The sequence below is a fragment of the Zingiber officinale genome, chromosome 9A (genome assembly GCF_018446385.1).
Source record: "Zingiber officinale cultivar Zhangliang chromosome 9A, Zo_v1.1, whole genome shotgun sequence".
In the NCBI taxonomy this organism is placed as follows: Eukaryota; Viridiplantae; Streptophyta; class Magnoliopsida; order Zingiberales; family Zingiberaceae; genus Zingiber; species Zingiber officinale.
Window position 1 is genome coordinate 19,650,451 of NC_056002.1, and position 72,089 is coordinate 19,722,539.

The following is a 72,089-nucleotide window of genomic DNA, read 5'->3' on the forward strand; positions in this document are numbered from 1 at the left end:
ATGATAGTTATGCTGAGAATCCAAGCGAGTTCAATAAGCTACTTGAAGATACCGAGAAATGTTTATATCTTGGATGCACAAAATTCACAAAGTTATCTGCAGTTGTGAAATTATTTAACTTGAAGGCAAAATATAGTTGGAGTGATAAAAGTTTTACCGATTTACTTATTTTGTTTGGAGAAATGCTTCCAAATGACAATGAATTATCTTTATCTTTGTATGATGCAAAGAAAAGCTTATGTGCATTAGGGATTGATTACGTGAAAATTCATGCTTGTCCTAATGATTGTATCTTATACCGGAAGGAGTACGAAGATTTTGCCAATTGCCCTACTTGCGGGACATCAAGGTGGAAGTTGAGCAACAAATCCAAGATAAAAGAAGGAGTTCCTGCAAAGGTCTTGTGGTATTTCCCACTCATGCCAAGATTTCAAAGAATGTTTCGGAATAAGGCGATATCCAAGGAGTTAACCTGGTATACTGATAAAAGAATTCATGATGGATACTTACGTCATTCAGCTGACTCACCTTCTTGGAAATTAGTTGATCGCATGCGACCTGATTTTGCTTATGAGCCCAGAAATCTGAGATTGACTATATCAGCAGACGGGATTAATCCCCACAGTTTGTTGAGTTCTACATATAGTTGTTGGCCAGTTTTAATGATCACATACAACCTTCCACCATGGTTGTGTATGAAGAGAAAATTTATTATGCTCACTTTGTTGATATCTGGTCCTAGACAACCAGGAAATGATATTGATATTTACTTAGCACCTCTGATTGATGATTTAAAATGTTTATGGGATAAAGGTGTCGAAACATATGATGCATATCGAGAAGAAAGTTTCTCTCTTAAAGTTGTTCTGCTATGGACAATCAATGATTTTCCTACATATGAGAACATGTCAGGATGTGTTGTGAAGGGATATCGTGCATGTCCTATTTGTGCAGAAAAAACTTATTCGACAAGGTTGAAGCATTGTAGAAAAATGTCATATACAGGCCATAGAAGGTTTCTACCTTTATGTCATCCTTATCGAAGGCAAAAGAAGGCATTTAATGGGAATCAAGAATTTAACCTTGCACCAAATCCATTGAGTGGCCATGAAGTTTTGGAAAGAGTTGAAAGAATTAATTATTAGTTGGAAAAAATTAGCGGAAAACTATCATCAAAGAGGAATGTTGGAGAAATATGTTGGAAAAAGAAATCAATATTCTTTGAACTTGAATATTGGAAAGAGCTACATGTTCAACATGTTCTTGATGTGATGCACATTGAAAAAAAATATCTGTGAAAGTCTCATCGGTACGTTATTTGACATTCCAGGAAAAACAAAGGATGGAGTCGCAACAAGATTAGACCTTATGGAAATGAATTTAAGAACTAAACTGGCACCAAGGATTGGGGAGAAAAGAACGTTTCTGCCAGCTGCCTATTACACTCTAAGTAAAGATGATAAAAGAAGTATTTGCAATTCTTTATCAGGAATAAAGGTCCCTGAAGGTTACTCATCTAATGTTAAAAACCTTGTGTTGATGAAGGATTTGAAACTTGTTGGCCTTAAGTCACATGACTATCACACTTTAATGTAACAATTGCTTCCAGTGGTTATTCGTGGTGTCTTGCCAAAACATGTCAGAGATACTATCACTCGGCTGTGTTTCTTCTTCAATGCGTTATATAGTAAAGTAATAGACATCTTAAAGATGGATGACTTGCAAAGAGAGATTGTAATGATATTGTGTTTGCTTGAAAAGTATTTCCCTCCTTCATTTTTTGATATAATGATTTATTTAACTGTTCATCTCGTGCGAGAGGTCAAATTGTGTGGACCCGTTTGGTATAGACACATGTACCCATTTGAAAATACATGAAGATTTTGAAAGGTTATGTGCGTAATCACAATCGGCTTGAAGGGTGTATAGCTGAATGTTATATTACTGAAGAGGCTGTCGAATTTTTCTCAGACTATCTATCTAATGTCCACACAATTGGGATACCATCAAGTCATCACAAAGTATAACGTACTAAGCCTTTATCGGGTGCAATAGTGCACTCCGCTAGGCATGATGAGTTGCAACAAGCACATCGTTACATATTGACGAATGATGATGAGATTGATCCTTATATCGAGTATGTTCTCTAACTTATCAATACTTTTATGCAATTTGAATTGATTCTATTGGTTTATTTATTTAAAATAATTCTATTAGGGCACACATGGTGGAGTTGAGAGCAAGATTTCCTCAGAAAGCTAAGTCCAAAAAGTGGCTATAAGATGAGCATAACCGAACATTTATTAACTGGTTGCATGATATTGTACGTTCCAAAACTACTATGTATTAGCATACATACAACTCTTGGTATCTTACGTAAAAATTTAAATTTTATTATATTGTTAACTATAGGTTGAACGTGCGGTTGACCATTCGACCCTTCAAATATCTGAAAGATTAAAGTGGATAGCGCGTGGACCTAGCAAGAAAGTGTTAAAGTATTCTAGTTATTTGATTGATGGGATTACTTATGCTATGAAAGAACGTGATGATGTATGAGTTGCTCAAAACTCTGGAGTAAGCTTAGTCGCAAAGACAATGCAAGTTGCCAGTGCAAAGGATAAAAATCCAATTGTGTCAGACATGATTTTTTATGGAGTTATTGAAGAAATATGGTTACTTGATTACCACAAATTTCAAATTCCAATGTTCAAATGTAATTGGGTGGAGAATAATAATGGTATAAAAGTAGATGATCTTGATTTCACATTAGTAAATTTGAAACAAATTGGATTCAAATCAGATTCTGTTATCTTGGGAAGTCAAGCGAAGCAAGTATTTTATATTGAAGATCCTAAAGATCCTGTATGGAGTATTGTACTTGCAACTCCTACTAGAGAGTCATTTGAATACGCAAATGGGGATGAATTGGAAGACACTATAGTCCACTATCAATCTTTTACCAGAGAGTTACCATCAATGGATGCTTACGGAGTAGATGACAATGAATCCCAATGCCTTCGTGAAGATTGTGATGGGACTTAGGTTGAAAATGTTTAACCAATTATATTTTTCTTTTGAAGATATGTTTGTAGACAATATTGATATGTGTCTTGTTTTTGAATATGATTTTGTGCACATTATGGCATTTCAAATTTTTATCTATGTATGTTGATTTTCTTTTGTAGGTGAATTTCTTATTGTGTATTTTTTTTTTAAATATTGATATGTTGTTTCACTTTTTTTTATCAATAGATTAAATTTGAGCTCTATGGCATCCTTTGGAAAGCTTAAAATCAAATCTGATGGTGATGACACAATTCATGCTTCAAGCAAGAGAATAGGACAACCTGCAACGATTGGGAAGGGCAAAGAAAAAATTGCATCTACATCCACTAACAATGGTTTAGAGGTTAAGACAATGCCGGAATCAACAGACACTGAAACAACAAGAACATCTAGAGGTCGTACCCATCTGGATAAGCTTACTAAACAAAGGGTTCAAGGAATTCGAAAGGAGGTAAGATTTAATAAACTTGGACAGCCAGTAGGAGAAGCTGCTATTGAAATGCAAAGTTACATTGACTTGCTTGCTCGAGAAAAGGTCAAGATATCTTACAAGACGTGGAAACAAGTTCCAAATGAAGTTAAAGAATTGATATGGGAATCAGTTAATGTAAGTAAGTTAAAGAAATTTTGGTCAATTATCATGTTGCAAAATTTAATTGTCATATCATGGCATGAATGAAAAGATGAGTTAAAGATAGTAAAACAGTATGAATTGCCTGTTGTTCTTGCTACTCCAGCATTCAACAGTATGAATTTTATATATACAAGTTAAAGATTGGTTTTTTATTTCAAGTTGCTCTGCTGCATTCATTTCAGGTTTAGATAATTCAGTTGAAGGTTCTTCAATTTCACAAGGTTCTGCTTCCTTTCTTTCAGCTTCGTATGCTTCAGTAGGTTGTTCTTCTATTGTTTGTGATTCTCCTTGTTCCATTTCAGCTTTAGATCCCTCAGTAGGTTCTTTTTCTATATCAGTGGGGTTTTCATTTGTACTTAGTTCTGCTAGCTTTGTTTCAGCATTAGCAACATGTGACTCTGCTTCCTTTTTAAGGAAGTCATTTTCTGTCTTTGATTTCTCTAGAGAATTACTGTCATACTACTAAATCACATTTAGTGCATGGATAATATGCTTCACTCAATGATGAGAATGTCTTAAACTTAATGAATGTGTGTGTTGTTTCAATGCTAGAACAATTTCCAGAAATTGTGTTTGCTTATGGTGTCAGTGATGAATATAGGTACTAATCAGTTTATTGTATTCCCAATTGTGTTTTATAGCTAACATATGATGTTCCCCCAAGTTGGAAGAAGGGATGTTTGAATTCAGCAAGTAATAAGTGGCGTCCGTTTAAATCCCATCTCACTCAGACATTCATTTCGAAGAAGCTTGACAAACTCGAAGAGTTGGATGAACCACCTAGTGGCTATGGTCTTGCAAGAGATGATTGGATTTCTTTTGCCATGACTCGCATGTCTGACGACTTTATTGTAAGTTTAGTCTTTTGTTCTTTCAAAATAAGTAGATATTAAGGTAAATGATGAATTAGTAAATTTGATATGTGGAATGTTTCACTTGACTAGAAACTAAGTGAATAACAGAAGGAGAAAAGAAAGAAGAACATATACCCCAATCGCCTTGCTCGTAAAGGATATGCACGATATGCTGAAGAAATAGTAAGTATATTTTTCTTATAAAATTCGTATAACGGTTTTTTTTAGCATTTAATAATCATTCTTATTTAACATATATCATTCAATTATTCTTGTTCTTAGGCAAATGAATTATGTGACGATGATGAAATCAATAGAGCTATTATTTGGAAGAAAGGAAGGGTTAATAAAGAAGGGAAATTTGATGGCCAAGAGTTGAAACAAACAATAGACAAGATTGTGAGAAGCTATGAGTAAAAATCAATTATTGTATTTTAATGAAACCTTTTAAAGTAATTTTTTTTATTTGGATGACAGGATGATTATAAACAACAGAAGCGTGAGGGTACACTCGAAATTAATGGGACAAAAGAAGATATTCTTACCAAAGCACTCAATTCAAGAGAACATATTGGACATGTGAGAGCTATTGGAGGTCATATCACTCCAACATTGTTCTTTAATGTTAGTAGATGGAAGACTGACGATGTTGATAGAGAGCTAATGATTGAGCAAAAGAGAGAGTTGGTGGAGCTAGAAAATTAATTCAAGAACAAGATACACGCATTCAAAAACTTGAAGCAATTGTCTACAAAAAGGGTGCATGGGGCAGTGACATTGATGATAAAGGAAGTTGCTCGATAAAGTTACCTCAACAAAATGACAATAAACTGAACACCGATAAGACTTTCCCCAGTTATGAAGAGTTCAATGATGTCGAAATGCAAGTTGTGGATAAAGAAGTTGCTTTACAGGTATATAAGTTGTGGTTATATTTATTATTAAAATAAAGAGTTAGTATAATTCAATGACACAACTATTTATCTTTTAGGGTAAATGAGTTATTTTGACATTGAATTCTAGCATAGACATTGTTACATATGGAACAGTTGTTGAGGTCAATGGAGTTAATCACTCTCTCCATGGTGTTCCGTTACCCAAGAATTGTATGCGTGTATCCATCGATAAAGCAATGCAAAAATCAACATGTTTGCCAGTTCCGATTCCCAATGAATGTGAAACTATTGGTGATGCTGTTGGAACCCATGTGGCTTGGCCAAAACACCAGCTAATGCTACGACAAAAGGTACATCTAAGATAATATTTCAAAGTAAATATCTGTGAAACTATTTAGTATTGCACCTATCTAAAAAGTTTACAATTACAATTATTAGAAGCGTCAAATGAAGAAAACAACTCATGTAGAAAATAACCAGACTTTGTCATCAAGTGTGCCAAGATCATTACGCATGGTGTATTGTTATTGTAAGCGTGCTCTTGAGAATGGAAGGAAATTGTCAATTTTTTTTAGATCATGAGGTATTTCAAGATGATTATGAACTGAACTTGCATCTTGAGGACATTAGTTCTTTGTATCACTTAGAGCCAATTTCAGGAAATTATGTGATTGTTTACATATGGTAAGTCTTCGAATTACCTTAAACTTTGTTTGTTCTTTTTTTAATTTAGTATATAAGAAGCACATACTTTATTAGTTCAGTATTTAATATCTAATGTAGTTCTGATTTTTTTTATTTCAAATGGCAGACATCTTTATAAAAAGTTGGTAAAAGAAAATAAGATTGATAAATTCAGATTTGTAAATCCGCACAGCATCCCAAACTTTCAAAAAACCACACAAGACAAAATAGGTAAAACTGAACGGTTGAACCAGAGGGCGAGTTTTTTAGCAGATAGGATGAGTGGTGCATCAATTAATCAATTAGTTTTGGTGCCAAGTTGCAATGGGTAATGAACATCTTTAATATCATTTTCAATTGACTATTTTAGTGAATTGTATGCACTAATTTTGTATTTGTGTGTAGTTTCCATTGGAATTTGACTGTCATTAAACCTTATAAGGAGATTGTTTACTTGTGGGATTCTTTAAGTCATCACATTCGTGATGAAGATTGGAAATATGTTGTGGAAATGTGAGTTTATATATGCTTTTTTATTATGTATTTAATTTAGTCATAAAACACCTATATATCAACTATGTTGAATGTATATATGAAGGGCGTTAAGATTGTTTAATTCGAACAATGGAAGGAAAGGAAGAAAACATGTACAATGGGAAGCAATCAAGGTATGGGTACTTCTATTTCAATCAATCAAGGTACGTGTATATTTATCATTAACAATATGAATTGCCTTTAACGTAGGCTCCTAGGTAGCCAGATGCGAAACAATGTGGTTATTACGTGATGAGATTTATGAGACAAATTACTGAAGAAATTGTAATGATCGAGGGGGATACACTACCATCGATAGTAATATTATCTTTATCATCTCAAATAATTAGAAGTTATTTAGTTATTATTTTTTTCCAATTAATTATATTTTGTTCTTTAAGATCATATAATTTATGTGTGTTCACAGTTCACAAAAGCGGAGTACTCTCAAGAAGAAATTGATGAAGTGCGCTCTGAGATAGCCGAATGCATACAAGATCATATTTATGAATAGATATATACATGAGTTCATCTTATTGCATTTGACAATGATAATATTCAGTTAAATTGAAACAAATTGGCAATGTTTCAACATAGGAAACCAACCTCTATTTTTTAGGATCTACTATATGAAAATACTGTATGAGAAGTTTAATTTAGAGTATATCACAATGAATAAAATAACAAACCTTGTTAGCCAGTTTTTGTTATATACTTTGCAAACTCTAAAGCTCTATATTACTGGAGACTAGCTAGACTTGTTGTTGTTGAATTGGTTTAAAATCATGTGATTTTTATTTTCACAGGAAGTAAAAGGGTGTTTAGAAGATGCACAAGTAGAGAAGATTTGATCCAACAAAACAATATACTTTGGCATATATATGTGTGATATATTGTTATGGGTACTATTTAGTTTTGTAAACTTTGGTGATGTTTGGATGTTGATGTTTGGTACTTTAATAATGTTTGGATGATGATGTTTGGATTGTAGGTTCTTGATCAATGATATTTTGTAGATAACTTGAACTGAAAGTGAGGTATGCAGTAATTTTAGTTTGTGTCTAGAAAGAAGTATTGTTATCATATTCAATTGTGTACAGCGTCTTTGTCATCATCATCTTTATGCCATTTACTCCTGGGAAATGACTTAACTTGCAATCATATGCTATTTACCTCAGGGAAAAGATAATGACCCCGTACCCAGAAAGGAGAAGAAAAGAGAAGCTAGGAGGGAGGAGAAACCAGAAAAGGCTGCAGTTCTCGATATGGTGTTTAGAAGATGCACAGGCTATTTAGAAGATACACAGGTAGAGAAGATTTGATCCAACAAAACAATATATTTTGGACTTTATATATATATGTGATATATTGTTATGGGTACTATTTAGTTTTGTAAACTTTTGTGATGTTTGAATGTTGATGTTTGGATGATGATGTTTGATACTTTAATGAAATTTACACTAGATGATTATGTTTGGATTGTAGGATTTTTATCAATGAAATTTGCACTAGATGATTTGCACTGGATGAAATTTGCACTGGATGATGATGTTTTTTATAAACCGTTGAGTAGGAAAAGATTAAGTTTTTTATTTATTGTCAAAATGTTGTATATTGTACCCAAAGACATCAATTTAAATATGTCAAACTGTTGTCAATGGTGTTAAAAGACAACGGTGAAAAATCATTGTCAAACTGATGTTAAATAACATTGTTCGCTAAAAGGACAACGGTTTTTAACCGTTGTCAAATCATTGTCATTGGCAAAAAAGACAACGGTTTTTAGCCGTTGTTGTAGACAGTTCAAAACTGTTGTTGAAGAGCCTATTATTAAAGGCATACGCTCAAAGACAACGGTGAACAACTATTGTCGTTGAATGAAAAGACAACGATTTTTTACCGTTGTAAAACTGTTGTCTTTGTCTTCAAAGACAACGGTTAAAAACTGTTGTTTTTGGGCATCCTCTTTAACAACACAACATTTAACAACAGTCCGAAAGGGACTATGACAACGGTGAAAAACCGTTGTTGTTAGGCTTTTTTCTTGTAGTGAAGGGACAACTTTAATATTTGAAGTAGTAAAAAATATGTTGGAAAAGAATGGACAACCTGGAAGAGAATTTCCTTTAGGGTACATTATACAGATAGATTTCCAATTGAAGTATGTGTGCCATCTGTTTGAGTTCCAATTGAAGTATGTCTGTCATTTCAAAAGAATGTAGGCATGTGATCAAAGTGTTGATGAGAATAAATGTTATTAAGGTTCCTATGAGTTATATTATGGACCGATAGCACAAAGATATTAAGCGTGGGTATCAAAGCATCAATAACATATATGATGATTATGATTGTGGTGGAAAAAAACTTCGGTATAATACTCTCACCCCATGGATGCAAGAGGTTCAACAACTTGGAGCCGAAAATGATGACATTTGTTCTGTTTTGGTGGAAATCATGAAAGACGCTAAGGAAAAACTTATTATTGTTATGGAGAATGGGCAATCAAGGGCTGAACAACTTGAAAAAGCATCTACATCTGGGGCAAAAGCGATACACTCTCCATTGAAAATAAGAACCACAGGTCATCCACCCACAAAGAGGAAACAATCTAAGGTTGAACAAATTGTGAAGAAATCAATTGCAAAGGCCTGAAAGAAGGTATGTGATGCATATAATAGATACTTAAAGTAATTTTGTGTTATTGTTTTGTACAAGTATATTCATGTGGTTTTAGACAGTTTAAAATTTGTTTATAATTAGTACAATTAATGCCATCAGCTTTGTGAGAAAAGCTATACTAATCTATTGGCCATTGTAAATTGCATTGTATCATATGGTTATCTTGCCTTATTTTTGGATCTAGTAAAAAAATCATTAGATCTGCTGGTGAGCTTCAAAAGATATGCCATTTGAAATTGGATTTCCATCCATATTCATATAAAATTTGATAATTGGTTCGTTGGATTTTCTAAATCTTTCTTATGTTTGTGTTCGTGAGCAGGAACCATTCAAAAGGAGAGAGCTGCAAAACTATGGAATGCACACCCTTGTGGTTTTAAGCCTCAGCACACCAACAAACTCAACAATGAGTTCCAACTCTTCATAATATATTAGAGTTGATCTTGTTTTGCAGTTTCATGCTTTCTATGCCTTTGAATATAGATTTTTGATGTATGTCAATTTGTGAATCAAGAACCAATTGTTGATGTACTATTGAATTTGTATCCAGGCTATCAAACTGGACTTGATTTCTCAAAGTACTATTGAATTTATTTCATGTTATTGGTGCAATTTGTTGTTTCTATGTTGTTGATTTAACATTGTTGATGTTCCTCTATAATATTTCCAACTCGGTTTTAGCCTATTGGTGTTATGTTAATGATTTTGTAGTCTTGTTTCATATTGTTGTTGTTCATATATCGTGTTCTTGTGTGATTTTATATTGTTGGTGTCATCTTATTGGCTATGTATACCTATGTAACTGTTCTCATGATATACATTATATAAAGCTAGCAAATTGCTTAGTAAAGAATTTTCGTAATTGTATTAGGTAATGCCATGAAATTATCAATGTCACTGACACAGATTGTTGTAATTATTCGGATTGCATCAGTAAATAAAGACTATGAATTTAGAAACTTCACCATGTCATAGTTCACTGAGACCTTCTTCAGTGGCCAATTTCAAGTTATAGCCTGATATCTGTATGTTTATTAGATTCAGAAATCATGATTGCGATTGTTCAGATTGAGAATCCATTTGTGTAACTTTCTTCTCTCATTTTTCTATTGCTTGAAGATAGTTGCTAAAATCGATCCAGTTCTTCCTTGAAAACGATAGATCACAAATGAAATTGATGAAAAAAAAAGAAGACATCAATGTTAGCAAGTCACATTTGATAATCAAATTGTCTTGTAGCTGTATTGATTATCAAAATGCTATTTCAATTTATATAATACCTTTCAGTTTACTCTATTTGAATTTGATTCATTTCCTTGCATGTGCGGTCCTTGCTCAGCTTGAAGCCTAGTAGCAAATTGAGTCGGTTTGAACCTGATTCATTTCTTCTGCACACGCAGGGCCTAATATTTCAGGCCCTGCGTATCAGGCCCTATGCAGGGCCTGATATTTCAGGCCCTGCACACTTCTTCTGCACACACAGTGTCTGATATTTCAAGCCCTACGTATCAGGCCTCGCATAGGGCCTGATAAATCAGGCCTTACGTAGGGCCTGATATATCAGGTCCTGCACACCTTTGTTCACTTAAGTCAAAATCCTAAAAGAAGATGTTTTAGAATTTTAGTGAACTCCTAGAAAACTTAAAAGTGGAATACTTGAGTCCCTGTTTTGCATAATGCTCCTGCACTTTTTTCAAGGTATAGATAAGAATTATCATGTTTAACATATTAAATTTAACCTTCAAATTTCACTTGTTATTTGAGGACTTTATCTTTCATGGTTTAGATTAGTACTACTTTGAATTCATAAATTTATCCTTGACTGGTAATCAAATTATAACAAAGATTATCAACTCAAATCCAAAATATTTCACAAGCGAGCATAAATTATAAGCTCATAGTTTCAAATTGCAAACACTAGCAGACACATTAATAGCGAACATGAATTCATGAAGGTTTCGCAAGATTCTCAGATAACAATTTTACCTAAATTCCAAACCTCTCAACAAATGAAAAGGTTTCGAAAGAACAGAACTAGTTCACTTTGCATAACAAAACAAGTTACATCACTTAGAGTTTCATCAAAATGTCAAGTTACATCACAAAATAAGTTACATCAACCACATTCTCATTATTACAATCCAGGTACATACAACTATAACGATAGTTATTTTAAATTTTCTATTCAATGAACATATTTGATCACTAAGCTGCATAGTTACATGATTGTTGTTCCCATCATCCAAAACAACATTGTATTCAACTGCACCGTCGTAACTAGTATATTTCTTTAATTTACTAATTTGTAATTTTAATTTTTTTTATTCCTCTTCAACTCATTAATACTTGTCTTACTTCTCTTTGATGGTTCTGGGTCATGCCATAAGAAGAAGTCACATCCCCTTTCCTGAATTTCAAATCAACTTAATCAAAACTCAATAATTAAGAAACTCACAGCACCGTGTTGGTATAATGAAAACTTACTTTAAAATTTGGACATGAAAAAAATCGTCTTCCTAGATTAGATTCCGTCCATGATATCTGAAGAATAGCTCGTAACCGACAATAACATAATATGTGGGGAGCTTCACATTGCTCGTCGTTCATGCGCAGTCGAGTGAAAGATGATGCTGATGAAGAGCTGACTGCCATGTTTTTCCTTTTTTTTAATCTGAACAACACCAATTTGTGCATTGACCAACAATCTTGTGAGAGAAGAGTATCTTAAATAAAGATGAAAGGAATAAAACAATAAATTAAGGTCTTTTTTTATATTTTTTTAAATAATACTGTGACAAACATAATACTGTGGTGAAAATAATAAAAATATTAAAATTATGGTAGACTCTATGCAAGAGGACCCTTCATCAATTTAATTTACAGGAGGGATCATCTTTAACATGGTAGACTCTATGCAAGAGGTACAACTTAGAAAACAATAGTATATAGATTGATTAATTAGACAGACACAAGATTAGATAAAAAAGATAGGTTCTTCAAGAACTTCAATCCCACCTACCAAACCTTAATATTAAAGAAGAAGAAGAAGAAGAAGAAGTTCATTACCTCAAAGAATACTCAAACTCAAAGTCATAGCTCCTTGCTACTATAACTTGATGTGCTTCTTCGATTCCTTGGAAGAGAGAGGGAAGAAGAAGAAGAAGCATGCTTGCATGAGTTAGGATTGGGCTATCACGAATTGAAGAAAAAAAAGATGTAGAAGAAGAAGTTGATTACCTCAAAGAGTACTCAAAGTCACTGCTCCTTGTTGCTATAACTTGATGCGCTTCTTCGAATCCTTTGAAAACGCTGAGGGAGACGAGCCTTGCTGAGGGAGAACAGTGAGGAAGAACGTTTCTCTCTTCGAGAACGCCGAGAGGAGGAGGACGAGGCTTGTAGGGAGGAGGAAGAGAACGGAATGAAAAGCAGTTGCGGCGCTTTCTAAGAAGTTAGGGCATGCTACTAATTTCGCTGGGAGGAGGATTAGGGCAGGGAAGGGAGAAGAGAAAATGGCAGGGGAGGGAGATCCGAGAACTATAGCGGAGATCCGAGGACTGCAGCAGAGGGAGAAGAGAGAATGACAGGGGCGAGAGAAGTTGCTGCTTTAGGAGGGAGGGGAAGAAAAAGTTGCTGCATCGCGAGGGGGAGAAGAAGTTGTTGCTTCGGGGGAGAAGAAGTTGCTGTTGACGCGAGTGGATTTCATTTGCGAAGTGGAGAGAGAAGGCTGAGGTGGAGTTGGCCACGCGGGCTGCCAACGGGATTGCAGAGAGTTGTCACGGAGAGTTGTTGCGCCAAGTATCATTTCACATTAATAATATAGTGTTAACTAATATTGATAAGAGAAAATTATTTATATTATAACACTTGTTATTCATGAGTCCTACAGCAACATCAGATAGGATATTTTTAAACCAAAAATAGAATAGAAAGCGTTGTTTTAATAATAAATAAAAAAATCCAATAAAAAGAACCCTTTTAATTTTATCAAAATGTACTACAGAACTTACTTTCATTGGTTACATCACATCCTAATTCAACTCGGTTGGGAGCTCAAGAATTGCATAGTTCTCGTCATCAATTCTCAAAATTTTGCAATATGAACATCCTATCTAACACCCACAAGCATAAGGCTTCCATGTCCATGACGAACTAAAAAGGACTTTGATAAAGTCAAAGTTTGCCAAATTAAACAAACCAAGCAGAAACTTTCAAACGCTAAAGCAGAAGGAAATTTTACACTAGATTTTCAAAACGTTTCTAAGAGCTTAAAAAGTTCTGACTTGCATTGCTAATACTTTTTCCAAACGCTAGAGCAGAATGAAAACTTCACTTAACATAATACATACTAGAGCAGAACCAGAAACTCACTTAACAAAATGCATGCTAGAGCAGAACCAGAAACTCACTTAACATACATATTGCTAGAGCAGAACCACAAAGTCACTTAACAAAATACATGCTGAAGCATAACCATAAACTCACTTAACAAACTACATGCTTCATAGTTATGTCTTTCTCAATGATCTAAAAGAGGCTTCCTCACCAAAAAGAAGTAAATTGGCGTGAAGATCCCCATTCTGCAATAGTCGAACAAAAGAGATTGTCAATGCATAAGATTTAATAATTTGTCACAAAAAGAAATGCATAACATAATAAGTAGTTTTGACTATACTGACGTCAAATAACGTTTAAGTTCCACCACTCATCGTGTGCAAAATATATATTTTCCAGCATGATAGATTTTATTTACCTTCCACCTTCCTTAAGCGCATCAGCTGCCTTTTCAAGAAATGATGTAACTCTGTTGCTTCCTGCTGGGGCAATTCTGGCAAATTCCAATATCTTAACCTGCAAAGTAAGATGACACCTGCTATAATAAAACACAGCTTGAAATGTAACAAATTAAACCTAGAAAATAGAAAATATTGTACCATAGTTCTCACAATAAACCGGCCAAAAGCTGTCGCACGAAAGCTAGTTATTGAAAATTGACTTGTATCCAGAGGCAAATACCAAGGTATAGGAGAATCGGATGCAAGATCCTTCTCCCATATGACCTAAAAGGGAACATGATGAGTGCACAAATGTTGGTCAATAGGGTTATACGGATATAAGAAGCCACATTTTTTATTTACCTCAAACCCTACAAGCTTCAAAGCATCAAGACATTGTCTATTAGTTTTAATATCAGGAAGTCCAGCTCCAAGCTCGATTTCAGCCTTGACTTTTTTGTGACTTTCATTATTCGGATTGTAATGGTCAGTCAAGCACCACTCATCTAGGGCAAAATACTGACCAGGCTTTAACACTCTGTAGATCTCCTTGTAGCAACCAACCTTGTCAAATCAAATTGAAAAACCATTCGTAAGTCATAAGAATGCCTGCAAAAATGAGAGAAGTAGATAGAACTACATATATACCACATCTGGAGCATGGCAAGTTGCTTCAATTGCATAGACTGCATCAAACGTGTCATCAGAAAATGACATTTTCATGAAGTCATCCTGCACTTCCCAAGAAGCAATAAATAGCACATTCAGCTAATAAATTTTTATTCTGAAAGAGATCTGAAATGCCAAAATGCATAACTAAAGGATAGCAGAAACCTTGACAAATTCACATGATTTAGTTAATCCTGCTAAGCGGTTGAGCTCCTGTAGAATGACATATTTGTTAGGAAAAACCAAGCGATAAATGAATATTATGTTAGAATTTTGGAACCATAATTGTAATTATAAATGTCTAATATCATCAATTAAAGAAGTCATAGTTTAATGTGATCTAATTTATGATTAAGGAATATGACTTAAGGATTTAATTGTTATGAATAAATTAATGTGGATACCATGTGCAATTTCTAATTTGTTGAGGGGCCAAATTAGAAATAAGCAACTTAGGCATCTATAAATAAGGGTTATGGTCCCAGTTTGCAGATGACGCTTTTGTTTTGTTTCCTCATCGACAAAACTTTCTAGATACTAAGGAAGATCTACAAATTGAAGATCTTGCCCAAAATCAATTGCATACTATGGATTCTGGTACGCTTCCGTAATTTTCTGTCTATCCAGTTTATAATTTCTTAAGAATTTGAATAGAATGCATAAATTTTGTGCCAATTTATTCTATCATATTAATCATGTGAATGCAAACTAAAAGACTTCTGCAAGCTTCATTAGGTGCACAAATTATGGGAAAACCATGTCCACCTACCATTCCTCTTGAGATCTGAAACTCGTTGTTGTTCAACCCTGTAATGGATGCTGAGCTGCAAAATTCACATGCATTAAACTACTTTGGCAAATGTTGTGTACTACAATATCAACTCGCGGTCACAAATTCATACAGAACACTATGCAAGTACATACCCATTATTTTGAGCTTTTAACTATAATTAGATTAAAGCAATAAAGATAGTTAAGACATAAATCTAATAATTTGGATTCTCTCATATGCATATCCTTGTCTGATTGTGTATGATAGGTGTAATAGTGGAAAGCCAACGGGCCTTTGTCTTCTATTATATATGATAGAAAGGCAAAGTTGACGTTGATTCCAGCTAGAACATAGGGAAGATGGTCACATCTTTTCCTATGCTTCACTCACTGCCCAGCTCATACCAAAATAACAAAATGAAATAGAGATTATGAATCTTCATCATTTATAGTAACGATACATTCAATGGCAAGTAAACACGTACCTGAATCTAGCAATCTCACGTAGAGGCCCACCAATTCCGCAGCCTACATCCAGGACCTAAATCACAAATGAATTCAATAATTGCGGCTATAAAGTTGTAAGCATCAGAAATAATCAATCACATTCAGTAATTGTACAAAAGACTAATACCTTCATCCCAGGTTTCAACGCCAATTGCAGCGCAAGGAAGTGCTCGTGCCTCTTAATGCTTTCGCGCAGAGACTCTCCTTTCCATCTACATATATAAAACTTAAAAAAAATCAGAATTTGAGGTAAGACTAGAAAGCATGAATAAAAAGGGTTTCTAGGCAAGTTTTATAATCCTTCTCCACCATCATAAGATGTTTTAGGGATTATTGACAATAATAAATAGTTGATACCTAGAAGCAAAGTGAAATGATTCCCCCCAACCAAACTCATAGAAGCTAGTGACAAGATCATAGTACTTGTGTACCTGAGATTTATAAAAGAAAATACACAACATCATTTGTCCGATAATATGTAATAAGAGGATTTATTACAACTGTAGAAGTTTGATTTTGGAACACCAACAAATATACGACACTTGATTACCAGACAAATGATTAATGATAACAGCAATAGTCACAAAGTTAACACCTGAATTCTCAACCAACAACCAAATTAATATCCAAAAGACACTCAACTTTCAATATTGTAACAAATTCTAAATGTAAATAAAAAGGCAAATTAAATTTACTGATATATAAAACCTACCATCTCAGAGCAGTTTGCTTTTCTTAGTTCTTCTTCCCCTCCATAATAGGCATGGTAATTTTCATACCTAACCATCAAGCATTTATATTAATATATCAAGTGGATTTCAAGTTTTTGACATTTTGATATTAACGAAATTGAATTCTACTGAGAAAAAATAGTCTAGTATAGCTGAAACAATATCCTGTGGTGAACATGGAAATAAAATAAAATAAAAATAAATTAACTCAAGATCCATATAGCACACTTATTAGCTCATCTAATTCCTCCAAGTGTGCTTTAAATTTAAGGAATAATTTTAGCTGCAAGAAAAACACACAAGGATGGCAAAGGCTAAGTATAATGATTCTAGACCGCTGCTTATTCAATCAACCAACACTTACAAAGTGATCCAGAGAGTTGATTAATGTTGCTTGGCACTTACCTTTGATGGAAATAGATCCAAAATTTTCAAAAAATTGAAGTTCCTAAAAAAAGGGTCTATTTGAATAGGAATAATTGAAAGATGGAAAGCTAATTCCATTATTATATCCTCCCGTGGTCAAAGGGGGCATTGCTTAGATTCATAGAATCATGGCTAACAAGAATCATATGGATAACATGAAAGTAGCCGTTTTATTCATCAAGTTTAGTCAAACTTGGGAGCAAGACTCCAACTCTTCCTCTGGCTAAAAATGGTCAACTATATGTTCATCTTCTAAATTAATCATCCACATGGTGTTTCTAATGCTAGTTTGGTGTATTGCAAGACATTAGGAGTATAGATCAGGATAAAGGGAAATTCAAATATAGAGAAGAGAAAATATACGATATTGATTTTAAAAAAAGTCATAATAGATTGATTAGCAATAAAATGGTGACAATAGAAAATCCCACGTGCAGCAATGCAGCAGATAATGGCTCTGGGGCACCTAGTGATGAGAAGGCATCATCGTGGAAGTATTTATTCATTTAATTAATCATGCTGACGGAGAAACCAACACATGAATTGAGAAACAATATACATTTATGTTTGAAGGTTGAGATTAAAATATATATCTCTGTTATTAAATCAAACATGTGTTGGATTTTATCCCACTATTCGGTGGGCTTATATGTTATTTATAAGCATGCGGAATTATGCCATTAACTAATTCCATTATTATCTATAAGATAATAATAAAATTGGATATGTTGTTATTTATAGGGCATAGTCCCTGTAGGGTTAAGGATTTTGACATATTTCTTTGCTATCCATTGGTGAAGAGATTACGACAGCATCACCCTAATTCCTATGGAAGGCTTGCCCCTTGTTCTTCTTCTCCCATAAGATTTGGATTTCGATTAAAGATAATAGCAATTCCGTTGTATTCAAGGAGTCATCTTTATTTTGGCCATCTTTTATTCCCGTTTAAGTTTGAGTTTAGTTAAATTACCAATATATGATTTTCAATGTAACAAGATCTTGTGAATATTTTCATATTTTCTCTTGAGTTCATAATTGTTCTAGAATTCATGTGGTTAGAAAAATAATTATTCTATCAGTTGGTATCAGAGCCATAGGTCATTTCATCAATTTCATAGCGATAAAGGTAAGGTTTTCATTGATTTTGATTTTTGTTTGCTACATTTTGATCTATTGGTGTAAAATGATCCTTGTTCATCAGAAAAATAGAGAAGAAAACTAAGGATTTCATTGATTTCAAGTTCTTCATATTTTTCCATGAACACTAGCGAAGAACAACGATGATTTTTGGTAATCGTCGCCACTTTAGTGTAAATCGATGCTAAAACCCTAATAAATTTGGATTACTCGACTGATGAATTCGATCAGTTGCCATCGATGATCCATAAATTGTGAATAAAATATTTCTTAGTCGACTAGGCATCAAGGACCAGTCTACTGTTCGCACATAGGTCACAAACAGAACATTTAAGAGTCGACTGTCGTTAAGCGTCAGACGACTGTTTGCACATTGGTCGCAAATAGAAATCTTCTTAGTTGTCTGGGGTACTCGACTGGCTTCGGTAGTCGATTGCCATTAGGGTGCTCTACTGCCATTAAGAACCAGGAGATTGTTCGCCCACGGGTAACAAACAGAAGGGTTTCAAATCGATTGTTGCTCTCAATTGGTTGTTGCCAATCAATTGTCATTCATTAGCAATTTAATGTTATGCATAAATATGAACAATTAAGGTTGATCAATTGATTATTCTGGTTCGGTTAAGTTTTTAGGATTTTCTTGAGTCTATTTTGTTGGGGTTGTAAGGTTACAAACATAGTCCCACATTGAAAACACATGGGAAAGATCATGGGTTTATAAGAGAAAAAATATCTCCATTGGTATGACGCCTTTTGGGTAGAACCCAAAAACAAAACCATGAGGGCTTAGGCCCAAAGTGAACAATATCATGTCATTGTGGAGATATCTAAATTCTTTTCGATCCTACAATTGGTATCAGAGCCCGGACTGCCAGAAGGTTTAACTGCCGACTGTGCACAAGAGCTATGGTCTGATTGAGCCATGTGGGTACAATATTAACCTCGAATAAAGAAAGTGGAGGCTCCTATATTTGGATCAAGAGGACCAGACATCAGGCAGGAAGTCCTAGTTGCAGCTAGGTAAGGAAGTCCTAGTAGGTCGGGTGGGCCAAGGGGCAGGAAGACCTGCTAGGTTGAGGATCGGACGTGGGAAGCCTGTGGTCCTGTGGTCCTTTGTTTGAGAGGGGGGGGGGATTGTTGGGGTTGCGGGGTTGCAAGGTTGCAAATATAGTCTCACATTGAAAACACATGAGAAAGATCATGAGTTTATAAGAGAAAAAATATCTCCATTGGTATGAAGCCTTTTGGGTAGAGCTCAAGAGCAAAACCATGAGGGCTTAGGCCCAAAGTGGACAATATCATGCCATTATGGAGATATCTAAATTCTTTTCGATCCTACATATCTATGCACATGTTATTGAATTGAACTAATATCTCGACCCAAAGGAAAATACCATAGGTAAGTTTAGAACATTTAGTGTCGATAGACATATATATATGCTAAAAGTAATTGACCTAAAGGAATATTACTTTTAAGCCAGATATATGTTTAAGGGTAGCTCACAACTAAGGAATAATTTTTTGTTTAATCATGCACATAATATGTCAATCCAAAGAAGACATATTATGTGGTTGATTAAGGTCATTGTGAGTTATGTACTCAAATAACTTATATAAAGTGTAAATTATGCACATAATGTGTTAGCCCAAAGGAAGACACATTATGTGGTAAACTAAGGTTTTGAGTTATATAAGAGAGTACCACTAACAAATTATATTTTTGTCCAAAGACGGAATATAATCTTGTATTTGGTATCTCATTAAAGAGCTCATTCATGCACATCTTTTATATTCCATAATTCAATAAATTATTTATCTATGTTCTTGTCTATTAACGTGAGCTTAGGGTGCATTTTCGCTTTTAGTTTAGTGTAATCAGTAACTGCTAATAATAATAATACTCCTATACTTACTGGATCAAACTTTATCGAATAAAATTGTAGTATTTGACTGTATAGACTTAAACTATGTATTGAGATATGATCGTCCCGCACCTCTTACTAGTGTTAGCATTACAGAGTAGAGGATTGAATTTGAAAAGTGGGAGCGATCTAACTGTATAAGTCTAAGTATCATGAAAATTTCAATTCCGAAACGTATAAGGGGCTTAAAAACTGAAGGAGAGAATACTAGGAATTTCTTGGAGTAACTTGTAGACCATTTCACTTCAAATGAAAAAGTTGAGACAACTACGGTGTTATCAAAGCTTTCTCAATGTGGTATAATGGAAATGAAAGCATAAGTACATAATGGAGATGTCTCATCTTATTGCAAGACTAAAGATACTAAAACTTGAAATGTATGAGAGTATATTAGTGCACTTTATCTTAATGTCTTTATCTGCACGGTTCATTCCTTTTAAGATTTCTTATAATACTCAAAAGAAACAATGAACATTAAATGAGTTTATTGCTCAATTTTTGCAAGAGGAGGAGAAACTAAGGTGTGAGACATTTGAGAGTGATCACTTCTCATCTACTTCTCAAGGTTTGAGAAAGAAATGAAAAAAGACCAATTTTAAGGGAAAAGGTAAAAAAATAGTAGATTCTAGGGTTTTTGGTCATTAAAAGTAAAGAAAATAAGATAAGGAATCTCATTGTTTCTTCTATAAGAAAAAGGCCATTGAAGAAAGACTGCCCCAAATATATCAACTAGCGTGCTAAGAAAGGTAAACTTCTAAACTTTATTAGTTTGAAAGTCAACCTAGCAATTGTGCCTATTGACACTTGATGAATACATACTAGTGCTACTACTCACATAAATGTCATTATACAAGATTGTCTCAGGAGTTGACTATCGCTTCATGGTAAAATATATATCTATACAGGGAATGACAAGAAAGCTAAAGTAAAGTCAATAGGTGTATTTAGACTTTATTTAGAAACTAATATCCTTTTAGGTTTGGAAAATATATTTGTTATACTGTCTTTTATATGGAACTTAATTTTTATTTCTTGTTTGAACAAATTAGGCTATTCTTGTTAATTTGAAATGAAATTTTTTGTATTTTCCTAAATTTAGGGGGCGTTTGGTTCTTCCCTAGGAATAGGAATCGGAATGGGAATCATTGTATTGTGGAATGAGAATGGGTATGAGCATGGATATCACTCTTAAAAATAATGTTTGGTTAGTTGTATATCTTCTATCGGAATAAATCAAAGTTTCCTTTTTTACCCTTAAAGGAAAATAAGAAAAAAAAATTAGATGTGAGAGAAAGATGAATGTGAGAGAAAAATATGATGAAAGAGAATGATGAGAGAGAAAATATTATGAGAGAGAAAGTGTGATAAGAAAGAATGAAGAGAGAGAAAGTGTGATGAGAGAAAATAAAAAAAGAGAGTGTGATTGGAGAGAGCATGATGAGAGAAAATATGATGTGAGAGAAAGTATGATGAGAGAGGATGAAGAGAGAGAAAATATAGTGAGAAAAAAATGAGGAGAGAGTGTGTGATGAGAGAGATTGAGGAGAGAGAAAGTATGGTGAGAGAAAAAGATAACAGTGAATATGATGGGAGAGATTGAGGAGAGAGAAAGTATGATGAAAGAGAAAGTGTGTTGAGGGAAAAAGGAGGGAGTGTGATAAGAGAGATTGAGGAGAGAGAAAGTGTGATGAGAGAGAAAGTGTGATGAGGAAAAAAAGAAGGAAGAGAGTGCGATGGAAGAGATTGAGGAGAGAGAAAGTATGATGAGAGAGAAAGTGTAATGAGAAAAAAAGAGGAAAGAGAGTGTGATAGGAGAGATTAAGGAGAGAGAAAGTGTGTGATAAAATGATGAGAGAGAAACTATGATGAGAGAGAAATTGTGATGAGAGAGAACAAGGAGAGATAAGTGATATGAAAGAATAAATAAATAAATAAATATATTTTGATATTTGATATTAATGGAGAAATTTTTAATTTTAAGTCAAGGGTATTTTTGGAATAAGGGAATATTTTGATTGATGAAAATAGGGTAATGGCTCATTGAAGGGGAGGTACATGGAAATGAGTTATTACCCAATTTCAAGGATTCATTCCCTTATTTGTATTCCTATTCCTATAATCCAAACATTAACAATGGGAATCAATGATTCTCATTCCCATTCCCTACTCCTATTACCCTAAACTAAACGTCCCCTTAGTATTGATTAGTAATAGTTCCTTGATTGATAAGCTATACCGACTAAACGCCTTAACTCACAACAAAATAATATAATGCATAGCATATGTACAAAATGTAATTTGACTAATGAGAATTTTTTCATTTTGTGACATAGGTGTTTAGAACATATATCCAAATGATTCCTAGAAAGATTAATGTCATATAGAATTCTCAATTCCCTTGACATGTCAAACTTTGATGTCTACATAGAGTGTGTTAAGAGGAAGACAACAAATAAAAGAAATATAGTTATCAACCAATGTAGTAAAGTAGCTAACACATACGAACATTTATGGACTATTCCCTAAGGCATTTTGGAACAGACACATATATTTTATTAGTTTCACAAACAAACTATTTATGATATGGCTATTTATACCTTATTCATGAGAAGTCGCAATCTTTTTAATATGTTCAAAATTATTAAAACCGAAGTTGAAAATCAACTAGGAAAGAAAATTTAGGGCGTTAGATCCGATCATAGTAGTGAATACTATGGTCAGCATGACAGTTCAGGTGAACAACATCTTGGATTGTTTGTGAATTACGTGTGGGATCTTACATTAGTATATCATGTCCTGTACTTCCAATTAGAATGGTGTAGATAAATAATGAAATCATATCCTAAAAGATATGATAAAAAGTATGATATTTTTTATTCTTTATTGAAGTCTTTATAGAGTGAAATACTCAAGACTACAGTATATATACATACTTAATAGAGTATCTAGTAAGATAGTGACTAAACCCCATACGAGATGTAGACAAGTAGAATGCATAGCATTAGACATTTACATGTATGACCTATCTAGCTAATGCTAGTCTTATAGGCCTAATGAAAAGAAACTAGACTCAAAGACGGCCAGTTATAATTTTATAGGATACTTTGAAAAGTTAGGGACTATAAATTTTTTGACCCCTCAAATAGGTCCTTTTCGAGATGGATAATGTCAAATTTATCGAACATAATGGAAGCATTAAGATTAGGGATGCATTTTCTGTAACACCCCAAATTTCCTTGTTCTGAGTTCTAAAAGTGCTTATAAATATTTAGGAATGCTTTAGAAATATTCTAGAGATTTTTAGAAATTTTTAGAGTATTTTTATAGAATTTTCGGAGGTCGTTTGATATTTTTACCAAAAGAAATAAAGTTGCGGCAAAAAGTTATTAAGCCGAGGTTTGACCCCAAAACCTCTTAGTAAACAAAGTCTTAAGCATGTTAGGATAACTAGGTGCCCCAGCATGGGTGTACTAAAAGAAAAGAGAGCAGAATAATTTTATGCAGAGAAAAGTTAATAAATACCCTTAGGTATAAATAGAAGAACTTAAGTGAAATAAGGGGATTCTTGACCTAATTCCTCCTCTTTCTTTTGTGCACCGATTTCCTCCTGGGTTTGGGCGAAAAACAAAAGAAGCCTAGGGCTTCTTGTGGTGGTCGGCTAGGACAAGTTTCGAGGGAGCTTTTGGATATTTTCCGACTAGTCTCGACGAGAGGAACGCGTGAACGTAAGCAAAGCGCGAGGATCTCAAGTTTCACCGGAATCCTATAGAGGTTTCGTGTTAGTAAGTTCAAGATAATACTGTAAGTACTGCTCACCTGCAGTAAGAGATGTTTTCCGTTGATTTCTCATCGTAGAAATATTTTATGTGCAGATTTCTTTTGTGTTCTATGCATGATTGTGTGTTACCTAGTTAGTTTCACTTATAGATGCATATGAAAAAATACCCTATCAGTATTTTGAGTTTAAGAAAAGTATAAGAAAGATAAAGAAAAGAAAGAAAAAGGCCAAGGCTTAAGTAGATCCCAAAGTCAAGACTTTAGGGATTTTGGCACACAAGGTGCTTGTTAAAATGCCAAGGCATTTAAAGAATAAGTAATTAAGATATTTTACTTTGAAAGGCTAGTACCCGACTTCCAAGGTTGTCGTAAATAAATCCAGGTGACCAATTCCGAGGTCTTGGCCCTGGTAGACCGAGGTCTGCTCTTTTAGGATTGGTGGCTCGCTACCCCAACCTATTAGGGAACGCGCATAAGATGGTACTTACGCCTTAGGGATTCCAAGTGAAGCTGTTTATTTTCAAGTATATGCTTTAGCAAAGTTTTCAAGTTTAAAGAATTTCCAAGTTTCAAGATAAGTTAAGAAAAAACAAGTTTAAGAAAGTTAAATGCTTGTTTATGTTTAAGAAAATTAAATGCTTGCATATGCTTGTTGCCTTGAGTTAAACATGTTTTAGTTCCTCTATTAGTACAAAAATATTTACGCATGTTTATCTGTACTATCAGTGTAAGTAATAGTAAACATTCTGGCATGAAAAATATTTTAAAAGTATGTTTGCATATTTCGAGATTTTTGTGAGCTAGATAGTACTTATTAAGCCTTGTTGCTTACTAGTTGCATTTCCTCTTACTGCAGATAAAGGAAAAGGAAAACAATAGTGAAGGAAGGCGACAAGGGGATGTGTGATGGTATGTGTGTGATGCCTGGATTATGAAAAACCTTGGGAATTTGTTGGGAGCATATTAAGATTTCTTTTTAAATTGCTACTAAAATTTTAGAGATTTTACTTTCTAATTATTGTTAAGAGGATGTCATAAATTGTTAGTTTTACATTGGTCGAGTGTCATATAGTATTTTTGTTATTAATGATTGAATAGACTAGTTTTGGTGGATGCTTGTTAGATAATATGATTCCATATTTTTCTGAGATGGATGTTTTTGGGCACATGAAGTATACTATTTGTTACATTGTATGTAGATTAGTTTTAAAGAGTGCAAAAAATTCATTATGATCTTTCGCATGCAATTATAGTTAGAAATGCTTTAACTACTTTAGAATTATGAGTTGAGTGTTGAAATGAATCATTTATGTTCCTTTATGTGTTGCATGTTTCGTAAGAATGCATTAAGAAGCTAGTAGTACTTATGCTACTTAACTGCATGTTATGATGTCGCTCACCGTAAGAACCAAATTAGTGGAAAAGTTCTGCATTTAAGTTTAGAAAATTTTATGTACTATTATCATTAGCGTAAGCAACACTAGTTAAGTAAAGTTCATAGATAAGTACCGTTCACCCTAGAGAGCACTAGGAGGGTAGGCGTTACATCTTCTGAGGAGGAAAGCATTGAGTATATATCATATTGAGGTTACTACTAGTACAATGAGTAGAGGTATGGTATCTATACCCCACATTGTCGATATTGCATGTCCAGTAGAAGTAATGAACCAAGATATTTTTGTATTATCTCTATTATAATTGGAGGAATCTTTCACTCAGGGTGAGATATTGCCTCATATGAATGAATAAGTATCTCAACCACTTCAACCACAAGTGTCTTTAAGGCGATCCACTAGGGCAAGGAGATCCATGGTTTTTTATGATTATGTTATCTCTAAAAGCATGATTTTAATATAGAATTAGAAAGTGATTCTACATTATTCCAAGAAGCCTAATAATTCTTTAATCCCAAGAGGTGGATCAAAGCCATGAAAGAGGAGTTGAAATCAATGGCAGATAATGACGTTTGAAACTTGTCAAATTGCCTATAAGAGCATGACCTATTGGTTTAAATGAATATTAAAATCAAACAAGATTCATTGGACAATATCGAGAAGTATAAGACTTACCTTTTTGCCAAATGATTCACTAAAAAACGAGGATATTTATTACAAGAAGACTTTCTCATCTGTCTCAACGAAAACCTCCTTTAGGGTAACCATAACACTTGTAGCTCATTTTAATTTGGAGGTACACAAGATGGATGTAAGATTGCATTACTTAATAGTGACATTGAGGAGACTTTATATATGGTGCAATTGAAGAACTTTAAGTTTAAAGACTTGAAACACCTAGTATGTAGATTAAAGAAGTTTATTTATAGTTAAAACGGGCATCCCGCCAATGATACCAAAAATTTAATCAGGTGGCTACTTCATTTGGTTTTAAGGAGAACCTATTGATCAATATATATATATGTCAAGTTTAATGAGAACAAGTTTTTTATACTTGTCCTATATATAGATGATATATTGCTAGTAAGCAATAATAAAAGTCTGTTATAAGAAATCGATTCATTTCCATCAAGTAATTTTGAAATAAAAGATCTGGGTGAAATATTCTTTATTTTAGGCATACAGAAATATCATAATTGATCAAGAGTGATTCTTAGACTTTTACAAAAGACCTATATTGAAAATATCCTTATATGATAAAACATGCAAAATTGGCACTTGATGACACACTTGTGTTTAGAGGTGAGAGATTCAGTTTGTAGCAGTATTTGTTGGAACTCCAAGGTTGGTTTTGGTGTGACCAACAAGTTAAGTTAGGTCCTGTCTGTTTCTAACCTGATGTCTAAGTGCGCACGGTAGTTCCGAGGTACGAAAGCCGGAGCGGAAGATTGCTCGTGGAGCAAGAGACGCAGCTAGCGAGAAGGACGGCACGCGGTGCGTCTGAGGGACGAAGACTGCGGATGAGTACGCTGGCGGACGAGAAGGAAACTTACAGCGATTCCGAGGGACGAGAAGCCGGAGGGAAGCCTGCTCGAGAAGACCGGAACTTGGGTTCGGGTGAGCCCTATTCCGGATAGCAGAGATCACCCAAGCAAGCGGATCCGGAGTAGAAGACCCGGACCGAGCCGAACCAAACCGGAGCAGTGGTCCCCGGATGAAAAAGTCAATGTTGGTTGACTTTGGGCTCCGGGGCGCCCGGAACAGTCCGGGGCACCCGGAACCCTTCCGGGCGCCCGAACCCAGTATTTTGACCAGATCAAGTTTTGACTCGATCTGAACGTTGGGGGATAAGTTTTTCCCCCCCCCCCCCCCCCCCCCCCAGGACGCCCGGAACCCTTCCAGGCGCCCCGACCAAGGCTATAAATAAAGCCTTGATCCAGAAGCTTCAAATCAACTCAGTAATTACCATTCCAAACACTTGTGCACTCACTATTCTAATTTAGCTTCTGTTTTTGTGCTTTCACCGCTGTAAGAGGCTTCTCCGCCTGAAGGAGTTTTTGAGCTTAATCTTCCTTGGATTAACAACCACATCGGTTGTAACCAAGTAAACATCTGGTGCCTCGTCTTTTCTTTTATGCTTTTATTTATCTTGTTAATTCATTTTACAAGTGTTAGCTTAATCGTTCGAGAAAGGGTTGTCTGTTTTTAATTAACAGGTTATTTACCAACCCTTCTAGCCGGCCCAACGGTCCTACAAGTGGTATCAAAGCCGAGATGCCTCAGAAGGACTAACCGTCGTCTGAAGCAACAATGGCCGGAGCTAGCGACTACCCACCAGCATTCGAGGGGGAGCTTTCTTCATGGAAGCAACAAATGAAGGTATTTCTTAACTCTGATATTGGTATTTCTCTAATAATGAAAATAGGTTATGAAGCACCGAAAGACACGAACGGAGAGAAAATCGGCATACGCCTCTGGAATGAGAAGCAACGTGAAGAGTCCATGGCGAATGCTCAGGCAGAGTTTCACATTCTAAGCGCAATAGCAACTAAAGATTTCGACAGAGTCGGAGAGTACAAAAGCGCGAAAGAACTTTGGGAAAAGTTCTTAATGCTCTACGAAGAACCGGTTGAAGTCGTCTCCTCAATAGACATCGAGCCGTCATCAGAAGAATCCGAGACGGAAGAAATTACCAAGACAACCCCAACAACCGAAGTACATCCCGAGATCGATGAAGGGGGAGAATCTTCGGAAGAAATTAATTCAACAGGGGGAGAACCAACGGCCGACAAGGTAAGTAAGCTATGACCTCTACCCTCTGAACAACTGATTCAATTAATCAAATTACCTGAAGATTTTTGCGAACCAAAATTTGAATTATCGAAAGAACTGTTCGAATTAGAAAATCTTCGGTCGAATAATTGTTGCAAATTACAAAATATTTTTACGAAAGAATTATGCAACTTAAAAATATTATCGAAAACTTTTTCCGGATCTAAAAATTTCGAATTACAAATTACTTTATTGAAAAAGTTTTGTGAATTAGAAATTGATTCATCAAACAAAATTTTCAGATTAAGAAATCTATTATTAATAGATTCCTGCAAACTCTTATTGTTAAAAAATTCTTGCAAATTACAAAATATTCCTTCAAACGAATTTTGCACATTGCCGAAAGAATTTTTTATATTGTCAAAAAATTTTATCAAGTTAAAATCTATGCCATCTGAATATTTCTGTGAAATTGAAATTCAAAAAATAATAGAAATTAACATGATACAAATTTCTGCATGTATAATCTTTGTGGCGTTAAATCTAAAGATTGATTTAAGAAATTATGATAAGTTAAAATGAAAATTTAAAACTTTCTGATAAATAGAATTAAGAACTAAATAAATAAATAAATGCATAGAAATTTTTTACATGTTTAAATTTCCTTGCATAAAAGTCTTTTAGGCTTAGAAAGTTTTTTTAAAACTTTTCAAAAAACTATTGTTGACTTAGAAATATTTTAACAGATAACTTTTCAAAATTTTCTAAGTCTTTAAACCCTTAGAATTTTAAACCCCATTTTATTGTGATCAAAGGGGGAGAAGAAGAAGTATAAGTCTAGGGGGAGGTAGAGAAAATTGAAAATTAAAATTTTCTGTTGAAATTTAATTTTTTTTTCTCTATCTTACTGCACTTAATTGCAATATAAGTTAGTTTATGTTTTATGTTTTTTTTCCCTAGCTTAACTTGGGTTGATCACACCAAAAAGGGGGAGATTGTTGGAACCCCAAGATTGGTTTTGGTGTGACCAACAAGTTAAGTTAGGTCCTGTCTGTTTCTAACCTGATGTCTAAGTGCGTGCGGTGGTTCCGAGGTACGAAAGCCGGAGCGGAAGATTGCTCGTGGAGCAAGAGACGCAGCTAGCGAGAAGGACGGCACGCGGTGCGTCCGAGGGACGAAGACTGCGGATGAGTACGCCGGCGGACGAGAAGGAAACTCACAGCGATTCCGAGGGACGAGAAGCCGGAGGGAAGCCCGCTCGAGAAGACCGGAACTTGGGTTCGGGTTAGCCCTATTCCGGATAGCAGAGATTACCCAAGCAAGCAGATCCGGAGTAGAAGACCCGGACCGAGTCGAACCAAACCGGAGCAGTGGTCCCCGGATGAAAAAGTCAACGTTGGTTGACTTTGGGCTCCGGGGCGCCCGGAGCAGCCCAGGGCGCCCGGAACCCTTCCGGGCGCCTGGACCCAGTATTTTGACCAGATCGAGTTTTGACTCGATCTGAACGTTGGGGGATAAGTTTTATCCCCCAGGGCGCCCGGAACCCTTCCAGGCGCCCCGACCAAGGCTATAAATATAGCCTTGATCCAGAAGCTTCAAATCAACTTAGTAATTAGCATTCCAAACACTTGTGCACTCACTGTTCTAATTTAGCTTCTGTTTTTGTGCTTTCACCGCTGTAAGAGGCTTCTCCGCCTGAAGGAGTTTTTGAGCTTAATCTTCCTTGGATTAACAACCACATCGGTTGTAACCAAGTAAACATCTGGTGCCTCGTCTTTTCTTTTATGCTTTTATTTATCTGCTTAATTCATTTTACAAGTGTTAGCTTAATCGTTCGAGGAAGGGTTGTCTGTTTTTAATTAAAAGGTTATTTACCAACCCTTCTAGCCGGCCCAACGGTCCTACAGTATTCACAACTTAAACTTAAAATAAAAGAGATGTAACAATTTCCTTGAGTTAATTGTAGGAAGTCTCATGTATGTACAAATTTGTATGTGTTCGGATATAACATATATAGTGGAAATGTTAGAAACATATTTAAATAACCTAGAAGTGATGCATTGGAGAGGAATGAAAAGAGTGATACAATATTTACAGAAAACTAAAGAACACATGCTCACATCTTAGAGGTCCGATCACCTGAAGGTGATTGGACATTCAGAATTCGATTTTGTTAGATACTTGAATAGCAGAAGGTCCACTTCAAGCTATATTTGTATACTTGATGGAAAGGATATTGTGGTGCAATCATGCTCCGGATAAGAAATTTTAATGATTGATAATTATTTAAGTTTAGGTTAATAAGTTGTATCTCACTTGAGCTACGAGTGTGCAGGATAAAAGAAGTCCAAGAAAGTCGAAGACTGAATTCTTGGCAAGAAGAAATCTAAGAAGATCGAGGATCGGGTTCTTAGTAAGAAAAAGTCCATGCAAGTTGGAAGATAAGGGAAACCAAGAACGTCAAGGATCAGTTTTTTAGTAAAAGGAGAAAACTCGAGTAGATCTCTACTATATTAAATTTCTATTCACAATCACTGTATCAAATTACTATTCATAGTTATTGTAGTACTATTACTCAAGCAAACCCTGAAAATATCTCAAATTATGGATTTAGAGTCGATTGGCTGATCGATAAACTATATCAATCGACTGATACTCATGTTTCAACATTACTAAAGCTATATTCTTATTTTACCTAGTACTCGATTGACCTTAATTTACCAGGACTTCTTTTGCTTAGCATTCTGTCAATTTTGACCAGTTGAGACTTCCCATTGCCTAGCACTCAGTCAACCTTGACATATTGAGATTTCATTGTTATTTAGCATCCAATCAATTTTGACCTATCGGAACTTTATCGTTGTTGGACATCCGATTAACTTTGACTTATCAGGATTGCATCATTGCATAATATCCTATATATCAACCTTAACCTATCGATATTTTCTTATTACCTAACATCTAATCAACCTTAATATGTCAGGATTACACACCTTGTGTCAACTCCTTGTTGAACTTTCGATCTCCAAGTATTTGATCAACTATGACTCACTTGGACTTTGCTCTTGTCAACTAACATAATCAAATATCGAAACTTAAACTTGAGTCACATCAAACTTGATCAATCTAGTCAATTTTGACCAGAGGTTGATTACACCAACAATCACATGTACCCCAAATAGAAGATTGTTGGATTTTATCCCACTATTTGGTGGGCTTACATGTTATTTGTAAGCATGCAGATTTATGCAATTAAGAAACAAACCCATTAAGTGATATAATTAATGGTTATTGTAAGTTTGTACTATTGGATGTGAGTTTATATGTGTAGAACTCGTTAACTCATTTCATTATTATCTATGAGATGCTAATAGAATAAGGTCTGCTACTATATATAGGACATGGTTCTCATAGGGATAGGGATTCTGACAAATTTCCTAGCTACTAATTGGTGAGGAGATTAAGATATCGTCATCTTAACTCCTGTTGAAAATTTATTCCTCGTTTTTTTTCTCCCACAAGATTTGGATTTTGTGGACAATTTAGAGACGATGATGATTCAACTGCATTCAGGTCATCTTTATTTTGACCTTCGTCTATTCTAATTTAAGTTTAATTAAATTGCTGCTATATGATTTTTTTGATGTAAGTAGACCTTGTGCATGATTTCCTATTTGTTCTTGAGTTCATAAGGGTTTATAATTCATGTGGTTAGGAAAAAAATTATTTGATCAACATGGTCATTATTGTGCCCTTAAATTAAAGAAAGAACCGATACTAATCACAAGGCATTAAATGAAGAGAGAAATATATACTGTTGAACAGCAGATTGAACATCTTTCTTCTTAAGGTTGCCTCCAATTCTTAAAGCGAGATCCAAAACCTCAGAGTTTGACATCTTCCAGTCAGTTTTCTCTGCGTTATACGAATAAAATATAAACAAAAAAGGGACTTAGATGACCAAAACCCAAGGCAGAAATACAACTCGAGTTTGAGGATATGATCAATGGAGAGAAACAGGTAACAAATTTTAAAAGGGTCAGGAAAGATCAGAAAGTTTGAAAAAGGGCGGGTCATACTAAAATAGAAAAATCCTAAGAAGGCTGTAAAAGCAGGAAACAACAAAATCGGCCAAACTGATCCATGTAGATGGCAAAAGAGTAAAGGTGAATCAGTATTTACTTTTTCATTCCGAAAAAAAAATACAAAGACGTAATTAATCATCAAGGCTTTTTTTTCTCTCTAAGAAATAAGACTAAAAAATGACATCTCCCAACATATATAAAATTATTTGAAAAAAAGCATTTACAGAGAGAACGAATATCACAGGAAACAAAAGATGCCATGACGAAGCGATCGAAAGAAAATGAAAAAACTACACAAACTGAAGAGAGATCGTTGAAACGACAACGATCGAGTTCCATAGTCCCAGAAAAATACCACTGTTGTTACCAATGTCACCTCGCTTTGTTGGCCTTGGCATCAGTGACGACGAACTTGAGGAGTGGGGATAACAAATAAAAAGAAAAGAAAGACAAGGGATCCTAGAGAAATGCAGATCGAGAGGCAGGAGCAAGCAACTCACCTCGACGAACTGGGATTTGTGGCAAAGAGGCAGGCCGAGACAGGATCAGCAGCACTGGTGTGGTAATACTATATAGGAAGGAAGGCGTTCCAGGTGCGGGGCTGGGACGCCTGTCGTCCGCATCTGATCTGTGCCCAGCAACGAGCGAGAAGTGACGTGGGATCACAAAGTATCTTAATTATCATTTTCAGATTTTTTTTTAAAACAAATTAAATAACGCATGATCATATATTCTTCATTGTGGCATAGAGATAATATTTTATAATTATTTCGTCTTCCGGGTGCGATCAATAATGCTAAATCTCTTTTAAGGTAAACCTATTCTCCCATTAGAGTGAAAGTAATAAAATTAAATCTCTTTAAATTTCTCATAAATATTCTCTATCTAACATCAAAATGTATATTTTATTCATCTACATATAACCCATTTATTAATGGAGAAAGTATTTTTATAACAAAATAACATTTTTAAAAGACATTTTAATATTAACTTTATATGTTAGGAGATATTTTAAAACCTTTAATAGACAAATGAGTAATAAAAAGACACAATATTAATAGATATATTAAGACGAGTGAGAAATGAAAATGGTCCAAAAGGTCATTTTCATGAAAGGGTCATGGTCAAGAGGAAGAGGAAGCGAGTGAGACATTATCATAAATAAGAGAAAAATTAAAATGAAAGGAGGCTTGATATCCGAATGAGTGTAGATTCTCTGGACCGCAAAATGTGGTCCAGGGATGGACTACAAAGTGCAGTCCAGGGATGGAAGTGCGGTCTAGGAATGGATCACTCCATTTATTGGTGGAATCCCACCAATGAACGACCCCTGATTCAGGAGCGGGCCAAGGGTACGGGTCCAGAGGATCTCATCCCATATCCAAATCTTTTGAAAATCTTCTATTTTAATTAAGGAGGATAGATCCCCGGTCCACGAAAAAATGGACTAGGGATGAACCACTTATAATTGCGATTGGATTGTGGCCATGATCCGTCCATAATTAATTGTGATTTCTTTCTAGATTCACCATTTCGATAGGTTATAGTTTGGGTCGAGACGTACTGTCGGAGGCCTCTCGGAGACTGCCGGTGGTGGGCAAGCTAGGCTGTCAAGTGCCGAGCGGAGGTGACCTTCGAGCATAATATGGGTTATGATAAGCTGGCCTGTCGAACGATGTGGAGGCCATGGTTAAGAGAGAAAGGAGAGGCCCATAGCTAGGTGAATGTATGATTAGTAGGGTAATAACCGACCAAATGAAAGATTTTCTCCAGGCGTCCGGTCAGGCGACCGGGCGCTGTCTGACCGAGATTAGAAGCGTTCAACCTTATGAAAACTTCTAGTATATGATCGGCCGAGCGAGGGCTGGACGAGCACAAGTGTTTCGATACACGCTTGGATGGGCAAAGCCTGACTGAGCGTAAAGACACTCAACCTTATGAAAGCTTCTAGTATATGATCAGTCGAGCGAGGGTCGGACGAGCACAAGTGTGCCTATACATGCTTGGATGGGCAAAGCCCGACTGAGCGTAAAGGTACTCAACCTTATGAAAGCTTCTAGTATATGATCGGCCAAGTGAGGGTCGGACGAGCACAAGTGTGCCTATACATGCTTAGATAGGCAAAGTGCGACCGAACGTAAAGGCACTCAACCTTATGAAAGCTTCTAGCATATGATCGACCGAGTGAAGGCTTGACAAGCACAAGTGTACCTATACACGCTCAGATGGGCAAAGTCCGACCGAGGGTAAAGGCACTCAACCTTATGAGAGCTTCTAGTATATGATCAGCCGAGCGAAGGCTTGACGAGCATAAGTGTGCCTATACAAGCTCGGATGGGCAAAGCCCGATCGAGCATAAAGGCACTCAACCTTATGAAAACTTCTAGTATATGATCGGCCGAGCGAGGGCCAGACAAGCACAAGTGGGCCTATACACGCTCGGATGGGCAAAGCCCGAGTGTAAAGGCACTTAACCTTATAAAAGCTTCTAGTAGGTGATCAATCGAGCGAAGACCGGACAAGCATAAATGTGTCTATATACGCTTAGACAGGCTTTGCCCGTTTGAGCTTAAAGGCGCTTAGCCTTATATAGGTTTTAGTGTAATTTGTAATACCGGACAAGTGAAGGCTGAGCAAGCATGAGTGCACTTATATGCGCTCGGTCGGGTAAATCCCGACCGAGCTTAAAGGCACTCAATCTTATAAAGCCTATAGTACATTATCAGCCAAAATATGATTAACAGAAGATATTCTTACAATATAATATATATATATATATATATATATATATATATATATATATATATATATATATATATATATATATATATATATATATATATATATATATATATATATATATATATATATATATATATATATATATAGCTTAAATGATCGGCTAAGGTAAGTTTAACAGAAGATGGTGTACAAATAGTAACTTTACGACAACTTGGTAAATTTGGCAGGAAATATTCTCTAAAAGTTTCTTCAGTTAGGGGGGCATATGCCTATTCATATTTCATCAGGAATATGAGTCATAAACGACAAAAGAGGTACATCTGGAATAAAAAAAAAATTCCTTGAAGGATTATTGCACAAAAACTAAAGTGGTACTTCATCTTCTAACAAACTCTAAAAAACTGGGGACCACCTCATGATTAGATACACGCTTGGATGGGCAAAGCCTGACTGAGCGTAAAGACACTCAACCTTATGAAAGCTTCTAGTATATGATCAGTCGAGCGAGGGTCGGACGAGCACAAGTGTGCCTATACATGCTTGGATGGGCAAAGCCCGACTGAGCGTAAAGGTACTCAACCTTATGAAAGCTTCTAGTATATGATCGGCCAAGCGAGGGTCGGACGAGCACAAGTGTGCCTATACATGCTCAGATAGGCAAAGTGCGACCGAACGTAAAGGCACTCAACCTTATGAAAGCTTCTAGCATATGATCGACCGAGTGAAGGCTTGACAAGCACAAGTGTACCTATACATGCTCAGATGGGCAAAGTCCGACCGAGGGTAAAGGCACTCAACCTTATGAGAGCTTCTAGTATATGATCAGCCGAGCGAAGGCTTGACGAGCATAAGTGTGCCTATACAAGCTCGGATGGGCAAAGCCCGATCGAGCATAAAGGCACTCAACCTTATGAAAACTTCTAGTATATGATCGGCCGAGCGAGGGCCAGACGAGCACAAGTGGGCCTATACACGCTCGGATGGGCAAAGCCCGAGTGTAAAGGCACTTAACCTTATAAAAGCTTCTAGTAGGTGATCAATCGAGCGAAGACCGGACAAGCATAAATGTGTCTATATACGCTTAGACAGGCTTTGCCCGTTTGAGCTTAAAGGCGCTTAGCCTTATATAGGTTTTAGTGTAATTTGTAATACCGGACAAGTGAAGGCTGAGCAAGCATGAGTGCACTTATATGCGCTCGGTCGGGTAAATCCCGACCGAGCTTAAAGGCACTCAATCTTATAAAGCCTATAGTACATTATCAGCCAAAATATGATTAACAGAAGATATTCTTACAATATATATATATATATATAGCTTAAATGATCGGCTAAGGTAAGTTTAACAGAAGATGGTGTACAAATAGTAACTTTACGACAACTTGGTAAATTTGGCAGGAAATATTCTCTAAAAGTTTCTTCAGTTAGGGGGGCATATGCCTATTCATATTTCATCAGGAATATGAGTCATAAACGACAAAAGAGGTACATCTGGAATAAAAAAAAAATTCCTTGAAGGATTATTGCACAAAAACTAAAGTGGTACTTCATCTTCTAACCAACTCTAAAAAACTGGGGACCACCTCATGATTACGGAAGTTATATGAGGTAGTATAAAAAGGGAATCCTCTCCGTTGGCAAGGTTGCAATTCAAGCATCCAAAACTCTACTTCTTTGTACTTTTCATCACTGTACTTCTTCTTCTTCCACCTTCAAGAGAGAGAACTGACTTGAACATCAGAGGGTCTAGCTCATCTCGTTGTGCGCAAGATCGTTGAGAAGCTCTTCCGGATCTCTAGGAGTTCATCTTCCTTGAAATTGTTGTTCATCGGAACCAGCACACCTTCTCACAGATTTCAGACAGGATCAATTGGCGTCGTCTGTGGGATTCTTCACTTGGATCTGAAGCTACGAGATGGAAGAAGCTGGAAAACTTAACACCATAACCATGACGCAAGAAGATCCAGAGTTGCTCATCAACGCTAGAGTGCAAAAGTTATTACAACAACAACAACAAGTCAATACTGGTACAGTGCCCATGGCTCTGAATCCAGTGATATCGACAACTGCTTATCAAAGGGAAAGAAGAGGTGAGGAGGAGGATCCTGCTTGCTTGCTTCCTACTCCTCTCTCCCCAACCTGACGTCCTCAAGTATTTCTTCGCACACCTTTTGAACAAAGAGGATGAAGGGAAGCTCCCTAAAAATCTTTTGGAGAAGCACCTATATGAGATAAGCGTAAAGGGAAGATCGTAGCTAGTGACAGCTCTCCTGCGAGGATCGTTACTCCATTCTCTTAATGAGTGTTGGACGATCCTTTGCCAAAGCATTATCAAAACTTAAACATCGAAGAGTATTCGAAGACAACTGATCCAGAAGATCATCTTCTTAAATTCGAGAATGCTGCTCTCCTGTAACAATTTGCTGATAGTGTTAATACCGGATGTTCCTCACTACATTTGGAGGGGTAGCTCAAAGATGGTTTAAGAGGTTGCCATATAACTCTATCCGTCGTTTTAAAAATTTTTGTAAGGTATTTCTTCATCATTTCTCTAGTAATCGGCGATATCACAAAACCCCCTGGAGTCTTTTTTCAATCAAGTAGGGGCCCAAGAAAAGCATCAGAGCTTATATTAAGAGATTTAATCAAGTAACTATAGATGTTCCTATGACTACTGCGGAGATCTTGGTAAGTTCCTTCTCTCAAGGACTTAATAATAATGATTTCTTTAAAGATCAGGTCAGGTATCCTCCCACCAACTTTGATCTGCTAATTAAAACTAAAAATCGTAAACTTAAAGGAAAACTAAATCAACTCTAAATTCAAAACTAAATGATTAATCAATTAATTAAACTTGAAATCACTAATTAATTAGTTAATTTTCTTTAACAATTAATCTTAAAATTTCTAAGCTAAAACCTAAATTAATAAATAAAAAAAATAAATTTATTAATAATAAAATTAAAATTAATTAAAACATAACTTAACTAAATTCAAGGTTAATAAATTAAAACTTAAACTAAAATTTAATCTAAAACTTAAAAAATATAAACTTAAACTAAAACTTAAAGTAAAAAAAAACTTACACAACATAAAATTTAATCTAGACCTAAATTCAATACTAAAGTTTAAAACTTAATTCAAACTTAAATTAAATTAACACTTAATCATCTCAAAATTAAACTCTAACTTAAAATGATAATTATTTTGAAATAAGTAATAACTAATCTAACAATTATAATAATGTAAACCAAATCAATCTAACTCAAAACTAATTTAATTCAATTAATTACCTCTTAATTTATAATATTATTTAAAACTGAAATTAATAATTAAAGTTAAATTAAGTTTTAATCTCAAACCTAATTTATTTACTTTAATTTAATTCAAAAAATAATTAAATCATTAATTAATTTGAAGTTAATTAATTTAACTTTACAAATCTAATTAACACAAATATCAAAATCCAAATTTAATTTTCAACTTAATCAATTAATTTATAAATTATCTAATTTAATATGTAAATTAATTCAGTTTAAATGATCTTAATCTAATTCAAAATTAAAATTAATTAATTTAAAATTAATCAATTGATTATTAAGTTGCTTTAATTAATCTAAAATTGATCAACAACTTAAACGGATCACCTTATTTTATTAGTTTAAATTTAAGTAATCAATTATTTTAATAAATTATTAATCCTAAATTAATTGATAAATTTAAATAATAATTAATTAATCTTGATCAATTAAAAAAAACCTTAATTAAGTTTAACTTAAATAATTCAATAATCAAATTTAACAAATAATACTTGATTAACTAAATCAAACTTAATCATTAATTAAATTAACTTTAAACTTTAACCATTAGTTAAACTTTAATCAAGTATTAATTTTAACCTAATTACTAAAATAATTTGAATCATATCACACAACTACAGGTTTATTTAGGTTGATAACTTAAAAATAGTGAGATTAAATTAAAACTATTCCAAAATTTTGGTCTAACATATATTTTTCATATCCCACATAGACTTTAGGTTATTATTTAATTAAGGGGGAGCATCAACATCATTTTAAAATCAATCTTTCCAAAATTTTTTGAAAATTCATGTTTTCAAAACTTATTGGTTAAATATTTCTTTTAGACTTATGGATTTTAGAATATATTTCAAAATTCTCTTTCTAAAATATTTCAAAAATTATACACTTATTTTTCTAAAAAAGTATAAATGTTCTTAATTAGGAAATTTTACTTCAGCCTTTCAAACCTTAACTTTTGTATCAAAGTTTCTTCTTCAAATTTTTGACTTAATTTTTTTTCTAAAATTTCTAAAGACTAATTTCAAAACATATTTCACTATTTTCTCTTAGAAAATTTTCTAGCTTCCAAAGTTTTCCTTAGAAAATTTTTCTAACAAATCATAAAATTTATACTTTCTTAATTTTTTAACTTACACTTATTCATGAAAAATTTTAAGTTAATTCAATTAAAATAATTCAAAGCTTAGATATTTTATAATTTTTTTTTAAACAAACTTTTTGTACTATTATTTTTTATCACATTACATCTAACTTATACTTAGAGAACCTTGATTTCAATAAAAAAAATTTTCAAATGATTTTTCTAACTCAAACTCTTAATTTTTCCTTGAACTGCTTCAAATATGTTGGTTGGTATTACCCCTATTTTTGATGTGTGTCAAAGGGGGAGAGATAGTAAATTTAGGGGGAGTTATTGAACTTAGGGGGAGAGTTAAATGTTTGTTTACTTAACTCTGCATATTTTAACTTAACTTTGAACCCTAGTTGCCAAACATCAAAAAGAGGGAGATTGTTGGTGCAGGTTGCACTAGAATCAAACTTAAATTTTGTTGTTGTCAAAGGTTCAAGTTAAGTCTTGTTGTGATCTAACAAGTTGACTGAGTGTGCAGCCTGTTTACTCAACCGGGAAAGACCTAGTTGGAGGCTAGGCAGGAGAAGTCTTAGCAGATCGTGGAACCCAGGTGAAAGTCCAAGTGGGTCAAGAGGACTCGACGCTTGGCGATGTGATCGAGAGGTCTGGAGGACCGAAGATCAAGAGAAAAATCCTGGCGAGCCGATCAAGGCTAAGTGAAAAGTCCAAACTAAATCTGGAGGATCAAAGTTTCGTAGGTATGTTGAGGTAAACAACTGGAGGAGCGATAGTGAGGTCGGGTTGCTGAAGGGAACAACCTAAGGTCGCTGATTCAACTGAAGAAATCGGGAAGATTTTCAAATTGAGATCAAGACAATTCTACTGTCTTATATTATTTATGCATTATTATATTACTGTGCTAACATCTGTTTTACAGGATTATTGTCTAACACTATTTTGTAGGTTCAGCTAGATCGGTATACTGAACCGAAGGATCAGTCGACCGAACAAGGTAAAATCAAAGCAGTTTTCAGATCAAACCAGAACATACCAGAGTCCGGTCAAAGCTTGATCGGTCGACCGAACAGTAAGATCGGTCGACCGAACCCTTATGACTCAGCACAGACCAGTTCAATCAGCACCGATCAAAAGCAAAAGGAAATTGAGCTGATCGGCCGATCGAACCCATGGATCGGTCGACCGAACAATCAACCATTAATGCAGCAATAAGTGTGGATCTCAACAAATCTCGACGAACAGGGAAAGAGCCTGTTCGGTCGACCGAACAAGGGGATCGATCGACCAAACCCTTAATGAACATTAAAAGCGAAGATCGAATCAACATCAAATCTCAACCAGGAAGGAAGAGAGCTGGTTCGGTCGACCGAACCAGGGATCGGTCGACTGAACCCAGGGATCAGTCGACCGAACATCGACGATTCTTATAAAAAGAAGCTTGAGATCTGAGGCCGAGTAACACTTTCTGATTGACAAAAAGTTCTCCTCTGTGCAAGCTACTCGTGCTACAAGTCTTCTACAACTCTTCAAGCTACTCCGTCCGGAAGTACAAATCAAGCTTCAACTTCCATATTTGTCGGTATATTATTTTAGCTTGCATTGTATTCATTTATCAGTAAGATAGTAGGTTGTTACTATCTTGCTCATCTGTATGCACTACTTCTTTCCGAGGTTTTTGGAAAGAAGAGTTATAGTGGATTGTCCATCAATGCGGTCGAGGATCGCGGGCCTTGGAGTAGGAGTCGACCTAGACTTCGAACCAAGTAATCGAACGAGTTTCTTTTTACTTTCTGTTGCACGACTTTGTTTTAATCTCTTAAAAGAAAAGTTTTTTAAAAACGCGATATTTGTTGATACAGTCTGACCTGGCTGTTATTTTGATGTTGACACTGATTTAAGTTTGTATCAGATGTTATTTGAACTCGGATTGATTACTGATCAAGGTTGATCGTGTGGAAGGGAAAAGTCCAAGTTGGAAACTTGGCACGCGAAGTCGGAGAGGGCTCGGTAGCTCGTTCTCCGGACTAGGTCAGAGAGGGCTCGGTAGCTCGTTCTCTGGACCTGACGAAGTCGAAGAGGGCTCGGTAGCTCGTTCTCCGGACTAGGTCAGAGAGGGATCGGTAGCTCGTTCTCTGGACCTGACGAAGTCAGAGAGGGCTCGATAGCTCGTTCTCTGGAATAGGTCAGAGAGGGCTCGGTAGCTCGTTCTCCGGACTAGGTCAGAGAGGGCTCGGTAGCTCGTTCTCTGGACCTGACAAAGTCGGAGAGGACTCAGAAGCTCGTTCTCCGGACTAGGTCAGAGAGGGCTCAGTAGCTCGTTCTCTGGACCGAACAAAGTCGGAGAGGGCTCGGTAGTTTGTTCTCCGGATTAGGTCAGAAAGGGACTAAGTGGATATTCCATGGTGCATTGGATCGGTCGGCAGACCGATCCAGTGGTACATGAGACAGTGGATCGGTCGGTAGACCGATCCAGTGAAACTAAGTTTCCTGATCAGTCTGGTGACCGATCAGGGAACACTCAGTAGCACACTGAGTGTAATCTGATCGGTCTGGTGACCGATCAGGAAACACTCAGTAGCACACTGAGTGTAATCTGATCGGTCTGGTGACCGATCAGGAAGCACTCCGTAGCACACTGAGTGTAATCTGATCGGTCTGTAGACCGATCAGGAGATGCGATTGCGAAGAGAAGAAGGAAGGATCGGTCATGGAGACCGATCCAGCTGCGGCCTGATCTGTCTCCACGACCGATCAGGTAATCTGTGGACCGATCAGAATATGTCCTGATCGGTCCGTGGATCGGTTTGGTGACTGATCCACACACAATCAGTTTGTTCGATGGTTCTGCGATTCCTCCACTGCATCTGATTTGCCTGATTCATGTGATATAACCCTCTGTGCTGTTAGCTTTTGAGTTTGCAGGATTACAGGCACCATTCCAAGCATAATTTCAAATTAAGTCCATAAGAGGAATACGACAAATGGACTTTCTGCTGTGATTCGCGGTGCATGGTGCATTTGAAGCATCAACGGCTACTGGTGAGATCTGGCTGCGATCCGCTTGACTCCTGGTGATTGGTTCGAGCTCAGAAGACACCAGTGAAGACTGTGATTTCATTGGTGTGAGTTCAGAGGATCAGGTAAGGAGGAAGAGGGATTGGCTGCAGCGATGATTTTGTGCAGATTTACCACAATCCGTGACAGCAGAGAACAGGGGCTTAAGAAGCAGAAAACAGCGAGAGTAAAGAAGTAGAAGAAAGCAAGAAAGTGAAAAAGTTCTGTTGATCGTTCTTGAGCTCTCATGTGAAAAACTGCGATCTGTGAGTTCCTGTTTCCACTGATCCTCGCGTGGTTGTAAGCATTAGTTCATTCTTCTTTGCCACCGAGCTCTGTAAGTCTTGTGCTTTAACATATATATTTCTTGAGACTTTGTGGAGAGGTTACTCCACCGAGAAGGAGGATCTTTAGCCGGAATTTATCCGGGGTACGATCTACCGAAGATCAAGGAGTCGTCCACCTTACGGACACGCCGAGGAGTAGGGGCAAGTTATCCCCGAACCTCGTAAATCCGTGTGTTAGTGTGCTTGTTTCCTTTGTTTTAGTTTCCTAATTCCGCCGTGCTAACAAGTTTTCTCTGTAGAAATCTTTGTTTAAGTTTTTAAGAGGCTATTCACCCCCCCTCTAGCCATCTAAGATCCTAACAAGTGGTATCAGAGCCTGGTGCTCTTCATCTGGACTAACATCCTAGAGTAAAAGAAGATGGCTATGAAGGAAGGATTTAGCACCAATCGTCCTCCCTATTTCGACGGAGCAGATTTTCAGTATTGGAAGAGTCGCATGGAGTATTACCTCAAGACTGATATCTCCATGCGGTTCTCGGTCACGGAAGGATTCACACCACAGAAGGACGAAGAAGGTAAGGAACTCGATTCATCAAGGTGGTCTACCGAACAAACTCGTAAAGGGCAAGCTGATGCCAAGGCAGTAGTCACCTTACAATGTGGGATTGCCAAGGACCAACTCGTCAAGGTAGGTCCATTCTCGAGTGCAAAAGATTTATGGAACAAGCTTATCGAGCTCTAAGAAGGAACTCGAGATTCTCGGATAGCCAAGAGGGACCTATTCTTGAATCAACTACAAAATCTCACTATGAAGGAAAACGAAACGGTAAGTGAACTACATGGGAGGTTCAAGGAAATCATCAACGGACTACATTCCGTAGATGAACGCGTGGAGAATCGCGATCTAGTAAGGTACGCTCTTAAATCATTTCCAAGGAATGCCTTGTGGTCATCTATGGTAGATGCCTACAAGGTTTCCAAGGATCTTTCCATTGTTAAATTAGACGAATTCTTTTGTGAAATGGAACTTCATGAACTTTTTAACAAAGGTCAAAGAGAGAAAGGTATTGCCTTAGTTGCAGGACCAAAGAACAAGGATGGAAGAAGAAAGAGGGAAAAGAAGAAGGAGAAAGAGATTTCTTCATCTACATCCTCCTCTGAGTCTGATGATGAAGGCGGATCATCATCAAGCGAGATGGCCAACTTCGTGAGAAGAATTATGAGGAGAAGCCGAAGATACAAAGGAAAAGGTAAACCTAATGATCCAAATATCGATAAGACTAATGTTACATGTTATGAGTGTAGCAAGAAAGGCCACTACCGGAGTGAGTGTCCAAAACTCAAGAAGGAGGAATGGGCCAAAAAGAAGGAGGAAAGAGCCAAGAAGAAGAAAGCTCTCAAGGCCACTTGGGATGAATCTTCCTCAAGCTCATCGGAGGAGGAAGAGAAGAAGGAGAAGAGTACTCGGCAATTGGCACTTATGGCAAGGGAGGAGTCTGAGTCCGAGAGTGATGACTCAAGCACTTCAGCCGCGGCTTCATCATCTTCGGATGATGAAGAGGTAACCTCTTCTCACTTAGAAAAATGCTATAAGACTATTACACATTTGTCTACCTTGCTTAAAAAATCAAAAACAGAAAATAAATCATTAAAAGAAGAAGTAGAAAACTTGAGGGCCCTTAGGGAAGATGAGGTTGATGACCTACATCTAGAGGTCCTTGAGGATGAGAATAAGGCCTTGAAGGGTGAGGTTGAGAAACTCAAGAAAATGCTTGAGAAATTCTCAACTAGCTCTAAGACCTTAGACATGATTCTAAATGCCCAAAGGGCGGTCTACAACAAGGCTGGATTAGGATACCAACCTAAGGAGTCTAGCTTTATTTCTTTAGTGTCAAGAACCCAATTTCATAGATCGCATGTTTCTAGGGTTCATGAGATTAGGAAGAAGGTAACAAAGGCATGGGTGCCTAAGTCTTTCATTGTAGATGCATTAGGTCCCAAGATTTGGGTACCTAAAACATCTATCTTTCGTGTCTTGTAGGCATTGGTAAAGGGGGAGCGTCTATCAACTTGGTTTGTTGATAGTGGATGCTCCAAGCACATGACCGGGGACAAGTCACTATTTTCTACCATTCAAAACAGAAATAGAGGTAATGTGTCATTTGGTAACAATGGTAGTCTTAAGGTTATAAGAGTTGGAGACATTCATATATCCGAATGCCTCCAAATCAAGAATGTCCTTCTAGTCAAGGGGATGACTTTTAATCTCCTAAGTGTCAGTCAATTGTGTGATACGGGTTACACAATTGAGTTTCATTCAAGTCAATGTCTAGTCAAAAACATTGACACACTTGACACGGTACTAGTAGGCACAAGGGTAGATAACATTTATCAAGTTTCTTTTAAAAGTGCTACTAATGCTCTTGCTAAGTGTTTCATGTCGAAAGAAGAAGAATCGTGGCTTTGGCATAGGAGGTTGGCTCATGTGAACATGAAAAATATCCGGAAGCTGGTCAACAAAGGGTTAGTGCGAGGCTTACCAAGCATCAAGTACCAAAAGACCAAATTGTGTGATGCATGTCAGAAGGGTAAGCAAACCAAAGCGCCTCATAAAGGTAAAAGTGTTGTAAGTACAACTACTGCCTTAGACTTATTACATATGGATTTGTTTGATTGCAGTAGTGTTATTTCATTAAATGGAAGTAGATACTGTTTAGTGATTATTGATGACTTTACTAGGAATACATGGACCTTCTTTTTGAAAACTAAGGATCAAACCATAGATATTTTTATTTCCTTTTGTAGAAGAACTGAAAATGAAAAATCAACAACAATTAAAACCATTAGAAGTGATCATGGTGGGGAATTTCAAAATCATAGGTTTTTAGAATTCTGTCAAGAAAAGGGATATAGGCATGAGTTCTCTACTCCAAGGACCCCACAGCAAAATGGGGTTGTGGAGAGAAAGAACCGAGTCCTACAAGAGGCTGCACGAAATATGCTCAATGAGTACTCACTACCGAGTTACTTATGGGCTGAAGCTGTAAATACAGCTTGCTATGTGCAAAACTGAATCCTGATACATAGGTTTTTAGGAAAGACTCCCCATGAACTTTGGTTTGGAAAACCCCCTACAATTAAACATCTTAGGGTGTTTGGTTGTAAGGTGTTTATTTTGAACACCAAGGACCATCTTGGAAAGTTTTCGGCCAAAGCTGATGAAGGGATACTGGTTGGGTATTCGCTCACCAGCAAAGCCTATCGAGTCTACAACAATAGGACTAAATTGATTGAAGAGTCCTCTGATGTAGCTTTTGAAGAAATCCCTAACTTAAATGATCAATCAAGGGATGTAGGAGAAATTCAATTTGAACTTAGAAGGCTAAGTTTGAATGATCGAAACATAGAAAGCGTCGAAGTTGGCTCTGATGATGATGAGCAAAGGCAACAAAGAACTCAATCTGATCCTTTGCCTGGTATTGAGTCCTTGCCTGTGTCTAGTGAGACCATTCATGAGGCACCACCAACACCAAGACAATCTAGAATAGCCACTAGTCATCCCCAAGACCAAATTGTGGGAGACATCCAACAAGGGGTTAGGACTAGGTCATTCTTTAGAAATGAGTCTAATGAAGTCGCATTGATTTCAGAGATTGAACCAAAATTAGTTGATGAGGCATTGCGCGATCCTGATTAGATCATAGCTATGCAAGATGAGTTAGGTCAATTTGAAAGGAGTCAAGTGTGGGACTTAGTTCCTAGACCTAAGAAGACCACCATTATTGGAACTAAATGGGTCTTCAAAAATAAGTTAAATCAAAAGGGAGAAGTTGTAAGAAACAAGGCAAGACTTGTAGCCAAGGGCTACAGTCAAGTCGAAGGTCTCGATTATGATGAGACTTATGCTCCCGTGGCCCGATTAGAGTCCATTCGTTTGATGCTAGCTTTTGCTGCACATAGAGGTTTCAAGCTCTATCAAATGGATGTTAAATCTGCCTTCTTAAATGACTTTATTAAAGAAGAAGTCTATGTTAAACAACCACCGGGGTTTGTGAATACTGAAGCTCCAAACCACGTGTACAAGCTCAAGAAAGCACTTTATGGGCTTAAACAAGCACCACGAGCTTGGTACGAAAGGTTGTCAACATATTTACTAGAAAAGGATTTTGTAAGAGGCCAAATAGACCCAACACTATTTCTGCGTAGAGATAGTGAAAACATTTTTGTAGCCCAAGTGTATGTCGATGACATAATTTGTGGCTCAAATAACAAGGGCTATTTGAATGAATTTATTTCTCACATGGAAAGGGAGTTTGAGATGAGTCTAGTAGGAGAATTGACTTTCTTCCTTGGACTTGAAATCAAACAAACTCGAGATGGAATTTATGTCCATCAAACGAAATACACTCAAGAGATGCTCAAAAAATTCAACATGAGTGACTCTAAGGAAGTGTCCACTCCGATGGCGACAAACACTCGTCTTGACAATGATGAGAGTGGGAAACCAGTTGATCTAACGCAATATAGAAGCATGATCGGTAGTCTTCTATATCTCACAACTAGTCGACCGGACATACTTTTTGCTGTGGGCATGTGCGCTAAATATCAAGTTTGTGCCAAGGAATCTCATTTAACTGCAGTTAAGAGAATTCTAAGATATCTCAAGGGTACAATTAGAGTAGGACTGTGGTACCCTCGTACGGAGTCTTTTGATTTGATAGGCTATACCGATTCCGATTATGCTGGATGCAAATTGGATCGGAAAAGCACTAGTGGGGGTTGCCAATTTTTAGTTTCATCGTTGATTAGTTGGTCAAGTTGGAAGCAACATTGTGTTGCTCTCTCCACGACCGAGGCTGAATACATTGCCATGGGAGAGAGTGTATCACAATTGTTGTGGATGATTCACACTCTAGAAGATTATGGACTTTCATATAAATGAGTGCAAGTGTTGTGTGACAACATTAGCACAATAAACCTAACGAAAAATCCAGTCCATCATTCTAGGACCAAACACATTGAAGTGCGTCATCACTTCATTAGAGATCACGTAGCTAGGGGAGACATTGCACTCACATATGTTGAGTCAAAGTCAAACTTAGCCGATATTTTCACCAAATGCCTTCCGAAAAATGAATTTAGTCATTTAAGGAGGGAATTGGGAATGTGTTTGGCTCAATAAGTCATTTTGACCACATCATGATCAATAAGGACCATTAAAATGATAAGAGAAATTGGAAAATTAATTTGGGCAACTTGGGGACATCTCACACAAACTATAAGGTTTAACAAAATATTTTTGTTTGCTAGAAATGGGGTGAGATGCTAGGATCAACCAAATTATTCAAAATGTATCATGCATCCCTTGAATAATTAGGTTGAAGAGACATAAATTGAGTATGGGGAAGGCCATTACATAATTCATGTGTATTTGGCTCCTAGATCTTACTCATATATTCCAACCAAGGAATCTTGGTTGGATCTGTGTCTAGAAATCATCTAACCTGGTTGATGTGTTGATTGATACCCTTGATTGATACCTTCCTGATTTTGATTGAGAATAGGACAAGTTGGTGAAGAAATTTGACATATTTTGACAAACTTGTAACTACTCATAGGAAGGATATACCGTGAACCGATAGCCTGAGTCAGATTTATTACCTTGGTTCACTATAAATCATAGTTTCATCAAACAAATAAAACAAACTTCTCTTTTGAAACTTTGAGATTCAACACATTTGTTATGAAGTGTCTGAAACTTTCGAGTCCTTGATAAGTCCAAATCATTAGAGCTCATCATTAGGAAATATTCATTGGTATCACTGAATATAATCTGTGGGCTCTTCAGATCCTAGGTTCTGAACTTGGAAGTTGTTGAACCAAGTTTCAGAGCTGTCGATACGAATTTCAGAGACTGAAGTCACTGATTATCAGACACTGATCGGTCCAGGGACCGATCAGGATGATATCTGATCAGTCTCTACGACCGATCAGGAGAGTTCTTCGATACCTGATTGGTCTGCAGACCGATCAGTGGTTAGCAGTTACTGATCGACTTATGATCGGTCCGGGGACCGATCAGGAGCTTCCCTGATCGGTCTAGGGACCGATCAGGAGGCTCCCTGATCGGTCTCCACGACCGATCAGGAGGCTCTACCTCTGCTCCACCTCTGATCGGTCCAGGGACCGATCAGGAAGCTCCCAGATCTGTCTCCGCGACCGATCAGAACACTCCCTGACCGATCAGGACGTTCCCTGATCGGTCAGGATTTCTCCTGATCGGACAGCCGTCCGATCTTTTGATCTGTTCACCCTTTTTAACTTCCCCCAATCCTTCGTCCTCTCATTTCACGCCGAAAACCCTAGCCGAACCACTCCTCAGTCCCGACTCTTCTCTCCATCTTCTCCGAAAACCTCAAATGGCGCCCAGGTAACTTCCTTTCTCCCCGAAATCTGTTCATTTTTGACATTTTAGTTTCTTTTCACAGTGTTTTTCTGTGTGTTGTCTTGGTTCTCTACCTTGTGGCTCCCGTGGACTCCCATTTGCCTCGACCGTGTCCTATATTTGACCTATTTAGGAAGAAATCTGCCGGTGAGGGTACTTCTAAGTCTTCTGCCGAGAAATCCAAATCCCAGGCACCCTCCCGACCTCAACCTTCCTCATCTTCAAGATTCCCTAACCGCCAGTTTGAACAGGCGTTTCAACAGAGGACATTCAAGCTACTCCCATGTCGATCTGTAGATCAAAAATACATGGATGAATTTTGTCCCTCTGTATCCGAAACCTTAGCATATTACAAACTTGACTCGATAGTCTACCTGGAAAGGGACATCAACTATGACCTAGTATCTGAATTCTATAACAATCTTCATCAGAACAGTGATGGTGTTTATAAAACCAGAGTAGCTAGAAGAACTATCGATTTCTCCATCGTAGAATTCTTTGGATATCTAGGCTGCCGAATGTGTTCAGGAGATCCTTTTCCCATTTATCCTGATTTACCAGAATCATTACCTTCTCCACTTGATGTCTCACCTGATTCCATCTATGAGTACTTCTTCGGTCATCCTAGACCAGATGGACTGGATGAGTTGGATGTTGATTTTCCCACCTTTGCTGCCCTACGACTATCTGCCCCTGACTATATTCTTTTTAAGATAGTCACAAACTGTATTCTTCCAATCACATCCAAACCTCTCGCAGAGATCCGACCCTATCATTGTTTGATGCTTTATGGGTTACGTCGGCGTCTCGACTTTGATATTATGTCCAGCATCTATTCTTCGATCATCTCCTATTCTCAGCCTAGCAGCTCCACTATTTATATACCTTATGGGCATATAATTACAAATTGGCTCGAGACCCTTCAGATAGATGTGTCTAAGGGTAGGATAGTGAAGATGGTCAGACAGGACTGCAGACTTGGGAAACGGGCATTTTCCAAGTCCGGTATCTTGGGACAGAATGGGACTGTTCGGTGGAAGGATGGGAGAGGTCTAGGAGAGTTACCACGGGCACTTCCTCGACAGGTTGTTGTTCCTCCTCCTGCTGCTGATGAGGCCGATCCTGATCTGCGCTGGCAGATCGCTGAGCTAGAGAGCCGCTTCGATCAGCACGATGAGTTGCTGGCTGCTGAGCTCCATGGACTGCGCGTTCGGATCGACCAGCGCTATGATGATCTACGCAGTCAGCAGCTGGTGACGCAGCAGCTGCTTCTGGGCTGGATGGCCAACTACCCACCTCCACAGCATTTCTCGGGCCATCCACCTTCGAGCTCTAGCATGCCGCCTCAGGGTTACGAGCCTCCCGCGGATGATGATGATGTTCCTCATGTTGAGGAAATTGATTGATACATTCTATGTGTTATTTTGCCTGTCTGTGTGTTGGATGATATTTGTTGGATATCTTTGTCTGACCTGGATACTTATGCTACTCATATATTTTTGCTATTCATTTGTCTATTTCTCGTTTTTCCTTATGCTTCAGTTCATATTAATATACTGTTCCTATGCCATGACTTGATTGTATCTTATCTCTTTCTTACTGTCACATAGTACACTTAGAGGGAACTCTAGGTGCATTAAGAAAAGACAGTTTCGGTTAAGGGGGAGTCTTTTGAGTCTTATCACCCCATTCGCATCTTTTCGGTGTTTGACAAAGGGGGAGAGATATCTAAGTTTAGAGATATATGAAGGTTTGATTTTAGGGGAGAAGATAACGGGGAGGATCTTGATTCCTGTTATTGACTTCCTTACATCGTGGTATATTCATCTTAGGGGGAGGATCTTGATTCCCCTAAAATTATGAAAATAAGAACACTTCTGATCTAAACTTAAATCGTGTTGTCAAACAACAAAAAAGGGGAGATTGTTGATACAGTCTGACCTGGCTGTTGTTTTGATGTTGACACTGATTTAAGTTTGTATCAGATGTTATTTGAACTCGGATTGATTACTGATCAAGGTTGATCGTGTGGAAGGGAAAAGTCCAAGTTGGAAACTTGGCACGCGAAGTCGGAGAGGGCTCGGTAGCTCGTTCTCCGGACTAGGTCAGAGAGGGCTCGGTAGCTCGTTCTCCAGACTAGGTCAGAGAGGGATCGGTAGCTCGTTCTCTGGACCTGACGAAGTCGGAGAGGGCTCGATAGCTCGTTCTCCGGACTAGGTCAGAGAGGGCTCGGTAGCTCGTTCTCTGGACCTGACAAAGTCGGAGAGGGCTCGGTAGCTCGTTCTCCGGATTAGGTCAGAGAGGGCTCGGTAGTTCGTTCTCTGGACCTGACAAAGTCGGAGAGGGCTCAGAAGCTCGTTCTCCGGACTAGGTCAGAGAGGGCTCAGTAGCTCGTTCTCTGGACCGAACAAAGTCGGAGAGGGCTCGGTAGTTTGTTCTCCGGATTAGGTCAGAAAGGGACTAAGTGGATATTCCATGGTGCATTGGATCGGTCGGCAGACCGATCCAGTGGTACATGAGACAGTGGATCGGTCGGCAGACCGATCCAGTGGTACATGAGACAGTGGATCGGTCGGCAGACCGATCCAGTGAAAACTAAGTTTCCTGATCGGTCTGGTGACCGATCAGGGAACACTCAGTAGCACACTGAGTGTAATCTGATCGGTCTGGTGACCGATCAGGAAACACTCAGTAGCACACTGAGTGTAATCTGATCAGTTTGTAGACCGATCAGGAGATGCGATTGCAAAGAGAAGAAGGAAGGATCGATCATGGAGACCGATCCAGCTGCGGCCTGATCGGTCTCCACGACCGATCAGGTAATCTGTGGACCGATCAGGATATGTCCTGATCGGTCTGTGGATCGGTCTGGTGACTGATCCACACACAATCAGTTTGTTCGATGGTTCTGTGATTCCTCCACTGCATCTGATTTGCCTGATTCATGTGATATAACCCTCTGTGCTGTTAGCTTTTGAGTTTGCAGGATTACAGGCACCATTCCAAGCATAATTTCAAATTAAGTCCATAAGAGGAATACGACAAATGGACTTTCTGCTGTGATTCGCGGTGCATGGTGCATTTGAAGCATCAACGGCTACTGGTGAGATCTGGCTGCGATCCGCTTGACTCCTGGTGATTGGTTCGAGCTCAGAAGACACCAGTGAAGACTGTGATTTCATTGGTGTGAGTTCAGAGGATCAGGTAAGGAGGAAGAGGGATTGGCTGCAGCGATGATTTTGTGCAGATTTACCACAATCCGTGACAGCAGAGAACAGGGGCTTAAGAAGCAGAAAACAGCGAGAGTAAAGAAGTAGAAGAAAGCAAGAAAGTGAAAAAGTTCTGTTGATTGTTCTTGAGCTCTCGTGTGAAAAACTGTGATCTGTGAGTTCCTGTTTCCACTGATCCTCGCATGGTTGTAAGCATTAGTTCATTCTTCTTTGCCACCGAGCTCTGTAAGTCTTGTGCTTTAACATATATATTTCTTGAGACTTTGTGGAGAGGTTACTCCACCGAGAAGGAGGATCTTTAGCAGGAATTTATCCGGGGTGCGATCTACCGAAGATCAAGGAGTCATCCACCTTACGGACACGCCGAGGAGTAGGGGCAAGTTATCCTCGAATCTCGTAAATCCGTGTGTTAGTGTGCTTGTTTCCTTTGTTTTAGTTTCCTAATTCCGCTGTGCTAACAAGTTTTCTCTGTAGAAATCTTTGTTTAAGTTTTTAAGAGGCTATTCACCCCCCCTCTAGCCATCTAAGATCCTAACAATATTCACCCCCTCCCCCCCTATCACACTCATTCGATCTAACATAGATAACATGTTGGATCGAAAGCTCTAGAGGGGGGTGAATAATACTCGTGGATATTTCGTTCATTTAAAGCAATCGAGTAATACGCAGCGGAATCAAAGCAATAAAAGAAATGACACGTTGGTTTTACTTGGTTCGGAGCCTATGGTGACTCCTACTCCAAGGCTCACGCTCGTTGAGCGTTTACTTTGGGCAATCACTATAAGCTCAGAAATTTACAATTTAAAATACAAGTAAAGTAGTAATGAAATTATACCGACAATGGAAACACACAGAATTTTAATGGTTCGAGCCATCGGTGTCTTGTTATAGCTATATCGGATCGTCCTTTGAGCAGCACACGGAAGAATGGTTGTGAGTTCTTGTTGTGTCCTTGCTGTTGCTCGAACTGGGCTTAAGTAGCCCGTGGAGGGCACCTCCAACACCATGGAGGGCGTCCTCATCCCCACTGAATTTACAGCGATGATAAGCTTTTGACTCTTCGTCGCTTATCTGTCCGAGTGTGCCTCCAACCATATGGAGGGCGCCCTCTAATTGCGTCCAGGGTGCCTCCAACCTCCATGGAGGTGCCTTCACGCCTTTGCTACAGATTTGTCGACGAGGGTGCTCGAGGTGCCCCCAAGCTCCATGGAGGGTGCCTCGGGTACTGTTTATCCGAGGCAATCATGCCCGATTCGTTTCTTGCAAAATATATTAGTCCAAAGAACCAACCATACCTTGCAAAACAAAGTTAGCACAATATAGACATGATAAATAAAATATTTGACAGTCTTCAAACTATCCAGTTCTGACTTCGAATTTCCAACCGGAAATCCTAGGTCGAACCGACGCATACTATTCCCTCACCGGGAAACACGTCCTCACCTACTCCACTCAGGAGAATATACATATTTCCAAACTGGTCCTCAAGACCAACTGGACTTTTGTTCAGCGCCCGGGGCTCCAGGACTTTCTGTTGGACGTCTGCTCCATGACCCGTCCAGTCTTTCATCTGGTTTGCAACACTAGGACTTTCCACCTAGAGTCCCCGAGTCTAGGACTTTTGCTCGAAGCTCTCGACCCTCCAAGACTTTTCACCTAGGGTTACCACCCCCTAGAACCTAGGGTTACCTCCCCCTAGGGGTTTCCCTTTGCCTAACTACAGTTAGGACTTTTCCTCACCTAGGGTTACCACCCCCTAGGACCTAGGGTTACCATCCCTTAGGGTTTTCCACCTACCTAACCGCAGCTAGGACTTTTGCCTAAGTGCACTTAGGACTTTCCTGCAATCTCATTCAAGCTCGTTAGATAATGAAACAACTTAACTTTAGACCTTTTAACATAATCAAAACACAGGTTCAACTATCGGATGCTTCCCGCACCAACATAACTCACTCTTAAGAATCTAAAATCTATTGGTGCTTCTTTGGTGTTCTAGGTACTCATCCCTATGTATAACTTTCCTAGATACCTTTCTAATGACTTTCCTAGGCTTCTTAGAAACCTTAGTCACACTAGTCTCCTCAAGATCAAAACTAGGGATGAACTCCCTTGTAACCTTGACTTGACTCTTATATCTAGTGTAAATTCTATAACTATATAGAACTCTATGATGTGAGGACAACTTTTCCTTCGACTGAAGTTTATATCCCAAACCTCTCTTGCCCTTAGATGACTCTTGTCTATTTTGACATAGGTTTTTCTTTTTTGACCATTTGATATTATTGGTCATTTTCTGTAGGATTATGTCTTAATCTCAAGAGTTGATTTTCTTTCCTTAAATCATCACACTTGGATTTTGCATGATTTCTTTGAGCATTTTTCCTTTAGGTATATATCTAATTTCCGTAGATTTCTTACCTAATTATTTTCTACCTTTCTATTCTTAGGTAAAGTTATTCTAGCATGATATTGTTGGATTGGGTGGACCGATTAGATGGGGTGAATATCCTGCAATTATAAATTATTGTTGAACCCCGGGTAGCTTCTGGAGTATGCAAACTGATCGTCGAGGCTAGTGTTCGACACTATCTCCGTAAACGATATTGCTCCGCTACGGTGCTTAACGGATTGTTGCAATTCGTTCCCAAGATACAACGACGATGAACGTCTCGGAATCGTAGCACTCCGACTTCCGAGACCAGCGAACCTTTTAGTAGACTTCTTGGACTCTTGAATGCACAAGATGAGATGAATGCTTGAGGAAGAGAAGAGAGGATTGAGTGAGTATTCCATCATCTGGAGGGTTCTATTTATACTGAAAGAAGAGGTTGAGTGTCCTTTGGGTGAGTGGATGTGTTCCTTGGGCTGGATCGATCTAGATCATCTATTCTGAAGGGTTGTAACCCTTCACCAAGCCCACTTCAATCTCATCCATCAGATCTGAGGAGTTGTGACCCTCAGATCACGCCTATTGTCATCGGCCATCGGATCTGGATCCATTAATTCGATGCTTCAGATCAAGTCTCATCCCAGGCCGTCAGATCGTTACTCTTTGCGATCCAACGCTCTAGATCGCATCACAAGCGATCCATCATACCTATTTGATCAACGTTGATCAACGGTAGCCATCCATTCCCTAAGTCAACTGTCCAGTCATCTCCCTTTGCCCACGAGGATGCCGCGTAGGTACTGCCACGTCAGGTACGAGCCTGACACGTCACCCGAGTGCCACGTGCGAAGTGCAAAGTGCGCCTACAAAGCGCCCATTGCGCACATGCGCACGTGGCGGGTGGCGGGCTTACAGGTGCAAGCACCTGCTCGCCCTGGGCTAAGGGGTCACCTGTCCTTTTATTTTTGTGTTAACTCCATTAACACATCTTCATTAATAAGTAGAGAATACACATCGAGAATTTCCGATGTGGGACTATTCTCCCATGCACTTTATTAATGAATAATAAATGTTATTTTGAGCTGACTTTAAACATTAATTTCTCATTCACCCTTAATCGGTTTTGAGCAAATTAATAGTCTAAATCTATCTACGCGAATCGTAGATTTCAATTTTGAAGTCAATTAGGACTTTCAACAATTGATGGCTTCCTTCCTCTAAATCGTTTTGGTCCATTTAAGGCCCCAATATCCAACAATCCCCCACATGAATGGAAATTAATGCAATGCGTGTATGCATGCTGACATTTTACAAGAGTCCAATCGATAAGTCACTGCATCGAGAGAGGTAGCTTGTGGCTTTGAACCTTCCATAGTGAAATGCTATCGAGTATACTAGGCTGCGTAGTGAACATGATGTCTTGAACTGCTCAGCTGTTGGTGTATACTTAGACAATAACACCCACACAAAGATCTATCTCACCTACTTTAGGTTCTCATGGTTGGTTCCGTTTCGGCCATGGATACCATCTTGGATTCATGAGTGTTTCATTGAAGCGGCCTGTCTTCACACTCACATAGGTGACACTTCTATCAAGAGTATCCTACCATACTCCACCTTATCAGGTATAGAAGTCACTAAAAGCATAAGCTTAACCTCACTACATGAGGTAGGACAGCACAAATTCATCCTAGGATTGGGATAGAGATAAACTATCTAATGTGCTGGACCACAACTTCTGTAACTTCGTTGTCCCATTGAATCAAGATCTTGGGATCTCCAGTCAACAAGGTTGGGTTACCGCTACAGTCGTTTTTAGTTGTAGATTTTTAATCTCATTCCTCTTGATGAGCAGTATACTTGATCTCGACTCAACCCCTTCGTTAGAGGATCTGCCAAATTATCTTTGGACTTAACATAGTTGATTGTAATCACTCCATTCGAGATCAACTGCCTAATGATATTATGTCTACGACGTATATGTCGTGACTTCCCATTATACATATTACTCTGTGCCCTTCCAATCGCCGATTGACTATCACAGTGGATTAGTACGGCAGGCACAGGTTTCACCCAGCTAGGAATATCTTCCAAGAAATTCTACAGCCATTCAGCTTCCTCAGCTGCTTTGTCTAGTGCTATAAACTCGGATTCCATAGTTGACCGAGCAATGCAAGTCTGCTTAGTGGATTTCCAAGATACTGCTCCCCCACCGATCATGAATACATATCCACTAGTGGATTTGGAGTCTTTTGTATCTGATATCCAATTAGTATCACAATATCCTTCCAACACAGCGGGATATTTTCCATAATGTAATCCATAGTTCATAGTATATTTCAAATATCTGAGAACTCGCATCAATGCTTTCCAATGGGTGTCGTTTGGATTACTCGTAAAACAACTCAGTTTGTTGACCGTACAGGCAATATCCGGACGTGTGCAGTTTGTGAGATACATCAAACTGCCTATTATCCGAGAATATTCCAATGCGATATGGTCTCACCATGGTTTTTCGCTAAGTGTTGACTTAGATCCATAGGTGTTTTCACTGTAGAGAGATCGTACGCATTGAATTTTTTCAATACAGATTCTACATAATGGGATTGTGTTAAAACTATCCCTTCTGATGTCCTGAGAATTTTAATTCCCAATATAACATCTGCTTGACCCATATCTTTCATATCAAAATTTCTGGTCAACATTTTATTTGTAGTCATGATTACATCATGATTACTGCCCATTATTAGCATGTCGTCTATGTATAGACAGACAATTACATAGCCTTCAGGTGTGTTTTTGACATAAATGCATTTGTCACATTCATTTATTCTGAATTCGTTTGACAGCATTACTTTGTCAAATTTTTCGTGCCATTGTTTAGGCGCTTGCTTAAGTCCGTACAACGACTTAACAAGTCGACACACCTTTTTCTCATTTCCAGGAGCCATGAACCCTTCGGGTTGCTCCATATAAATTTCTTCTTCCAACTCATCATTTAAGAACGCAGTCTTAACATCCATTTGATGTATTTCAAGGTCATACAGTGCTGCAATGGCTATTAGCACTCGTATGGACGTAATCCTTGTCACCGGTGAGTATGTATCGAAGTAATTAAGGCCTTCCTCTTGCTTGTACCCCTTGGCTACAAGTCTGGCCTTATACTTGTCAATTGATCCATCAGCTTTATACTTACGTTTTAGTATCCACTTACAACATAATAGTTTATTACCAGAAGGAAGGTCTACTAATTCCCAAGTATGATTATTCATGATAGACTCAATTTCACTATTGACAGCTTCTTTCCACATTGGAGCATCGGGTCTAGAGAGAGCTTCACTTAATGTTCTTGGTTCCATTTCTGACATGAAAGTCATGAAATCTGGCCCGAACGATTTCTCAACTCTAGACCGCTTGCTACGACGTGGCTCTTCACTTTGATCGTCAATAGTCCTTTTATAACAGCTAAGTTCGGTAACGTCATTTTTGTTTGAACTTCCGTTGTTATCACTTTCAATGTTTCCCTTTTTATTTGGGAATACGTTTTCAAAGAATATCGCATTCCGAGATTCTATGGTTGTTCCCACATGTATATCAGGAATGTTTGATTTGTGAACTAGGAAACGATATGCACTACTATTATGGGCATATCCGACAAATATCGCATCGAACGTTTTAGGTCCGATCTTTACTTGCTTTGGTTTAGGTACTTCGACCTTTGCCAAGCACTCCCACACTTTCAGGTATTTGTACGATGGCTCGCGGCCTTTCTATAGTTCATATGGAGTTTTATCATTTTTCTTATGAGGGATTCTGTTGAGAATGTGATTTGCCGATAATATTGCTTCCCCCCCACAAGTTTTGAGGTAAGCCTGAATTTATCAACAAGGCATTCATCATTTCTTTTAGTGTCCGATTTTTACGTTCGACAACACCGTTTGATTGAGGTGAGTAAGGCACCGTTGTTTGATGGATAATGCCAGATTCTGTACAAAATTCATCAAACGGTGCACCATATTCTCCACCTCTATCGCTTCGAATTATTTTAATTCGTTTGTCAAGTTGGTTTTCAACTTCTATTTTATAGGTTCTGAATGCCTCTAGGGCTTCGCCTTTACTTCTTAAAAGAAAGACATAACAGAACTTTGTGCAGTCATCAATAAAAGTAATAAAATATTTTTTTACCTCCTCTAGTTTGCACAAATTTCAAGTCACATAGATCACTATGTATTAACTCTAGAGGAGTTGTTGTCCTTTCCACCGAATGAAAAGGTAGTTTCATCATTTTCGCTTCCACGCACACTTCAAATTTGTGTGTTCCGTCAACATTGACGTTTGGTAATAAATTTAATTTGACGAGACTTTTGAGAGTATTATTATTCACATGTTCGAGTCGATCATGCCATAAATTAAAACACTCAACAACATAGCTGGAAGCATTTATTTTATTACCATCAAAATTTCGGAGTACAGGCATTACAACCATTTTGAATAGACCCTTTTCTAGGTACCCCTTTCCTATGAAGACACCATTCTTCGTAAGTACAAAGTTGTCTGACTGGAACACTAACCTAAATCCGGCCTTGACCAATGCCGCTCCAGAAACTAGGTTCTTACTGATGTCGGGAACATGGAGTACATCAATGAGTGTTAGCTCCTTTTCGGACGTCATCTTCAGAACAACCTTTCCGAGTCCAACAATTGGCGACGTCGTGGAATTACCCATATAGAGCTTCCTGCCATTTATCGGAGTATACTTGGAGAACATCGCTTTATCGGAACAGATATGACGAGTTGCTCCAGTATCAATGAACCACTGCTTCGGATTGGTATCCACCAAGTTGGCTTCAAATACAACCGCAGTGAGATCCAAGTCCTCAAGAGAGGTTGCGACATGATTCGCAACATCCTTTGGCCCCTTGGTTGGCTTCTTTGGGCGTCTGCAGTCCTTGGATAGGTGTCCTGCCTTTCCACAGTTGTAGCAGGAGCCTTTGAACTTCTTTTTGAACTGCTTCGGCTTTTTGGCGTTCGACTCGACCAGGTTGGACATTTCGTCTATAGTCCACTTGGTTCCTCTGGAGTCGGATAACTTTCGATTATCCTCCTCTATTCGTAGCCTCAGGATCAGGTCTTGCAGCCCTATTTCCTTTTGCTTGTGCTTTAGGTAATTCTTGAAATCCTTCCATGACGGAGGGAGCTTCTCAATTACCGCAGCAACTGCGAATGTCTCGTTCAGCTTCATGCCTTCGGCGTCCAGATCATGCAGTATTAATTGCATATCTTGGACTTGAGATGAGACGCTTTTTGAGTCCACCATCTTGAAATCTAGAAACCGACCGACGATGAATTTCTTCAATCCAGCATTTTCGGTCTTGTATTTCTTCTCAAGAGATTCCCACAAAGATTTTGCCGTCTCCAGAGAACAATATACGTTATATAACGTGTTGTCCAAGGCGTTGAGTATATAATTACGGCACAGAAAATCTCCATGAGACCACGCATCGCTAGCAGCCTTACTACCTTCCGTAGCGGCTGGCGTGCCTTCGTGCAAAAACCGTACAAGGTTTAGCGTTGTTAGATAAAACAACATCTTCTGCTGCCATCTTTTGAAGTCGGTTCCGGTGAATTTCTCCGGCTTTTCTCCGTGCGGAATGGTTGTCGGAATGGCGGTCGGAACGACGGTCGGAACGGCCGTCGGAATGTCGTTGGTAGCCATATCAGTTTGCAGGAAATATCGTTTACGACTGTTGAACCCCGGGTAGCTTCTGGAGTATGCAAACTGATCGTCGAGGTTAGTGTTCGACACTATCTCCGTAAACGATATTGCTCCGCTACGGTGCTTAACGGATTGTTGCAATTCGTTCCCAAGATACAACGACGACGAACGTCTCGGAATCGTAGCACTCCGACTTCCGAGACTAGCGAACCTTTTAGTAGACTTCTTGGACTCTTGAATGCACAAGATGAGATGAATGCTTGAGGAAGAGAAGAGAGGATTGAGTGAGTATTCCATCATCTGGAGGGTTCTATTTATACTGAAAGAAGAGGTTGAGTGTCCTTTGGGTGAGTGGATGTGTTCCTTGGGCTGGATCGATCTAGATCATCTATTCTGAAGGGTTGTAACCCTTCACCAAGCCCACTTCAATCTCATCCATCAGATCTGAGGAGTTGTGACCCTCAGATCCCGCCTATTGTCATCCACCGATTAAGTGCAAAGTGCGCCTACAAAGCGCCCATTGCGCACGTGCGCACGTGGCGGGTGGCGGGCTCACAGGTGCGAGCACCTGCTCGCCCTGGGCTAAGGGGTCACCTGTCCTTTTATTTTTGTGTTAACTCCATTAACACATCTTCATTAATAAGTAGAGAATACACATCGAGAATTTCCGATGTGGGACTATTCTCCCATGCACTTTATTAATGAATAATAAATGTTATTTTGGGCTGACTTTAAACATTAATTTCTCATTCACCCTTAATCGGTTTTGAGCAAATTAATAGTCTAAATCTATCTACGCGAATCGTAGATTTCAATTTTGAAGTCAATTACGACTTTCAACAATTGATAGCTTCCTTCCTCTAAATCGTTTTGGTCCATTTAAGGCCCCAATATCCAACAATTATAACTTCTCTTGCTTTCTACTTAGCTAGCAAGGATACATTGATTAATTAAAAATAAATAGCAAAAAAGTAAAGTAAGAGATAGAAGATTTATTTGGTTTACAACAAGGGAAGTCGCTAATCTAAGACAATGAAAAGTGCACTAAATATATCCTTCTTCAACAATGGTCGGAGATGGAGTAGACCCCTTATAGTAGTTGAAAGCTTAAGATGAATTATAGAATTTTAAGAGCATCTGTGTCTCTTATAACTAGCTCTAGGATGTTATTTATAACCTCCTGGTTGAAGTGACCATATTGCTGACATGGCAATTCAGGGTGCCTCCAATTGTGTAAACTTTTATCTCCATGTAATGTTTGTTTTTTGATTTGCAGATTGGAGGTGCCTCGGTTCATCGGATGCACCTCGGATGGCGGCTTGGAAGCGTCTCAATTTATCGAAGGCGCCTCAATTCTGCTGACATAAACTCCTTTGCTTATTCGCTCAATAATGACTCCTAAGCATCGGAGGCACCTTAGTTCATCAGAGCACCTTGAACAATAGGGCATCTCTGATCCATGGAGACACCTGGGATGGTCAACTTCTGAGTGTACCATCTACTTCTTCGCACGCTTAGGTGATACTTCGGTTGTCTAGAGTTGAGCTCATCTAAACCCAACTTTGACCTTCTCCTTGAGAAGACTTTCTCCTGACTTCTTGTCCGTTAGATGCATTATGTGTGTTTTTCTCACTCCACCGATGTACTCTTCCGCAACTCCTCATCCCTCAGATGCACCGAACCGTTAGCTCTTTTCCCCTGCCATCCTTCTCGTTTGTTGCGTCTTCTGTTCGACTTCTTGTATTCCTAAGTTTCTGCACACTCTAACACAAGACATCAAACTCAAAGGATCTAACTTAACTCGGTTAATCGACATCAAAACTAACCTTAAGTACTTATAATTTCTCCTTTTTGATGTGCATCAACTGAGTTAAAATTTGAGAGAGCAAACAAAAAATGATTTATGTTAAAACAATTTGAAACAATTCAATATATGAAATTATGCAATTTAGTCCTCCCCTAAATTTAGAACTTCTCTCCCCTTTTGATCATATCAAAATTAAAATAAAAAAATAAAATTAGAAGAAAAAAGATTTGCAATTTTTTAGGGGTTTTACATAAATGATCCAAGGTTGTACATTTTTACCGAAATTATTTTGCAAATAAAATAATTTTTAAGAATTAAACCTCAGATTAGTTAAAAATAATTTGAAAATTATTTTTAATTTTTAAAAATCCTAAAAACTTTTGTCAATGTCAAATAGAATTAATGTGATCACAAAAAAATTTACAATAAAAATATTTTTCTTATAATAAAAATAAATATTTTTTAAACTGAAATAGTTTTTTTTTGAAATTAAATGTTTTAAAAATAGATTGATACGTCAAAATAACTTGCCAATTTTTTGAAACACGTAAAAGATAACATTTATCTACAAAAAATAATCAAGTTTTTCAAAACTTAATTCCAAAAATTTCTAATTTTAAAATATTTTAATTTTCATTAAAAATTTATAAAAAAATATTTAACAGTTAAAAAATTCCAGAATTTTTTTTCTTATAGATAACATTTTTATTTATCACAAAAAAATTTAAATCAAAATAAAAACCTACAAAAAGTTTATGAAGAGTATTTTTCCCAATACATCAAATAAGTTAATTTTTTGCAATTAAATCTCTAGAAATAAAAAAATCTAACAGGGCAAAATAAATTTTGGAATCCAAAATAAATTCGTATCTACGGGATTTATCAAGTATTTTAGTAGGATATTATTTTTTGATACTTTTATAATTTGACCCCTATGATTTTTAACATATCAATTTAGTCCTGCATAATTTAAATTTTGTTGAAAAAATCTTGTTGGTAAAAAAATTGTATTTGAACCAATAGAGAATTTTTCTAGTCTTAATTTCAAGGAATCTATCTGGTTCCTTAACTTTAGATTCTCATTTGATAAATTTTCAAGTTCTTCTTTTGGACATAAATTTTCTAATTTATTTTTGAAGTCAATTTTGACTTTTTTATAGTTCAATATACTTGGTTCTTAGTTTATATAATGAACTAGAAAGCATCTTAATTGCATTGTAAAGTTGATCAGAGGGAAGGTTATGTACCTCACTTACCGTGTCAGATTTGTAGGTTGTTGCTACCCTTTCATCGTTGCTCTCTTTCGAAGAGCTTTCGTTGTCTTTAGGTAGGTGGTTGGTCATTAGTGTTAGTTTAGCGTATTTCTCGATCTTGGATGTTGGAACCCCAAGGTGTTTTGATGTGATCAAACAAGCTAAGTTAGGTCCTGCGTTTGTTTAACCCTTGTGTCTAAGTGTGCAGGAGCTTAGGAACACAGGAAGTCGAGCGGAAGACGCGGCTAGTGAGAAGGACGGCACGGGGAGAGAGCCGACGGGCTCGGTGCGTCCGAGGGAAGAGGTGACCGCGGAAGAGTACACCGGTGGACGAGAAGAACGTGCGCGGCGTTCGAGGGACGAGAAACCGGGAAGGAAGGCTGCTCGAGGAGAAGGCCGGAACTTGGGTTCGGGTGAGCCCTATTCCGGATGGCCGAGATCACCCAAGCTAGCGGAGCAGGAGCGAACAAGACCCGGACCGAGACGAGCTGAACTGGAGGCGAAAAAGTCAACATTGTTGACTTTGGGTTTCGGGGTGCCCGGAGCAGTCCGGGGCGCCCGGAGCCCTCCGGGGCGCCCGGAACTCTTCCAGGCGCCCGGAGCTAGATTTTGACCAGGATCGCGTCTAACGCGATCTGATCATTGGGGGATAAAATTTTATCCCCCCTGGGCGCCCGGAACCCATTCGGGGCGCCCCGACCAGTGCTATAAATATAGCACTGATCTGCACAGTCAGAACAACTCACTTGTAATCAATTTTTTCTGTGCTTTCAGTTGTGTTCTTTTCATTTGTGCTGTCAACGTTGTAAAGAGGCTTCTCCGCCCAGAGGAGATCATAGTGCGCTTACTTTCCTTGGATTAGCAATCCTCTAATTGCAAACCAAGTAAATCTCTGGTGTACGATTTCTTTACTTAGTCTCTACTTTTTATTACAAGTGTTTATGAAATAGTTGAAATCTAAGAAAGGTTCGAGTTTTATTTTGTAGGGCAATTTACCCCTCCCCTCTTGTCAGCCTCCAAAGGGACCAACATTGGACCCTTTGGAAGATGATTCGTTCCATATTACTTTGAGGTTCTTCTATCTTGTTTTCTTTAGTTGTTTGTTTTTGAATTTGACCTTCTCCTTTAATCTGGGGCATTGATCTTTGATGTGACCTTCTTCGTCATAGTTGTAGCATTTTATCTTTCTACTCCTTTTTTTTTTGAAGAAATTTCAAAACTCGTCTCTTTTCAAAATTGTTAGTTCTAAAAACGTTATTGAATTTTCTTACCATATATATGATTTGCTGAGGGATGGCTCTGAATCTGGTTCATTCTTCTTGATTTTTAAGTGATGTTGTTGTTTGAATTTTCTATGTCTTTAAATCATCCACATTGAGATTCGTGTAATTCCAAAGTTGAAAATAGCTCTTCTAAAGTACTTACCTCCAAGTCATTTGAGATATAAGAATCCACTATTGATGTCCACTCTTGAGTTCTCGAAAAAATGTTTAGTATGTGTCTGAGTGAGTCTTGATTCATTATCATTTCTCTAAGGTTGGTGACTCCAATTATCAACTCCTTAAGCTTTGTGTGCAATTGAGCCACCTTTTCTTCCTTTTCCATCCAAAGGTTGCTTAGTTAATTTCAGAGTAGGCCCCATCTTGCTATTTTAGCCTCTGAGGTGCCCTCATGAAGTTCCAAAAACTTTTCCCAGAGATCTTTAACAAAATTGTAGGCACTAATTCGGTTGACTTCATAAGACAGTAGTACCCTTAACAGATGAAATTATATCTTCTTGTTGGCCACAAAGTCGGTCTACTGTTTCTTGTTCCGAAGATGCTCCTCTATTTCTTCACCATCCTTGTTCTTGGGTACTTTGGAACCAAATTTTATAGAAAGTATAAAGAATAGTTCCATTTCCTTTTTCTATATCATAAATTTACCCTCGAACTTCGATGGGCAGGTACTCGATCAGACCATTCTTCTTGTTTTTTAGTTGGTGATTAGTCCCTGTTCTGGGACTCCACGAGAGAATCCGATTACTCTTGACCTGCTCTAGGCCTCCCAATAAACATTTGATACTCTTGACCTACTCTATCCCTCTTCACGAGCATCTGATCACTCTTAACCTGCTCTGGGTCTCCCTATAAGCATCCAATTACTCTTGACCTGCTCTAGTCTTCCCCGTAAGCATTCTGTCACATTTGACCTACTTCGAGCCTCCCTGTAAGTATTCGTTCACTCTTAACCTACTCCAGGCCTCCTATGCTTCTTCCGACAGTTAGTCCAGTGAAGAGAAACCTTGGGTGTAACGACCCAATTTTCCCTATTTCAAGTTCTAAAAGTCCTTAAAAATATTTAGAAATGCATTAGAAATATTCTAGATATTTTTAGAAATTTTTAGAGTATTTTTATGTAATTTTTGGAAGTCGTTTGATATTTTTACAAAACGAAAGAAGTTTCGACAAAAATGTCCAAGCTGAGGTTTGAACCGAAAACCTCGGGCTAAGTAGAGATTCGCTTAACCAACAGACCAGCCGAACTTTTCTTAATTAAACCTATATCGAAATATAGTTAAGTTATAATAAGAACCCAAAGTTAGACCTAGTTATAAAAGGATTAGGTTTTTCTTTCTCCCGAAAACCTATCTGTCCTTCCCTTTCTTCCTCTCGCGACGGCGCGTCTCTGTTCGGGTGAAAAAGGGCGACGAAGGGGCCTAGGTCTTCACTCCGGCGGTCGGCGAGAGACTCTTTCTGAAAGAGCTTCACGAAATCGGGATCACCTCGGCAAAGAGCGCCGTGAGCACGAAGGAGAAGCCGAGATCTTCATCTCTCCGAAACCCTAGGATCTCTTCTCGGTTGTAAGTGCAAGAACAAGGTGTAAGTACTACTCACCTGTGGTAGGAGTGCTCCGAACTTTAGGTTTTCGTTCCTTGCTGTGTCGAATTGCTATAGTTAGCATTGCTACTCAATTCCTCTCTTTGCTGTTCCAATGAGCATGAATTGCTTGTATGTCGTATTGCGGTTTTTAGGTTCTTTTGGCTATTTAGTAAGCGTAAACAGTTATATTAAAATAGCATGTAGTTTAAGTTTTGTTACTACCTTAATATGCTGCTTTAGATCTTCTTGGTAGTATTTTTAGTGTGCATTCTTGCAAATCAAAGTGTATAAACAGCCTCATTAATTAGTGTGCAGTTTTTTTGGTTTTGCTTTGCTACCTCCATGAACATGAACAGCCATTAACTTGAGCATGCACGGTTTAGCTTTCCTTGCTACTTAATGAGCATGCACAATTTGGTACACTAGTATGTTTGAATAGATCTTTTGTTGCTGTTTTAAGGGCAAGAACAACCTTTATTTAGTTAGAATGAGTTTAACATTTTCCTTCCCACACAAAAGGGCAAGAACAGCCTTTATATAAAGTACGTAGTGTTAGTTCTTAGTTTTCTTGAACATGAACAGCTAATATGTTTATCTTGTAGTTTGATTGGCCTTGTTTTATTTTTATAGCATGCTCAATTAGTTGCAATTTCCTACTTGTTAGATATACTTACAGTGTTCTAGTTGGCCCTATTAGGGGATTATGAGAAGTTATGAGTAGAGAAAAAGACCAAGGTCTAGTTAGAAAAGATTACAAGTAATTTAAAGTAAGAGGCTAGTACCCGACTTCCGAGGTTGTCGTTAAACAAATCCAGGTGACCAATTCCAAGGTCTTGGCCCTGGTAAGACCAACGTCTTTACCCTCATAGGACTGGAGGCTCGCTACCTCAGTCTCTATTAGAGAGCGCGCATTTGGTACTAAGCCTGGGCTCAAGAAAGAGAAGAAGAAAGTAAATATTAATTTTAAGTATAAGGCTATAAGTAAATGAAACAAGTATCACCTATGTTTAGAACTAGCAAAGTTTAACTCTTATAATTCTAAGCATACAGTATTGGTTTTCATTTGCTTCCTTATGAGTTTATTGAGCATGATTAGCTTTATTTCCAGCATGCAGATTTATTCTTGTATATCATGAGTATGCAGATTAGTTTAGTGCTTTGCTATTAGATGAGCATGTGTAGCTTTTCTTTTTAGCATTTCAGTTTTAGCATCCTTTGTATCTTATGCACTTTCGAGTTTTTGTGAGATAGTTTAGTACTTACTAAGCATTTCGCTTATAGATTTATTTTCCCCCTACTGCAGATAAAGGAAAAGCTAAAGTATAAAGAGGAAGGCGACAAGGAGGATGCGTGATGGATGTGTGTGATGTTGAACTATGGAAGCCTCGGGACTTGGCTAAGAAGTTGTTTAGAGTCCTTCTTTAATGTTATTAGAGAAGTTGAGATTGTTAAAGAGTTATTTCCTTTTTCTTATGTTGCTAATTGTGTCTATTCCGCATTGTTAGTTTGGTTGTTTCCCACTGTTGAAGCTTTATTCATTTGCTCTTACTAGAATAAGTTTTTTAAGTTGTTGTGTCTTATTACTGCGTAGTTGTGAAATATATATATATCAGCCGCATGTGGCTGATGGTTTATTTTGCATGTATTGATGATTATTGTCATCGGTACAGGGGAGACTCTGCCGAAATTTTTCGATAGGAACTTCTCTAGGGCCGTGATAAATTTAAGTGTTGCTAATAATAGCATAAGTAACACTAGTAAGTAGAGTAATAGATAAGTAACGGTCGCCCTCAGAGTGGTAGTAAGGAGGTGGGTCGTTACAGTTGGTATCAGAGCAGTTCTCATTCTCCAGCATCACACACACATCAGCATCAGCCTTGCCGCCTTCAAGTAAGAAAGTATTTAAGTTTTTCCTTTTATGCTTTCTTTATTATTTGCAGTAGAGAGTAATTGCTTATATATATGTGCTTTAGTAAGATAGAAGTTTTGTTTTTCTTTATTCATACACATGTTTGTTTAGAAAGGATAGAGAAGATATCAAGCCTTTTTCCTTGCCTAATTAGATAGCAAGAAGAGGGCGTCCCCGTACTGCTCGTACTGAGGACCAGGATCAGGAGAACGAAGGCCCAGGCTCAACTGAGCCCAATCTCTCTGAAGTTGTTGCTCAACTCCAGAAACAAGTACCAGAGCAGCAGCAAGTAATTGCCAATCTAATGGCGAATCAGCAATCAGTTCCTCCCCCTCCCCCAGCAATCACTGCGGAGACTCCAGTGGTAACTGAGGTTCCACCAGCTGCCCAGAGAGTCGTCGTAGTACCTCAGAGACAAGAAGCTTACCTTATATAGTGGCTGAAATTGAAACCAGAGAGCTTCTCAGGCACGACTGAGCCCTGGGATGTCCAGGCTTGGTTCAAAACACTGGAGAGCACAATGGAGCTTCTTGACTGGCCAGAAGTCGAGAAGGTCAAGTGCGCCTCTTTCTGCCTGTCAGGAGATGCTCGTATGTGGTGGGAGAGGATTAAGACTAAGAGGGCAGCCAATTAGATGAGCTGGGCTGATTTTCAGTCAGAGTTTTATGAAGAGTTCTTCCACCTACAAATCACCAACAAGCACTATGAGGAATTTATAGAGTTCAAACAAGGTGACCTATCAGTGGAAGAAGCAGCCAAGAAATTCAACAGACTAGCTCGTCTCTGCCCAGAGCTGGTAAGTACAGAGAAGGAGTGAGTCAGACTGATGCTTAGAATGCTGAGACCACAGATAGCACTGAATGTGAGCAGTGGAGCTCACCGGCCCCAGACTGGTGAAGAGTTGATCAGTAGGGCATTAATTGCTGAGCACTACCTGAACAACATCAAAGCACAACGAGCGCAACACAAGCCAGTGAAGATAGAGGACAAGACAATGGGGAGCCAGAAATCCCAGTCAAGTAAACAGAGCTGGAAAGGCAAGGGTAGTAAAAGAAAACAGTGGAACTCAGGAAGTAACCAGAAGGGAGGACCAGCAAACAAGCAGACCAAGTTCCCTCCCTGTCCCAAATGTGGGAGAACACATCTAGGAACCTGTCTTTTGGGTAAGACTGGATGTTATTCCTATGGTCAGGAAGGACACATGGCTAAAGAATATCCTAACAAGCTCAAAGCACCTCAGCCACAGCCAGTGCAATATGGAGGCAAGCCTGCACAGTTATATCACATGGAAGCAGTACTAGAGGGACCCTATATCAGTCAGGGAAGGTTGGAAGCTCCACCAGTTCCATCTTTTGATAGTGCCAGAGTATTCTCCCTCACCAAATAGGAAGCTGCTAGTGCCTCCACGGTTGTAACAGGTCAAGTAGTTATTTTTCAGCATTTAGCTACTGTACTATTTGATACTGGGGCGACTCATTCTTTCATATCAGTACCCTTTGCCAGTAAATTACAGGTGCCTACAGAGAGTATGAACTCCAAGTTCTTGACGACCCTACCTTCTGGGGAAGTCATGGAGTCCAATCAGTGGCTTCGAGCTGTACCGGTCAGAATTGCAGACCAAGAACTATATGTTAGCCTGGTAGTCCTCGCCATGCAAGATTTCGATATCATTTTGGGTATGGATTTCCTCAGCAAGTATAGTGCTTCAGTAGACTGCCGCAGAAGGAAAGTAATCTTCAGTCCAGAGGGTGAACCACCTTTTGAATTCATGGGAGTGCCAAGGAAGAAGACCCAGAAACTTCTCTCTTCTCTAGCAGCTCACCAGATGTTAGCTAAAGGGTGTGCTGGTTTTCTTGCATACATAGTAAATGCAGAAGAACAGAAAGGACTCAAGGAAGAGGATGTTCGGGTAGTATGCGAGTATCCAGAAGTATTTCCAGAAGAGCTACCTGGACTGCCTACCAACAGAGAAGTGGAGTTTGAGATTGAATTGGTTCCTAGTACCGGTCCAATTTCAAAAGCTCCGTATCGCATGTCTCCAGCAGAGCTGAAAGAGTTGTAAGAGCAACTTCAGGAGCTACTTGACAAAGGCTTCATCCTCCCTAGTCACTCACCTTGGGGAGCTCCTGTGTTGTTTGTCAAGAAGAAGGACGGATCTATGCGGATGTGCATAGATTATAGAGCTCTGAATCAAGTGACAATCAAGAACAAGTACCCCCTTTCCAGGATCGACGACTTATTTGATCAGTTGAGAGGGGCAACAGTATTCTCAAAGATAGACCTGCGCTCTGGGTACCATCAGCTGAAAGTGAAAGAAAGGGATATACCCAGAACAACTTTCAGGACCAGATACGAATACTATGAATTTGTAGTCATGCCTTTTGGTGTGACTAATGCACCAGCGGTCTTCATGGACTTGATGAACAGGGTGTTCAGAGAATACCTTGACAAATTTGTCATCGTATTCATCGACGACTTTCTAGTCTATTCAAGGATCCTAGAGGAGCATGACACGCGCTTGAGAATAGTACTGCAGACCCTACAACAGAAACAACTTTATGCTAAATTCTCAAAGTGCGAATTCTGGTTAAATCAGGTGGTGTTTATAGGTCACATCGTTTCTAAAGAAGGTATCTGAGTGGATCCTGCTAAGATAGAAGCAGTCAACGATTGGCATAGGCCCAAGAACGTCAGGGAGATCAGAAGTTTCCTTGGTTTAGCTGGGTACTACAGAAAATTTGTGGAGAACTTTCCAAGATAGCCTCTCTACTAACAGCCCTAACGAGGAAGGACAAGAAGTTTGAATAGTCAGACAAATGTAAGCAGAGTTTCCAAGAGCTAAAGAAGAGACTAACCATTGCTCCCATCCTGATAGTTCCAAAAAGTGACAAGAGTTTTGACATTTACAGTGATGCTTCCAAGATGGGCCTAGAAGCTGTACTCATGCAAGAAGGAAAAGTTATAGCTTATGCTTCCAGATAACTCAAAGACTATGAGAAGAACTACCCCACTCATGATCTTGAGCCAGCAGCTGTGGTCTTTGCACTGAAACTTTGGCGACACTATTTGTATGGAGTCCAGTGCAGAATCTTCACAGACCATCAGAGTTTAAAGTATTTCTTCATCCAGAAAGACTTAAACATGAGATAGCGCAGGTGGCTGGAGTTGGTCAAAGACTATGACTGTGAAATCCTCTACCACCCAGGCAAAGCTAACAAAGTGGCAGATGTACTAAGTAGAAAATCCAGTACATCCCTAATGTCTTTGTCATCATTAGCCCTGCCACTGCAGAAGGAGTTGTCAGATTTCGGACTTGAAGTTATTTATGAGCAACTCTCTGCATTGACCTTAGAGTCTACCTTGCTTGAGGATATATAGAGAAAGCAAAGTGAAGATCCAGATATCCAGAAGATCAAGCAAGGGATACAAAAAGAAGAAGATACAGAGTTTAGAGTATCAGACAGTGGAGTTCTTTATCAGGGGAACCACCTTTGTGTTCCCAATGATGAGGAATTAAGAAGGAAGATTTTAGAGGAAGCTCATAGCACACCATACTCCATGCATCCTGGTTCTACCAAGATGTACCAAGACGTGAAACAGAGGTTCTGGTGGTCTGGACTCAAAAGAGATGTAGCTAAATATGTCAGTACCCGTCTGACATGTCAGAGGGTCA

General features: G+C 38.0%; 1 protein-coding gene across 2 annotated transcripts; it reads right to left on the reverse strand.

Annotated features, from left to right (window-relative positions):
• Window positions 1-13,734: 13,734 nt before the first annotated feature.
• LOC122020864 (cycloartenol-C-24-methyltransferase 1-like) lies at window positions 13,735-32,969 on the reverse strand. 2 transcript variants are annotated; one of them, XM_042578892.1, is made up of 13 exons: window positions 32,814-32,969; window positions 32,044-32,143; window positions 16,782-16,848; window positions 16,427-16,500; window positions 16,197-16,281; window positions 16,048-16,103; window positions 15,561-15,615; window positions 14,957-15,004; window positions 14,771-14,854; window positions 14,486-14,686; window positions 14,282-14,407; window positions 14,101-14,198; window positions 13,735-13,927 (listed from the first exon to the last, which is right to left on the reverse strand). In XM_042578892.1, the coding sequence occupies exons 2-13, from the start codon at window positions 32,124-32,126 to the stop codon at window positions 13,867-13,869; spliced, it is 1,038 nt and encodes a 345-aa protein (XP_042434826.1). In that variant the 5' UTR covers window positions 32,127-32,143; window positions 32,814-32,969; the 3' UTR covers window positions 13,735-13,866. The 2 variants fall into 2 exon arrangements, with proteins under 2 accessions (XP_042434826.1, XP_042434828.1); XM_042578894.1 differs by lacking the exon at window positions 32,044-32,143 and having other exon boundaries at window positions 32,814-32,938.
• Between the last annotated feature and the right edge of the window lie 39,120 nt (window positions 32,970-72,089).

What these genes read in the sequence shown, in the direction of transcription:
- LOC122020864 (XM_042578892.1), bottom strand. Translation starts at nt 32,126, where the DNA reads ATGTCAAACTCTGAGGTTTTGGATCTCGCTTTAAGAATTGGAGGCAAC. An exon ending in TCATTTCACTTTGCTTCTAG is followed by an intron (nt 16,282 to 16,426) that starts GTATCAACTATT and finishes TTATATATGTAG; the next exon opens with ATGGAAAGGAGAGTCTCTGC. An exon ending in CGTGAGATTGCTAGATTCAG is followed by an intron (nt 15,616 to 16,047) that starts GTACGTGTTTAC and finishes TGAATTTTGCAG; the next exon opens with CTCAGCATCCATTACAGGGT.